Genomic DNA, 72,089 nt, shown 5'->3' on the forward strand with positions numbered 1-72,089 from the left:
CATGTTGGGTCTGCCCCTGTGTCCAAGAGACCTTTATCGGCTTTCTATCCACTTATATAGTTTTCATGGGTCGATCCTTAGAAATAGATTGTACCCAGGCCACAGTTTCTGTGGAACTGAAACCTCCTGTACCTCGATCTTGTTTTAGGATTTGATTTGGAAGATGGACATAATTTAAAATTAAGATTTGAGCTAATCTTTGATCCATATGTATTTGCATATTTTTTAAAGACCTTACCATTACACTAATTTCCCCTTGGTAATCTGCATCAACTACTCCGGGTAATACCTCAAAGTTTTGTTATAATTTGAGCTTCTACCAATTATCAAGCCCACATTTCCTTCAATTACAGAACCATAAACTTGAGTTTCTATTAGCTGAACATCATGCATGATAGAGATGATGTAATCTCTTTTTGCTGCCAGATCAAACCCTGCACTTCCTGGAGTAGCTCTTGGCAAATCCCATACTGTAAATGGAGGAGACAAGGGTTTTAATGGAACTGATCCCTTAGGGGATTTTTGTGTAACAGTAGGTGTGTCCCCTCTTTCATTTAATGGGCTGAGGGAACATCCCTCTTCTTGTTTTTTGTGTTCTTTTCTTCTGCTGTTAGGAGAATTCTATCCTTATGATATTTTGATCTACACTCATTTTTCCAATGATTGCCTTTCTTTCATCGTGGACAAAGTCCAGGCACTTTACCCTTTTTATTGTTACTAGGTTTATTTTGCTTTAATTGAAAATCTTTACTCATGTGTTCTGACTGGCCACATGAGAAGCAGACCCCATTTCTGGCCTGAGGTCGCATCTTATGTAATTTTTGTTCATAAGCACTGAATGGTTTTCCTTTCATTGCTGCAGCATATGCCATTCCTTGAGTGACTGCTGGTGAGGCATCTATGCATGCTTTAACATTATCTTGCAATGATCCCGTCAGTAATTGTAAAGTATTTAATACATAACTTTTCATACTTGTTACCTCCTCCCTCATTTTTCTCACAGTTTTCCTTCTCCTCAATACCTCTCACGAGTTGATATGTACATTTCCCATATATTGTCTTGTGAGCATTGCTATTCCATTGGTTTGCCCTTTGTCTTTTTTCTCACCATTTTGTTTTTCCTCTTCCATTCCCTAATTAAGGTAAATGTATACACAAAATACAGGGTACCAAAATCAGGGGGATAAACCATAGGGAGAAAACCCAAAACAAAATAGATATCATATACTACATTAAAAACAGCAACCGCAAAAAGAAAAAAAGCCTTTGTTTTCATATCTTGGAATTCATTTTGCTCTGCTTCAGCTTATATTGTAATATATATGCATAACAAAGCCACTGGAAAAGAATCGTTGCATGGACACTATATCATGAAAACAAGGTTAACTGTTTCTGATGGAAAAGGTGGAATTAGGATTGGTGAATTCACGATTCTGATAAAGGAATTTCAAAAGAATTTTACAATTATGACAGGTAAATTTTAATTCTTCAGCATTTTTAACAACTTAGCCTATTAAGAAAATTTAAAATTGCCTGGGAAAAGAGGATTTCATGCAAAGAAATCCATGGAGACTTGGTGGAGAGAGAGCAATGTGGGTGAAGATGGCTCATTAAACAAACAAACCAACAAACCAATAAACCTCAGAAAACTTGCTGGAAATCCTGTAGGTTCCCTTGAAAATGTCCTTACCCCAGGAAATATATTTTCAGTTTGTGAAACAAGGTTGAGTGGAATTTAAATTCAAAGTTCTTTAAAAAAAAAACAGACATCAAAATTTGTGAATTGACCTTTAATTACCAAACTGTAATTCTCTGAAAAATATATTTTGAGTCAAAATATTTAAAGAGAAAGTGTCCTGAACAATGAAAGAATGTATTGGGCTTACATTTTTCTGTTTGTAATTCTTTCCACAATGTCTTTGCACATGAAGCACTGAAACACAGAAAAAAAAATCTGATAGGATAATTCAAACCAATGATTTCACATTTCTAAGTGGCTCACAAAAATAATATTCTTATTAAGATGAGATAGTGAATACTTCTCTTATTGCATAAGCCAAAAAATTTTGGGATCAGAAAAGAATTGAGGAAATGAAAAATGTAAGAAAACTCTTTTTAGAACCCGAGCTAAGCATATTGGCTTCAAAAGTGGAGAGAGGCCAAAACTTTTTGATATAGATTCTCTTAATATTTTAGCTACCTAAAGTGATTTTACAGAGCCTATTTGCCTCACTACGATGAAGAACAGATTGAATGAAGACATGAAAATAAATTACACATCTGAATGAGTCAACTTAAAAGAGTTTTAAATGAGAAACAATGAAGATGGAGCAATGGGGGAGGCCATATAGTCCTTCAGCTTCACTAAACTTGAAGCCAAGAAGCTGTGATTCATTGGAAATCAGTAACGAGCTAAGAGGAGGAGATAGAAGTAGGACCTAGAAGCATTGTCCTTTGTAACAGACACTGTCATCCAAGGTATGGATGATTTAACTCTTTTCTCCTCGATACATCTTGTTGAACAAATGCAAGACCAAGAGAAAAATAATCAATTGAAATAATTTTGCAAAGAATAACTTCACTTTTCCTGATATTATAACTAAGGAGAGACTTAAGAGAAAAGATAAAAAGTGGAGTATACTTTGGTTTCCTCTAAGCATCTTGTTACCAAAATATATCTTTGAGTTTAGAAACGATTGAACCCAAACGTGTTGGAATACTTATTTTTGTTGGCAATTGAGACAAAAGAAGACTTTCAATTTTTAAAAAAAGAAAAAAGTATAGTCAAATATTTGTGATCACAGCTTCTTGGACTGGTTTTTGGAGACAAAGTTTTACATTAGAGTTTGTCCTCATTAACATAGAAGTTGGGTATTCATAACAACCAAATTCAAGAGGGAGGTTTAATGGACTCGCTAGGAAAGTAAAAAGAAAACCACTAGAAAACCCGAAAGTAGTGCTGTAGCTCAAGAGGTAGAGTGCTTGCCTTGAGCTGAAGAGCACAGGGACAGCACACAGGCCCAGAGTACCAGCCCCATGACCAACAAAAACAAAAACAAAAAAACGAAATCAAATTAGTAACAGAAACTGAGAAAACCTTGATCGTTCATCTTACATAATGGGTGGGAGAAGAAGGGTAACAAGAAATCTAAAGGGTTCTACATCTATGGCCAGGCAAATGTGTTAGTCATGTTCTTGGTGATAAGGATTACAGGTGAAAATGATCGACTTAGGGGAAAAAAACTCTCTGATAGTTCTAACGTTTATATTAAACAGATGCAAAGATTGATCTGTTTAGATATCATCAAAATATCCATGAACATGAATATGAAAAAGAATGATAAAATTGGGGGCATTATTAAAGGGAAGAAGAAAAGAAAAGTTATGACATAAGTGTAGCAATGTGAGCACCAGTGTGGACAAGATTGGAAGAAAGAGATAAGGAAATAAAAAAGCAATAGAAACAGATTTACAGAAGAAAAGAAAAGAAAGAATTTGCAGGAAGAAAAGGTCAAAACTGTTACAGAAACATTGAAGGAAATATGCTATTTGGATTTGAAAACTAAAAGGACATAGACAAGTTCAATAAGAACAGTGTTTTGGTGCACTGGTAGAGATGTAATTCATATTGATGAAATTTTGAGATATGAATGTGAAGCCATAAAATTCTAGATCCATTAATTCAACAGATCCTTTTTATTTTAAAATTTGGGAACAAATGCTTTTATTCTGACCTTAGAAGAACTAATGAGCTCCAAGAAAATGTCTCTAAGAAGCCTTTCAATTCAAATATCACTGTTTGTCTCAAAATGCCTTAAATTCTACATCTTCTAATGTTGGCATAGAGTTACACTGTGGAACTTTTATCTGAGAGTGAGTACTACCCTATTGGTTAACATGGACAAAGTACCTTCATAAATAGACTGGGTGTTTGCAAACTAGAAGTGGTAGCTGAACAATGTTCTTAGCAGTTTGTACAGATGAAATAGAAATAGAGTAATCAAAAGGAACATACAAAAAAACAAAGGCACAAAATAGAATGTGCCAAGGAAATGCTGATGTACAATTTCAAATAATGTGCTCAGGTGTGAAGGTGTGTTCAAAGTACAGCGTCAGACAATATACTTCGATACCTTGAGAAAAAACTGCATTAAACTATTCTGGGATTATCATACAAGTAGAAACCTGTTACACTGACTCTCTAATCAGTCACAACATCATCAATTTAGGGAGTATTTTCCAAGAGCATATTGAGAAAAAGAGGGCTCATCACAATTAGTGTTCAGGTTGAAGGAACGACAATTACATAACGTTTCTTATAAGTCTTCATTTATTTTGGAGCATTAAAGTGGGAATAAGCAAAGTAAATATTTTGCTTGTGTCTAAATTAAGTGGGACGAATTATATTGGTCTCTCTTTAACTTGGAAGTTATAGGTTATGATTTTTTTATACTCTACGTTGGGACAATGATCTGCTTTCAGTTATTTTCTTCTCTTCCCCTTCTTTTGGCCTTCCAATTAAAGAGACATACTTGAGCTTGCATTTCTAAATCCTTCAAAATTATCTGAATTTCTCCATACTTCTGTCAGCCTCCTATATCTTTCTCAAGGGAATATCTTCTTACTAGCAATTTTTTTATCCCATATGATATTGGATATCTTCCTGCCTAATTCAGTGCAAGATACACATTAGACTCATCCATATATCTCAACACTTGTACCACTATAAAATCCTATCTTACTTAGAAATCATGATTTTAGTATGTCTGGGGAGGTGACATCTGTCATTTTTGAATGACCATGATTGATACTTACATGCAAGCATGTTTTAAACCAATATGCCTCTCAGTAGATGAATGAATTGGCATGTCCATTGCGGTGCTGTGGGTTGTGGCAGGGACGAGGAAGAAAAATGGTTGGCTACCCTTGGTTATTAATCCTGGGTCCCAGGGCTGGCCAGATGGAGAGTTTCCCTGCATAGGGTAAGCATTTTTATAGGAATTCCTTTATTGTCTATTTTTTATCTACACACTCTTGCCCAGTGCTTTCCTTTTTATATTTAGGGCAAATTCCTGGTCCTCTCTTGTTAACATCAGTATCCTTTTTACAGTTCTTCTTTATATGTCCCATTTGACCACATCCAAAACATTTTAGATTAGATGGTTTGTAAAGCATACCAGGTAGTGGGCATAGTTTCAGCAAACAACTGCAAACGCCGGGATTCGGATGTATTGTCTTTACACGCCCTTAAATATGTATTTACATCCCCAGATTATTTTTAATAGGCAATAGGGCTCGTTTACAGTCCTCATTAGCATTCTCATAAGCCAACATGCCTAGTAGTTGTTGCTGTGCAGCTTCTCCCACAACATTATGTTCCAAGGTCAGTGTCAATCTTGATAAAAATTCAACATAGGGTTTATTAGGTTTTTGAATTACTTTAGTCCAGGAGCCATAACGCTCTCCTACCAGCCGAATCCTCCCCCATGCCTCAATACCTATGTCTCATAACTGCTCATGGATCTCTTCAGGAGAGTTCAATTGCATATGAGCATCTGCATATGGTTCTGTTCCACTCAACATAGGACAGGTTATGATCTGCAGGCTTGGGTTATTGCTCTGTGCATTTTGTCTAGTCCTTTCTGTATATAACTCAGTAAACTACATTTGCCATTGTAGGTATTCAGGTTCCTTAAGCAAAGCTCTACAAAGCATCTTCCAATCCTCGGGAGCAAGATTATCAGGCAAGCTTATTAAGTAATCCCTTAACATAATGAGACTGAGGACCATAAGCCACTGATTGTTAAGTTTACCAATATCATCGACAGCAACACCCTCATATCTGGTTGGTTGAGCTATACCATTCATAGGAGGTGGTCAAATTACAGGATAAGAAAAAATAGGCATTTCTTCATCAAATTCACTGAGCCTTCTGTTTTGTGAAGGAGTGATGCGGTAAAAATTGCTTCTGCAAGCTGAGGAGAGGAAGGCTGTTTTACTATCACCTTCTCAGATTAGCGTTTCACTCTGCTAATTTCTAACTCCATATGTAGTAATCTTGATAAAATCAATTCCATTTGCTCAGACATTCTATTTACGCTTTCAGTTTGTTCATTTTCAGCTTTCTTTACCTCTTGTTTTTTCTCCTAATTGTGATGCAGCCTTATCTATTGCATCCTTAACCTCCGAGTCCAATAGTAAACCTACAATAGAAGGCGCTGCCTCTTTCTTTAAGTCCGCTATTAATCTTTTCTCATTTAAAGCTTTAAAAAGGGTATGTAAAATAGCCCAAATGGACAAAAATCTAACAGGATTCCTTTCCCCTTCTCGAACATCTCTTTCTACAATACTTTACTCATTTCCAATTAGCAACATCTAATGCCCCATCAACGGGGAACCAAGGATTCTATTCCCTAACTACATTAATAGACATTTCTATGTCAAAAGAAGACATAGTTACATCATAAGCTGCAAGTAAATATTTTAGCATATGTAAGTACGGAGTAGACTTAATTTGTTCCATCACCATGTCATTAAAAGTACTTACCTGAATATCCCTTCCTGTATTCAACACTGCAGGGTCCCTGTTTGTGTGCCAGTTGTCAACGTCTCAGGCATTGGGGTTCCTTGGTAAGGGTCGCAAAATCACCAGGAAACAGGGGTTGCAGAGTGCAAACAGCAATTGCCACTGCATGCTGTGCTTTATTGTTAGTGGGTATTTAAAGACAAGCAAATATTATCTTTGCCAAGATTTATTCAGGAGACATTCACACAAAGAATTTCAACAGATACAATTTTGCTTAAACTATGAGATAAGTCTTTGTATATTTTTATCTAAACTATTTTAGAGCAAGCTCAAACCATTTCCCCGTACTCTGGAAAATGCGTAAGTAAGCAGAAGAGCTACTTCCTCAGCTTTGAGACATGATAGCTTTGAGATAGGGAGAGAGAACATGTTCCCTCTCTAGGCCGGCATGCCAAGAGCTTTCCACATACCCAAACACAGTCCTCAGATAATCCTGAGGCCGGAGCCAGCATCATTCTGCACCTCCAACACAGACCCTGAGTCTTCACACAGATTGTCTCACCAACTCTTCTATTACTTTAAGCAAAAACAAAGCAAAGCAAAGCAAACAAAATAGACATTATCGTTAATTAAGCTGCTATTAAAGAGTCTAGGCACAATTATACTGTTAAATGATGTTAGTAAATTTGTTTTGTAGATACTGATCTCACATGTGTCACAAAAATATCCATGGATTCATAACTAGAAACTCTGAAGTGTAAAGTATATTAATTAGGTGAGTTTCATTAGGTAGCCAATGAAGAGAACACCACAGGGTTTTCAGTCAGGTAAAGAAGTTTATTTACTGAACTGCTGCCCATGAAATACATGGGGGAAATGCATGTAAAAAAATGGGGTGATCCAACCTCTGGCAAGGATGAATCTATGTGAATGACCAGATGAGGTTTGGCCATTTGGGGGAAACTCTGGCCACACTGGATCTGGATGTGACTTCAAGTTCTGGGACTCACCTCTGGTCAGATGGAAAGTGGGACCAGAGGCTGACCAGGTTGTGACTTAACAGGATGGGGAGGTGGCTGCCTCCAGGTGTGCCAGATACTAGGCAACACATAAAGGGTTGAAACTTAGCCAAGAAGTGGCTGCATAGGGTCTGCATGACCTGGGGCAGACCTAACAACAAATACAGGTAGTACTTCTGATATATGACTCCTGACTCCAAACAATTCATTCTCAGTCATGTTCTTTCTTTCTTTCTTTCTTTCTTTCTTTCTTTCTTTCTTTCTTTCTTTCTTTCTTTCTTTCTTTCTTTCTTTCTTTCTTTCTTTCTTTCTTTCTTTCTTTCTTACTTTCTGTTTTTCTTTCTTTCTTTCTTTCTTTCTTTCTTTCTTTCTTTCTTTCTTTCTTTCTTTCTTTCTTTCTTTTTCTTTCTTTCTTTCTTTTCTCCCTCTCCTCTCTCTTTTTTGTTTTATTGGTTGGTCGTAGGGTTTGAACTCTGGGCTTGGGCACTGTCCCTCAGCTCTTGAGCTCAAGTCGAGCGCTCTACCGCTTGAGCCACAGCGCCACTTCTGGTTTTTGAGTGGTTTATTGGAGATAAGGGTTTCACGGACTTTCCTGCCCAGGCTGGCTTTGAACTGCAATCTTCAGATCTCAGCGTACTGAGTAGCTAGGATTACAGTTGTGATCCACCAGCGCCCAGCTCTTTTTCTATCTCTCCTCTCTTTCACTCACCCTCCCTCTCTCCCCTACCTCAGCATTGTCAAATCTCAAATAATGAACACTTGCTGAGTTGAACTCACAGGCTGGCAGAGCAGCTCAATTGGCATATGTGAAATTTATTTAATGTTTCCTTCTACTTCTACCACAGGTCACTGGAATCAAATAATGAACACTCAGCAGCATGGCATCTCAAGCCGGTTGGAGGAGGAAAGCAAGCATGCTCACTTCATTCTGTGAGGTTCACCCTGGGAAGGTGGGGCAGACTCCTCCCTCCTCTTGCTAAATCTCAGCCCAGATTCTGCATCCGTAGAGGTGACTGCCTCCAAGAGTCCCAGTTACTCAAGTGAAACAGTTACAAGGCAGAGACTTAGCTTCTTGTGGTGCTGAGATTAATGGCAGCATGATTCAACATGATCCACTAGTTTATTGAGATTGGGACTTCTTTAATTTTTGGTTAGGCTATGTTCAAATTGTGATCTATTTATTTCTGATTGCTAACCATGATTATAGATGTGAACCAGCACATCAGAACATTCAAAGTTCTTTATCCCACATGGAAGACATGAAGTTTAATTTACCAAATGACATACAACTAGACAGACATCAAAAGTAAGTCCTTAATTCTGGTCAAGATGTGTTGTTAATGTGAAACAAAATTACTTAGCAAAATATCTGACTACTGTGATTATACTTTCAAACTTACCCTACACTTTAATATCAAATAACTTATATTAGCCAATGATTCACTCAAATTACCTGTAATCATTTATGTCTGTCCTATCTTCTAGAATTAGGGCAAACAGGAGCTTACACAATTAACTAAAGTGGTAGAATTTGAGAGGATCACAGTTCTGAATAGGTCTAGGAAGGAAAGTATCAGCCATATCAACCTACTAGGTAGGGATATTGGAATGCAATCCTGATCCCTGCTTTTTGGGCTGGGTGCAAAAATTGCTACTCTATGCGTAAAGTAACTTAAACTAGAAAGGAGTGGTGGAGTGACTCCAATGGTGGAATACTTATCTAGCAAACAACATCAAAACTCAGATCAACTTCCTAAAGATAAAATAAGACAAGAAAAGAAAGAACAACTCATACTTAGCATGTGTTCATTGTAAAGATTTACACTAAATTATTGTAGTTATAAATGCCATCATTTATTTCTAGGAGCACACACATTTTGTGTCAAGACTAAATGAAAAATTAACACCATATATGTAAAATTTTGGTAAAACACAGGTCTAGCTTACAATGGTGAACACTTAAGTTTGCATGTGCAGTGGTGTTGCAGGGTTGTTAAGATTTATGGAAGTCCATCTTATTGATGGAATTGACATGATGAAATTACTTAAACATACATAACCATACAGTTCACTGGACAGATACTGCTGAGATATATGTATATATATATATTGCACACACATGTATGCATTTATATATTAAGTGACAGGTAAGTAAAAATAAAAAATATAATGAATAAATTTAGTGAACAGATAACTTTTCCAAAGTATTACTTTACCTGAACCAGTTCATTTCATAAAGTCTCCAATGCTATATCACACTTACATGGTTGCTGATACCCTTCAGCTTTTTTATGAAATTGTTTTTCTTCGTTTTACAGGTGAAAAGCCTGCCAATAAATATACTTTCATGACATTCCTTTCTTTAGAAAATGCAAAGCACGTTGTGTTATCTGGCTCTTTATGTATCATCAATATAACTTTTTTTATAATTTCAAGTACATATTGTCTAAGATCTCACTCATTCTCTTCCAATAGTACCTATGGGAAGGAGAAAATGAAGGATTATGCTGTTACTTTGGGAGTTTCTGTTATTAATAACTACAATAAATATGAAAATGAAACTCTGAAATTACTTAGAGAGGTAACTTGAAAGTTAAATTTCTACACACTTATTTTACTCCCTCAACTAAAACACAGAACTTAAAATAAGTAACATTTTTAGCTGGGTGCCATGCTTGGAATCCTAGCTACTCAGGAGCTGAGATCTGAGGATAGTAATTCAAAGCTAGCCCTGGCAGGAAATCCATGACACTCTTACTTCAAATTAACCACCAGAAAACCAGAAGTAGCACTGTGGCTCAAGTGGTAAACATGCTAGCCTTGATCTGAAGAGCCAGGGACAGCTCCCAGACCCAGAATTCAAGCCCCTTGACCAAGAAAATTAAAAAGGAAAAAAGGGGGAAAAAGTAATATTTTAACACTAATGTGCATATATACACAAAATTTGTCTAGAAATAAAACTATAACAGCCCCTGGACTGGCAAAAAAAGAGATTAAAGTGAAATTGCCTTCAATAATTCATTTAGACGATCTAAACTTAGGGCAGGCTACTAGAACTCACATCTCTAATTGAAGAGGTAGAATTTGAGAGGATCACAGATCAGAACCAGTGTGCAAGGAAAGTAATAAGAGTCTCATATCATCCTAAAGGTTCGCATGTTGGAATGTATTTGTGATCCCCGCTACTTGGCAGACAGAGGTGAGGAACTTAGGCTGTGTTCAGCCCTCAGCAAAATGGATAACCTATGAACAAAGTAAATAAATTGAAAACGGATTATTCTAATGGTAGAATACTTGTTCAGCAAACAAAATATTTAAATTCATACTCATTTCCTAAAAGAGGAAAGAAAAGGGAAGAAAGAAAGAAAAAAAGAAAGAAAGAAAGAAAGAAAGAAAGAAAGAAAGAAAGAAAGAAAGAAAGAAAGAAAGAAAGAAAGAAAGAAAGAAAAGAAAAGAAAAGAAAAGAAAAGAAAGATAGAGAGGAACAAAGAAAGGGAGGAAGAAAGAAAGGGAAAAGAAGAGGTATAAAGAAATACCTCAGCAGGCATTAGATGTTAACAATGACCCTAAATAATTTTAGCTATAAATGCCTTCATTTAATTCTGGGCAGAGACATTTTGTATCAAGCCTGAAAAAAACCATAGCATACCGCATACAAAACTTGGGTTAAATACAGGTCTGCCCTACACTGTTGTACCAATAGGAATGTATGTCTAGTGCTGTTGCAGGTATGTTAAGGTGTGTGGGAGTTTATCATCCTGATGATCTTGCAATGATGTAATTGACTAACTACACAATTACCTTGGCAGATCCCTGCTGAGACCTATATTATGTCACAGGGTAAAAGGAAAAATATATACGATGAAATATATTGAACAACCAGGCATTGTGTCCAAAATTATTTTTACCTGATTCAGTGTATCTTTACATTCTATATCACATGTACAAGTTTCTCATTCCCTTCTGTCTCATTATGTTGTCTTTCCTTGGTTTTGTTTTGTTTTCAGAACCGTGGTATAGGAGGGCATTTCTTATATTTTTGTCTTCTAGTCTTCAGAAAGTCTGCAGTTAAATATGCTTAAGTTCCTTTCATTAGAAAATTTAAACCACAATGGGTAGGGTCTTTATCATGATTTTGTTATGATCTCAAATACGTTTTTATTTCTTGCATTCTACCTGTATAATCTCACTTCAATCTTTTCCAAAGGGCACTTTAGCGGAAGTAGGAAATTCAAAGGGGATTCTGGTAGAGAATTTCTGCTACTAAAAATTCTGGTACATAGTAAAGGATGTAAGTCCAAAATTATTCATTAGAGAGATGATTTGAAAGTCATCTTTTTACATCTTAATACTCTTTCCTCAACCAAACCAAAGGAGTTAAAATAACATATTTATAAGTTAATGGACACAAATGTGGAAGAAAATTCTAGAAATAAAATGATCACTCATGAAACCTTACTGATACTTCAAAGAATGCTTTCCAGTTAGAGGAATCATCTTCACACATTTTCACACAATGTGAATCTGCCTGTTAACAGAACCCCAAACTAGACTAAGGCATCTAATAGCTAACTAATTTTTGTTGTCTTTTGTCAATACTGCTTTCTTATCATATTGATTAGTATGAATTCTGTGACCATTATAAAATCACATTTGTAATAAAAGTTCCTAGGTGGGAACTTCAAGGATGATGTGGTGTGGGGTTTCTGGTGGAGCCCTGTCTGGTTCAAGGGAGGAGTTGGTATTGGGACAGCCTCTGTGGTAAAGCAGGGCGGGGCTTTGAGAGTGAAAGCCAGTCTGTGTAAGGCTTTGAGACAGCAGGGAGGGGACAGGAAAGACTAGACTTGTTAGGAGCAGGGTCTCTTGTGGAGTAGGTGGGACTTTAGGATGGAGACTGGCAGGTGGATGGGTTTTCAGTGGAAGAGGGCAAGGTCACTGGGGAAGAGGCTATTTGGGGCAGAGCTTTGAAAAGGAAGAACAAGGCTACAGAGGAGGAGGTTACATAGAGAAGGGGTTGTGGTGTAGCACTGTGAGCCCTGGTGGGATATGTAGGGTGAGGTTTCCCATAAGGCAGGGAAGATAATGAAGGCAAGAGTCTGACAAAAGGTGGGGATTCTGGTGCAGGAATGCAGAGCTATGAGGGAGAGGCTTTTCAAGGTCTGTGAGAGGGCAGAGTGGTGCTAGAAAGAAGTGGGCTAGTAAGGGGCGGACCTTTGGGAAGTGTGTTAGGGTGGAGGTGGGGTTTCTGGCAGAGCAGGATGTAGTAACAATGTATGGAGGAATTTTTCAGGACCAGAGCTTTGTGAGAGCAGAGATAGGATCCAGTGGACTAGACTAGTTAGGACAGGTTTTCTGGTGTAGCCCAATGTAGGCAGAGTTCTTGTTGCAGCAAGGTGGATATTAGGAGGAGATATGGATATGTTTGGTTTCTGGTGGTGCAGAGCAGGGATTCCAGGAAGGGGTGGAGTGGAAGAACGATTTCCCTGTAGCAGAGGAGGACTTTCAGGAAGGATTCTGGTTGCAGTCAGGCCTTTGAAAGTTTATAGCAGGACTACCAGAGTGTAGGTTAGTTAACGTTGGGCTTTTTAAGGACCAGGCTGACTGGAAGTGGGTTTCTAGTGGATCCAGTCAAGTTTTATGGGAAGGGGAGATAGGAAAGGGACAAGATTTAGTAAAGAGTGCGGCTACAAAAAATAAACAATTATTCAATAGGAAAACCATTTCAGTCAGCATAGAATTATATTACTTTTATGTATGCGAGAGATATTGGAGAAAGTAAGCAAGTAATAATTCCTTCCTATTGAATTTTTTTAAAATTCTGTTGAGTGAAAATAAAACCACAGGTCACATCAGGCTCAGAGGCCCACAGTAGACTAAGAAATATGAAGCACTGGACTGGATTCCCCAGCACAACCTTTAAGGACTACAAAAAAAAATTTTAAATATCTCACTTGGTCATAATGGACACTCTATTATCTTATAATTGTGAATGAATAGAACTTTACTCTGACCGTTTTAGTAAGTGATAATGTAAGTGATAATGTTTTAACTTTATATAATATGGGAAGTATATTAAAATAATTAGGAAAATATAAAATTGTACACAGAATATTTGTTGGGCAGCATCAGTTTTAATCTAAAAGAATTTAAAACCAGAAAATTGCCATATGTGAGATTGCAGCATGGTTGCTTTTCAGTCATCAAAATGGTGACTTAAGGAATGTGTCTTCAGCATTGGCTACATCGATGTTAAAACATATTTAAAAATGTGAAGCACTATACAGACCCTGAAGAAACTCAGAGGGATCTGTGAAATGAGGTTGGAATAAAATTAATGAATAGTTACAGTAAGAATTGATCTTCACTAGGCACATAAATATTTTCCAGAAGAAAAGACTACATTGAAAAATAAACAAAACAGTGAAAAGGAAGCAGGCAGGCAGACCTTGAAATACACATTATCCAATGAAGAATATCTATTGAAGTATGATTGCAATAATCTTTAACCTAAATTACAGTACTGATCTATGTTCTTCCCTAATGCCAAATAACAAAGCCATGAAAATGCAGTAATAATTTTCAAGACATTAGACTTTACGAAGGAATTCAATGAATGTATTTCTAGAAAGTAAAGATAGATGTCTGAGATAAAGAGTAAAGCAAATATCCCCAATTCTTAGCCCTTCGAGGTCAGAGGGGTACAAGCCGAAGCACAAGGAGAATAGACAGAAGTACAGTAATGCATACCAGTAGTTCCCAAGATGCAATGATGAATATAAGAGTGGAGAAAATCAACATGACCATCATAGGACCTAACACTGGAGAATAGAGAAAAGAACCGTGAAAATCCATGGAGAATCACAAATAATGTCCTTGCATATTTGACAGAAGTGTGCATTGCATGGCATTGAGCTCTAAAATATGTGTAGGTATTATAGGAAACTATTTGTGCTCATATGGTGCCTCAAGTAGTGATAAACTTATGATTTACAGGACATTGAGTAATAATAAAGGTCCTGCTTCAGTAGTGTAGAGGTAAACCTTGATAAATTCTGTTTTTAAACACCTAACACACTATAAAACCAAGACAAGAAGATTCAAATTATATATAAGTGACTTGACTGCAACAATAGAGTTCAAAAAATCAAATCACATAATGGGATGTAAAAGGATTACATTATTAAGGTAATCTTTAAACAACACACAATTTTATGTGAATAGTCCTGATTTTTGATGCACAAAGACAACAAAAACAAAACAAATCAAAACGAAGAAATGACACTTGGCAATAGAGCTAGATGCCAGTATCTCATCTCATGAGGCTGAGATTGTAAGACCATGGTTCACAGATGGCTGGGGTAGCAATCCACGAGACATTTATGTTCAATTGTTCAATCAAACACATAGTGAAACCTTGGTTAAAATAGTACAGATTCAGTCAGTCATGAGTGAAAAAAAACAAGCAAGATTTTGAGGCTCTGAGTCAGTTTCATTACTGCACACAGGCACACGCACACACACACACACACACACACACACACACACACACACACACACACACAAACACACACAGCGAATATTAAGAGTGTAAAAAATGAACCTATCTGCCAGGACTATCCTAAGCATATATTAATTAATAAAAATTAGGGAAACCATAGAGCCTATGTTTCTTTGAGTATGGCTTCCTTCACATATTGATTTTTTTCCAAGTCTTTCCATTTTCTTAAGAAAGGGGCTATGTCATTCTTTCTCATAGAAGCATGAAATTCCATTGTGTATATATACCACATTTTCCTGATCCATTCATCTACTGAGGGGCATCAGGACTGGTTCCATATCTTAGATATGGTAATAATGCTGCCAAAAACGTATTTGTGCTGGTAGTTTTAGTGTTCTATTTTTTGGAGTCCGGTCGTGGGGCTTGAACTATGGACATGGACGCTGTCCTTCAGCTCTTCAGCTCAAGTTTAGCGCTCTACCACTTGAGCCACACTGCCACTTCCGGGTTTTTTCTTTTTGCTTATGTGGTACTGAAGAATTGAACCCAGGGACTCTTGCATGCAAACACTACAACTGAGCCACCTTCCCAGCCTGAGAGAAGATATTTTAACTTATTTTCTACACGTAAATTAATATTAAGCAAAGCTAATTAAAATAATTACTTGTTTACTCTTCAGAGGATGAGTATATTACTCTTGGATATCTTTAAGGAAAAGACTTTAGACTCATTACAACTGATGCCTTGCATTGAAATTACAGGCTAAACTTTCTTCTTCATTAAACAAAAGCTTCAGTTCTTTCATATTAGAATTGTAAAATCATAACACCTGAATTTTGATTTGTTTTCCTTTGCTATTTTCAATTCCATTTTTCATCCATTAGCTATCTAGAGATAATTTCGACAAATGCCCATGAATGGGATTGCTGGCTCTAGAGCTATGTACAGTTGACCATACAAAATGATGCTAATTGAAATGGACTCCAAGACATGGAAACAACAATTACTTTTTTTTTTTTCAGATATCAACCTTGATGTCAGTAAAGAAGTGTAAATTGATCTTATTTTATTTCATTTGTCTTTGATTTATCTCTGGACATCTCTGTCTTGATTCTGGTACCTTCCATCTTGTATATACATTATCTGATTTGGAGAAAGAAAGGGAAATAACATAATGATGAAAGAAGTGACCCATTGCAACAATGATATTCACAAGACAATATACCAGCAATGAACTTTACAACTTTGGGGTGGGGGGTATGGTTGGGGGTGGGAAAGGATAGGAGAACAACAATGGAGTGGGTAACAATATTCATCAAGGAAAGTACCTTACTCATGTAACTGTAAACACTCTGTGCAGTACCTTTAAATAAAATACAATTTAAAAAATTGAACCTACCCTAGAAAAAATATCCCTTTCAAAATAACCCATCTGTAATAGTACTTGTGAGGGATTCTAGAGTCAAACTGTTATACCTGGAAAGGGATACATTGGGAAGCCATCTCAAACAACAATCAAAAGGCTGAGAGCTGTGCTCTGGAAAGGCCAAACAGTTAAGGGAAGACAGGGGTATGATTTATTACCTCAAAAGTATTTAAGTTAGAGCTGTTGGACACTAAAAGTTTAAGACTTTGGAAACAAGATGTATGTCTGTGCTATGGTTGTAATGATTATTGCTCCCTTCTGCTCCTTAAAAATAAGGGATTCAATTATCACTATGTATACAAACAATACCTCAGTTAATAGTTGTAACCACAAACTAGATTGATGCCTCAGTTTGTGGACATACCTGTAGCCACTCATTACCCCACCCCTGTAGTAGAATGAATATAAAGCATTTTAAACAGGATTTGGGAATCCAGAAGCTGGCAATGAGGCTTTGGGTCCTCTGGTGTCTTCTTTCCTATCACTTCCTGTGATTTCTCAGTTCTTTGGCCAGGTATCCCAACATCTTTGCTGTTCCATGGTTGTGGTTAGTGACAGTACTGATATTTGGGACACCTCAAAACAAACTATGGAAAACACTTCCTCAGAGAAGATTCACAAATGTATAGGAGCACCTGGAAAGAAACCAAACATCACCAGTCATTCTGTGATCCTCTAACAAGAAAGTATAATTCAGGTGTATCTTTACTTCGGATATATATAAGAGATGGACAATTGTCCCTTTTGTTCATTTGGTATTTGGTATTGCGTAAATTTTCAGAAACACATATACATTGTGAAATAATGTTATTTATTTCATAGGTCACAAACCTTGTCACTGGAGTGATGACCCAAATGTCTTATCTCAGTTGCCCGATTCAGTCTTAGATGAGTGTGAATTGCATAATTGTGAACATTTTTCCATGAAACTTAACAACACAAAATGAAGTTTGAAGGTCAGGCCACTACATACCTCCAAAGATTTTACATATATTACAGTAATACACACATAAACTGCTCAGCACTCATAGCACATTGGTGTGTTATAATTGTCTTCAGATCAGAAATATTCTAGAGTTTAAAGTAGAATGATGGGCTGTACATTTTCAATGGAAGAGTGATGATCACCCCATGCAATTTTCTCAGTGGAAAATCTTCCTATACATTTTACTGACTTAGCTTCTACTCTGTGCTGTAAGTAATTTGATGTTTTGACATATGAATTTAATTTTGGCAATTGAGGAAGTCAATGCACATCACTCACAAAAGTTTCTTTATATGTACTGGTATTGCTTTATTGTGAACTTCCTAAAAGCCAGTCATAGGAGCACATGTCCCTAATCCCATCACTTCTGTCACTGAGATGAGGCTTGAAATATCCAGACCACTTGGCAATTCATAGTGAGAAAGTTTCTACAATGAAGGGTGAGAGAATAGAAAAAAGAGCAAATGAATCTTCCAACTGTTTTGTTACATGTTCTATACACTTAGCCATTAAGACACCACAACAGTATTTTTATAACTTCTTACCTACTTTTTTCCTGTTCTGAGATGTTTTATTTATGGATCTCTAAGAAATCATATAAGAATCATAAAATAAATCTATAAATCATATAAGAAATCTTAAAAAATTGTTTGTTTTGGATATATAATTTAAAAGGAATAATTTCAGGAAAGTATTAAGCACATAAAATGTAATGCACACCTAAAATTGTCTATTTATTTAAAACTTCAGCAGTTGTAATTTATTTATTCTAATAAGAAAGATTATAAACTAAGTTACAATAGTATTCCAAACGGAACACAGAACTAGAAAAATGAAGGGTAGCACTAAAGAATGCTACTGCTACTACTAATAGAGTAAGAATAAAATTTAGGCAAAACTCCTTCAGACTAAAAGCCACAGGACAGCCCCAACATTACTTTAATTGTTTCATATGAAGACAAGACCTTTTTTTGTAAATATAAGTTTTCACAGATATTAACATCAGTTGGGTACATATTTCTTAAGTCCTTCAGGAAGGATGTTCTGACAATGTTGATGGAAGCTGACTTCTTTGGGACCTACTACACAATGTGAAGACACCATTCCAAGCACTGCACCTGCATTAGGGTAATTTTAGTGCTCATGATAGTTCTTCCAGTTAGGAAATGAATTAAGTATTTTATTAAAAACAGAAGTAGGCAACAAGGCCAAACAAATTTCCCAAGTACACAATACGGATCAGCTGTAGAACCATAATTCAAATCCAGGTTTCCACCAGGCATATCTGAGGATATTCTGTAAGTTTCACATTCATTACCTTTCAAGATGTATGGAGCAGATGAACCCACATTATCTTCCTAATTATGGTTATAATGAGAATAACATTGCTACAGAATATACATATTTTTAAATTAAAAGGGTGTGGGTAATGACATTGTAGGTGATCTTTATACCAAATAAAGACTGAACCAAAAAGAAAAGTAAAGGGCTGGGAAGGTGGCTCAGTGATAGAGCGCTTGCCTTAAATGCATGAGGTCCTGGGTTCAATTCCTCAGCACCACATAAGCAAAAAGAAAAAAGTTGAAAGTGGTGCTGTGGCTCAAGTGGTAGAGCACTATCCTTGAGCTGAAGAGCTGAAGGACAGCACCCATGCCCAGAGTTCAGGCCCCACGACCGGACCCCCCCCCTAAAAAAAATAAAAGAACCTAGGCCACAAATTTTAGTCATAGTACTAGCACTCATATACCATATATATATATATATATATATATATATATATATATATATATATATATATGTGTGTGTGTGTGTGTGTGTGTGTGTGTGTGTGTGTGTGTATGTGTGTGTGTGTGTATATATACACATATATATGCTTCCTAAAATATACAGTTAGTTAATTTGTTGAAACCTGGTCATAGATTAAATATGAGGTGTGAAAAAGTATGTAAGTCTGAAATGACTCCAAGGTATTTTGAGAAGACAGCTGGAAGAGGTATCACTTAATCAGATAGTAATGAGGGATTGGTTTGTAGATAGAGATCAAAGTTCACTTTGGGATATTTTGAGTTTGTTAAAATCAGTAGTTAGGAGTTGTCAATGGACAGGATGCTATTAAGGACTTGAATTAAAGTAAACAGAGATGGAGAAAAAATACAGAAATAATTACTGTACTCAGTGGTAAAAAACATGAGAAGGAATATTACAGAGCTAAGCCCCGTGATACATAAATATGTAACACATGAAAAATGAATTAAAACCGTAATAAGTATGTAATGCAGACTTATATGGGTAGGTATTTTTAATGTTTAAGGGTTATGAAGTGATTGTGTGATGACCTAAAATTTAAGAAATTCGTAAGTTCAACTATCCTTTGGGCCAACCATAGCTGATAGTTTAAGGTAAACGGGGCCACAATAGTGTGTCTTGATTTACCAAAGTGAAAATAGGCCAATATATGGAAAGCCTCTTTTTGGACATGTGGTTGGAGTGGCAATTACTGCAGTTTGTTCAACTGTCAGTAGAAAGCTACAGGTTTAGCACAATGATAGAAATCTTTCAGGGATCTGGTAGATTTTCCCCCTGTCTTCAATTTCCCTTTTTTCTGAGAGCTAAAATATCACTACTGGAAGCCTGTCCAAATTGTGCCTTTGGCAAGTTAACGGATAGTCAGTCTAACACATGCCCAAATAAAAGAGAATTGGAACAGGTTTACATTGAGCACTCACAGTAGACGGGTCTCTGGACTTTCTCAGGAAAAGCCTTCTGCCATTGTGGGATGGATAGGGCTGGATAATATGCAAAATAGACACCATAGATTGAAAGTATTCTGCTAAGTTAACACTTGAGATATCGGATGTTTTAACTGCATTGTATTGATTTTATGAATCAGTTAATAAGATTCTTCATGCCATATGATTTTACTAGACTGTAAAACGCATGCGTATAGCATTTCTTTTGTATAACATATAGTATGTTTTGAAATTTGGTATAAAATATTTGTCTTTTCATTTATTTATTTTTAATATGTATTACTCTAGTTTTCAAGAGTAGGGAAATGCCCTGGAACTTTGTAATTTGATGTCATATGTAATTTATTTTTTTAAATTCTTAATTAGTGTCTATTGCAGTCCCCGGCTATATGTAATTTAAACTGTACTTTTCTTCAAGTGTATCATCCTACGCTGAAGTTTTTTTCTTACAAGCTTTCTAATAAATATGTAGTGTATTCAATTTTGAAAAGTACTGCTGTACCTCCCACTTATTTGTGGCATTTCTGAAATCCAAGTTCCTCTATGTGTCAGGGTGGATACTTTTGCTTGTAACAGTTTTGTTATTGAATACATAGCATCTGACTACTTAGGGAACAAAGGATGTGAAGTTACAGTATCCCAATAAAGAACTTCCAGGACAATTCAAGGGCAACTCATGTACTCTCTGTGTAGGTGAATAGGAGCATAGAAAAGAAAGTCTTATACATGAAAGTGACTGGGAGTGTGTGCACATGGGTATTCACTTATTTATCTGTTGTTATAGTTTTACATATTCAATATTTTTCATTTTATATATATATATATATGATCACAATTTCCAAAATCCAGAGAACCACATCCATGGGCCACGCTTTCCTATGTTGCTCTTTGGGTAATAAGAATGAAACCTGCTATTTTCCTGTGGTAGAGAAATAACTCAGAAATTCAAACATTTTTCTTTCAATATGTTGCCTGTTCCTACATCTAAAATGAGGAAGTCTGTTAATATGTAATACATGTTATAATCTATTTAATATATTTATACAATGTATAATATATTCTATATTATATATAATAACTGAATGTTATATATTCATTAGGAAAAATACAACAAACGTATCTATGTCCATACTTTCCCAGCCATGATTAGGTTCAGTAAAGATAGGTGCATTACATCTCAACAGGAAAAGTCTACTGAAGTTTTGATGACCTTGAGCTAGATAAGGAGAATTTCTGTAAAATGAGCCTCTCTTCAATTATGAGAAAAGATAAGTTTGGAAGTTTTTTTTGTTTTATTTTTTTGTTTTTATTTAGGCCGGACAAGGAGCCTGAACTCTGGGCCTGAGCACTGATGACCTCTTCAATTCAAGGCTAGTTCCCTACCACTCAAGCCATAACAGCACTTCTGGCTTTTTTTTGCTTATGTGGCACTGAAGAATTGAACCCTAGGCATTGTCCCTGAGCTCAAGGCTCGTGCTCTACCACTTGAACCACAGCACCACTTCTGGCTTTTTCTGCCTGGGATTGCTTTGAATCATAATACTCAGATCTCAGCCTCCCAGGTAGCTAGGATTACAGGTGTGAGCAACCAGTGCCCAGCAAGTCCCTCTCTTTTAGATATTATTCTAAAAGCCTCCTATCCAAGGTCACTCCTAAGATAATAAATGGACCTATGCCAATAGTTCCTTCATACTCTCATCTCCTCTTATGGCTATGGTGTGTCTTTTCCATTGTATCCTGAACCTACTTCACAGTTCTCTTCCTAATCCATGATTCTAGATGTATTACTAATAATTACCTAAATTTTGTGGCTATAAACCCTAAATTACTCAACTATTTATTTAATTTATTTTTTTTTCAATATGATCGTGGTTCTGTACAAATCTGAGCTTATACTCACCTCTTGCATCTACCTCTTGGCATGAGCAGAGCCTGGGCCTAATCTACTTTAAATGCAAGAGGTTAGCCAAAGAACAGCCTACAGTATTCCTGCATAGGAGTCAGTACAGGTAGTTGAATGTCTGAAAGAAGCAATGCATTCCTGACATGAGAAGGGGTGAGAGAGACAACAGCCTACAGAGCAAACTGGCAGTCACAACATTTAACAACTTCTCCTTTGGGGAAACTGACCTCCTGCAAAGTGGCAGCGAGATAACTTTAATTTTCTTATATGAAGGAAGTTGTCATGTCTCACTACATAAATCCCTTGTAATCAAAGTGAGGGTCATTCTTTTGTTTCCACCTTAGGCCCAGTCTCAGTTTATGTCAGACTTTGCTCAGACTCTATTCCTACCGGAAGGTCCCTGATGAGGAGGAAATTGTGATCTCTTGGCTTCTGACTGGCCCATTGGGACCTGAGGCCACTTTTAGTTTTCAACATGTTCCTTGTGACAATGGGAAAGCTCATTCTTTGAATTGTGCCCTAGTATCTAATCTCTTCAGAGAAATCAAGGAATGACAGATTCTTCCTGAGTGAGTGAGTTTCTCCATTTCCAAAGAGGTCAATTAATATCTGATTCTGAGACCCAGGTGAAAGTCCTTTACCAGATCCTCCAAGCTGGAGTGGATGTTAGCTCAGACTCCAAGCCATCCTCATATTTCTCCAGCTCTTTCTCATGAACCAAACTGTGACAGGAGTTTAGTTCAGAAACAAGGAGAAATGAGAGAATCAGAAGAACCATTGGCAGGGTGAGGAATTTAGAGATTTTGTCTGAAAAAAAGGGCTCAGAAAATCTAGAATCAGGGGGCTGGGAAGGTTGCTCAGTGGTAGAGCGCTTGCCTTGCATGCCTGAGGCCCTGGGTTCCATTCCTCAGCACCACATAAGCAAAAAGAAAAACCGGGAAGTGGCTCTGTGGCTCAAGTGGTAGAGCGCTAGCTTTGAGCTGAAGAGATGAGGGACAGTGCCCAGGCCAGAGTTCAGGCCCCAGGACCGGACACGCCCCTCCCCAAAAAAAGAAAATCTAGGATAACTCACATCATTAGGGAATCACATCATAGATTAGGGAATAAATGTAATAAATTACTATCTAAATTACTAACTCCACTACTCTACATTACAAGTGTTCTGTCAAAAGTTAGCTGTCCTAGCTCTATTTTGATCAGGAAAACAGAGCATATTCTTTCCTTACAAAGTTCTACTGAGGATCTTTATCCATACCCCAGGTTGTTCTTACTCTCTACTTCTCTGTTACTTTCTCTACTTCTCTGTTACTTTCCTTTGCTGCATTCAATCAATGACTCTTGAATGTGTTAGCATCTTCTAATCCATTTGTTATAAAGTAAAACAAATTATGGGGAAACATATATCTATGGTACATTTTCTTCAGGGGCATATTTATTTGATATTATTAAGTATTATTTTAATAGTTTCATTGTTAATACTTGAGAAAAATATTTTACTATTAGCAGTAATTAGTTGCACATTTTTTTGGTATTTTTCCATGTCTGTGTATTTTTTAAGCTTCTAACATCGTCTTTTCACCCAACTGTTGCCTTCTTAAAATTGCTTCAAATTATAAACTATATATGATGGTCCTCTATGTGTTCACTGATATATTTAAATTTTGATCTAATATCTACATATTATAGGAAATCTTCAACCTATTGCAATTGGTCTGAAAATCAATATGGATGTTCGTCATTAAAGCAAAAACACAATGCCACAAAACTTAGTGAAAGTAGGATGATTAGGTATATATTCAAAATATTTAGCAATGATACAGTACAAACATTCACTTCTCATATACCAGAACATGTTTATAGCTATGAATAGCACATTTTCTTCATTCCCTCTTTCTGGTGCATCTAGGTTGATTACACAGCTTGGTTGCTATAGAATATTGCTGCCATGAACATGTATGTTCATGTTGATTTATATTCCTTCAATATGTATCCAATTGCAGTAAAGGTCATCAAAATATCTGTCTTTTTGGTATTGTGTAAACTTCCATTAAGATATCCCTATGGGTTACACTAGTTTACAATGCCACAAAACCAAATATAGTTCCTGATTTATTTACCTCTCCAGCAGTTTATTTATTTGAGTGGTGGTAGCTATTCTGGTGTGTAAGATAGGATCTCAGTGACTTTCCTCTTTATTTTCCTTCTTATTTGCTATGTGGATATGAATCTCAAAAATTTCATTTATTTATTAAACACTTACATTTGTACTTCATTCCTGATTAGTGTCTTTCTTTTTCTTTGGTAATTGATCAATTTTTAAGATTTATAACATTTGATTTTTTCCCATTACAAATACTCATTTCAGTTAGTAAAAAGATTTTTTTTCATTACAGTGGTGCACAATTAACTAAAACCAACAGATTGTACATTTATATCACTGGATGTTTTTGTTTGTATTTACAGCCAGGAAATTGTTTCAATAAAGATGCTGAACTCCTTTCATTGATATAATGAAAGTATAGTATCTCATATTGGCCTAAACTAATCTCAGAATTAACAGTCAGAGCCTGGGCCACCACAGTCTGGGCTAAGTAAAACCACTAACACAGCATAAACTGCATTTAAAGAGATCAAATGGCTTCATAAAAGATGGAAGAAAGGCATCACCTTCATGAAGCAAATGTTGAAGTTCACAAGCAGACCTTAGGAATCTGAATATCAAGAAGATCAAAGGATAAAAGTATTTAGAAGGACAACTTTAGAACTCAAAATTGGGGAGGTGGGACAAACAATAGATACCAAAACTCAATGCTGAAGGGAAGGAGAATTTTACCCCAAACCTCAGCTGTGTCTGACTCTCTCACACTACACACACAGACACACACACAGACACACACACACACACACAGACACACACACACACACACACACACACACACACACACACACACACACACACACACCGAGTGAGAGATCTTTGCCAAAGCACAGGCATTCTGGACTTAGACACCGAATACTCCGAAACTATCCATTGTGAAGGCCTTTACTGAAAGTACCCATTGTAAGTAGACATTTACTGAAATTTAGAACTCAGGTTCCTGGAAAAACCGTGAAATGTCACAATAAAGTTCTGCCCATAACTCCCCTAACAATAGCCTTCAGCGGATGACAGGAAATACCTAAAGCTTCAGATTATTTTTACTTTTTTATTTTTTTTTACTTTTTATTGTGAAAATACTGTACAATGGAGCTACAGATACATGGGCAAGATAAGGAGTACATTTCTTATCAAGCATTGTAGCCTCCTCCTTTGTTTCCCCCTCCCATCCCTTCCCATTGTCCCCCTGCTCCCCCTTCGAATCCTCCTCCCCCATTCCCCTCACCAAAGTTGTAGAGTTAGTTTTTCTCCATAAGAATTTGTACATCTCATTGTTGCAATGGGTCCACCTGTATCCCTATTTAAATGATTTGTTTTTTTTCCCCTTCTCCTCCACAAATCATTGCTCATTGCTTAGCCTGCACTCGCTAGCCAATAAGATTGTTATAAGATCACCCAGTTAACAGAAGGGTCGGGGATCTCAACTCTGACCCACTGCAATGGTGACAGTTGTGAGTCCAGGCTCGACCTTGCAATAAATGACCCTAATGTGGTCACGTGACAACTGGCTCCACGGTGGTCTTGGGGATCTTTAGCTAAGCACAAGGCTAGTGTACACAGAGAACCCCAGGGGCAGCTGTATCTGGAACAATGAAGCTTTTTTCCTCTTCTTTTCAGATAATCAATCATGATGTTGCAGTTGGCTCCACAGCTGCTCCACACCTGAGCAGGAGGAAGGAAAGGATGCCTTAGACTGCAGGATGGCCTTGTGTAACCCTGGATTTATGTGTAAGAATGCAGTTTGTGGTCCTTAGACAGGGGCGGCCAAGCTGAAATGGTGGTAAACTTGGCCTGGAGGATGGCACCCTGTGAGCCCTGCATGCATGGTGAAGCAGCTGGAAAGTCCTGTGAACATCTCCGGGATTGCCTCTCAGTGGATTGGACAAATTGACTCCTGTAGTTGCACATGGCAGGAGGCAGGAGGAGAGCAGGAATCCAGAAGATGGGAGAGGCACAGAAGCAAATGCACCTCTCCATTGAGACTCCTTGGCCATTCTAAGGAGGTTCACAACCCACACGTGGCGGCCACTGCACAGGTCCCCAGAGGCCCTATTGTCTGAGGAGCAGTTCCTGGTCCTGATCCAGAGCTGGAACTTCCCAAGTGGCCCTGAGCTTGGCTGGGCTGGAGCGGAGCCTACCAGCCATGTTTCCTCTGCTCTGCTGAGTATAGCCTCCTAGCAGCTGCCCAGGCTACAGCACCCACAACAGGCCACCTCCTTGGGGCAGGCTGAAGCTGTGCTGACAATTCCTGCCTGGTGCCTGCTTCAAGGCAAGAGCCAGGCTTAGCCCACAGCAGAGCTGGCCCTCACTTCCAAGGGCATCGAGAGAGGCATGACAACCACATGCCCAGCCTTGCTGCCCTCACTGCCCCTAGAGGTTACCTATAAGTCCCTGCCTTTGTTCTTGAAATTCTTCAGCCATTGGTTGTCTCATTTCTCATTATCTGTTTGAGTGTGACTCGAGACTTCTTCCTCTCCTCACCAAGCTAACATGCCCTAGCAAAGCCACCCCAACTACCGATCTACCATGTATTATGTGATTTTTTTGTTTCTCTTCTATTTTCTTCCTCCATGGTATAACCCGTTTCCAATGTATTTGAGGTCGGTGAGCTCCAACTTGCATATACAAATTTCTAATGTGGGGAGGAGAAGGGAAATAAAATGCTGAAAGAAGTACACAGTATGACCCATTGTTACAATGAGATGAACAAGACACTATGTTGAAAATGAACTTTACTAGTTGGGGATGAAAGGGGAGAGTTGGGGAGGTGGGGAGAAAAGGGATGGCAGGGAAAAACAAAAGAGGAGCTAACAATGTTCGTTAGATAATGTACTCACTAACTTACTTATGAAACTCTAATCCCTCTGTCTACCATTTTCACAATTAAAAAAAAAACATGAATTATCCTGGAGTACATTAAGTTCAAATTTCCTAAATGCTCTGTAAATTAAGACCAATTTTAAGTGGGAAGTAGGTTCTCAGAAATATTTTTTTGTCAGTGTTTGTTTTGTGCATTATTGCCCAAGTGTACATAAATTAACAGAAAGAGAAACAATAGGAATAGGAGAAAGAGAAGTTCTGTGTTTAAGTATAATGGTTCAATAAACTATAGAAGACTCTGCAAATAAGACAACTTTGAAACAATAAAGCCAAGGCCAGTATTTAGACCTATGGGAGTGACATAGAGAAAGCATTACTCCTAAATGGAACATGAAGGATGAGGCCACTCTCTTTCTTCTACTAGCTCTAAATCATGGTAGCTAATCATGCAAATTTGTAAAAACTAGAATGGAAGAATAATTCTGGTTCCAAGCAAGTCATATATAAGACCATGGACTTAAATGGGGAAAAAAAAGGCCATGTTGAGAGAGCAGAAATTATTCTAGCAATGAACTGGTGGCTAAGATCATATTTCTTTTTCTTTCTTTTTCTTTTCTTTTTCTTTTGATGGTAGTGGGGCTTGAACTCCATGCCTGGGCACTGTCCCTCTACTCTTCAGCTCAAAGCTTGTGCTGTACCTCTTGAGCCACAGCACCACTTCCAGTTTTCTGGTGGTTAATTAGAGATAAGTGCCTCAGAAACTTTCCTACTCATGCTGGATTTGAACTGCAATCTTCAGATCTCAGTCTCCTGATTAGCTAGGATTACAGGTGTGAGACACTGGCAATCTGCTTAGGATCACATGTAATTCACTTGCAATATATTATCTCCTTTTATTGTATACATTTTAGTGCTTTGGAAGTGAATTGTACCTTCATAGGTTTTCAAAGCTAGTATGAAGGCTGAAGCTACACCATTTTACAAGATTGTTCTGACTGACCTGTATTACTTGAATTTACATAGGAGTTTATTGAGCAGGTGGACCCATATTCCACAGAGATATCTAGATGTTTGATAGTCACTCATATTTTGTACCTTCAAAAAACACAAGACCCCAGATATTATATGTAGAAAAATGTGTTCAGAGACTACTTGAAACAACTAAAATTAACTCAGGAATTAGTTAAGATTTAGATAACAGTGTAGCATAACAAAGCTGAATGATACATTGAGCTGTACAACAGAGGAAAGTGAGAGGAGAAAGAATGATGGGCCACATAGGAGCTATATGTGATTGCTATTGTGTTTCAAAAACCAGAAAGACTTCAGAGAAGAGAAGGAGAAAAATAAAGTGTCCTGAGAGAAGTTTCTTTTTAATCCATCTAATAGCTTGTACTAAAATCAGTGGAAATGGGAAAAATTAAAATAGAAATTAAAGCGTTGTATATGCATGTTTTAATAGGAATATGATAATTTTCAAAGAAATAAGAGAGAGAATAGTTAAACTCTAAAGGGAAAAGGAATGAAGAGAGAAAGAAGCAAAGTAAAACTTTATCAATAACAAACACAAGAGTTTGGAAGTGGAAATATTCTAAATTACAATAAAAATTGCTAGCGTGGATAGAATATGGATCACATGTTATCATATATAATTTTGAAAAAGCATACTAGGAATGAAAGTCATGGTTTAAAACACTATTTGGATTATAACTAGACAGTATAGCTCAGTAGTAAACCATTGGCTTTGCATATGTGAAGCAATGGTGTGAACTCCCAAGCATTACAAAGTACACACAAAGCACACACACACACACACAAACCACATAAACACACACACACACACACACACCACATACACACATTTGCAATATTGATATTATCATATTAAACGGAGGAAATTATCACAAACTGTAAAAGTATGTTAATATATGAAATAATAATATTGCTCGTAGTATTTAAAAGTTTAGTAGAAAGTAAATAGTCACAATATACTTGGATTTTAATAGATTAAGTAAATTGAAAATTAATAGAAGACATGAGAACTTTTGCAAATAAGTTTTGTGTTTTTTTTTCTTTTTTTTTTTTTTTTTTTTGGTGATGTGGTGCTGGGGAATCGAACCCAGGGCCTCATGCATGCAAGGCAAGCGCTCTACCACTGAGCCACCTTCCCAGCCCATAAGTTTTAAATAATAAACATTTTGAAACATGTGTCCTTTTATTTTAACAAATGTTTGATATTACTGGTGTTTTAACTCAAGATTTAGAATATGATAGCGAGGTGTTGTATATAACGCTAGGGATGGCTATATCCATAATAATTTCACTCTGAATAGTTTTATACTAAGGTCTCATAGTTTCCCAGTCTCTCCCGAATTACAAACTCTATTTACACTTCCCACCATAGCTAGAAAATGGATTTCACAAATCACCATGCCGAGCTCAAAGTTTTTTTTTTTAATTCAAATAAAAGTACTTCCAAAAAGTGACCAAGTAATGAAGCCTTTCTTAGTAAAGTATGTGCTTCTTGAAAATACTGTAAGTATTTGTTACCTGGACAAATATTTTTATACTATAAGAAAATAAATGTATTTAGATTCACTAACCATATAAAATTAAGAAATTAATTTTTAAATAGCCACATGTTAAATATCATAAAAGCAAAATATATGTGTCTGAATAATTTACATGTGTAAAAATCATGCAAAATTAAATTAACTGATTTAAACTTTGAAAAAAGAATTACTCTAAAGAAACAAAAGGAAACATTTAAGCTCAAAATTTGAAATTTAGAAAATAAAATGAAGTAGGGGCTGGGAAGGTAGCTCAGTTGTAGATCACTTGCCTTGCAAGCATGAGGCCCTAGGTTCGATTCCTCAGCACCACAAAAGCAAAAAGAAAAAAGCCGGAAGTGGTGCTGTGGCTCAAGTGGCTCAAGCGCTATCCTTGAGCTGAAGAGCTGAGGGACAGGGCTCAGGCCCAGACTTCAGGCCCCACAACTTGACCCCCCCCCCAAAAAAAGAAAAGAAAATGAAGTATACTCTTTAGTTGACTTAATTAAGTGTAAACGCTCTGTAAATCAATTTTATAATAAAAAATGCTTGAACAAAAAAAGCAAAAGTACCCATTGATCAATGGCAACAGCAAAAGCATCAATAGTTCTTGTTTTGAGTGTACAAAAATATCGTTGGAATATATAACAATGTTCCTTCCTGAAGAAATGTACTCATTACCTCATTTATGTAACTGTAACCCCTGTGTACATTACCATTACAATAAAATTAATTTGAAATTAAAAATAAACCAAATAATATACCAATTAAGAATTCTTAGAAGCTATTGGTTAAAAACATTGTAAAAAACTCCCCTAAATATCCAAGGAATATACTTTGATGATACTATTTAAATGCTTCAACTTCAGCAGAAAAGCAAAAAGTTTAAAAACTGTTACAAAGTAATGTAATAAATCAGAATATATTACTATTAATAATAATCATATGACAAATTTATAGTGGTAGTCAAATATGTAAGAAATGAGGCAATTTGCCATTCATTTGCACTTAATAAGCGAGAAAGAATTTTCTAGGTCTTTTTAAATTATCATAAGTTTAATGAAGAAATTATTCTGTCATATCATATGATAATCAGACAAAGCTGATATTAGAACAAAGAACATATTTATTAAGTTTTTGGATGTTAATGTATATACTTATTTTGGTTATGGAAAATGTTGGGATTTCAACTTGGGGTATATTGTTCTTGCAGGCCGGCATCATAGCTGTGGTTAATTTTAGGATAGTGGTTCCCTTTCCACAAAAACATGCATCTGATCTGTCCTTTTAGCCTTCCCATCATCAATGGCATCAGAGATGCACACCAAAATTTCTAGCTTGCTATCTTGCTTGGCCTGGATCCTCAGTCCTTCCAATCTTAGTTTCTAGATAGTGCAGGATGGTGGAAATGATCCAATTCACCCAGCTATAGATTGAGAAATAAGTCCACTAAATTTTGGCCTGGGTTCTGTCCTCAAGGCTCCTAAGTAGGTAAGAGTACACATGTGATACCCTGGTGCCAAGCAGTAAGAATATTTTTAAAGCAAGTGGACATATATATGACTTAGGCTTGTGAATACCTCACGAAAAGAATAAAAGAGTAGTGAAGCACAGAGGATAGGTAGAATTTTAACTAGCTACTCAGAGGCTGAATAAGCTTAGCTAGCTACTCAGGAGTCTGAGATCTGAAGACCACTGTTCCATCATGAAAATACAAGCGATTATCTCAAAAAAAAAAAAAACACAGCAGAATTGTAGCAGTGGCTGAAGTAGTAGACCACTATCCTTGGGCACAGAAGCTGAGGAATAGTTCCCAGGGACTGTCAAGCCTCAAGAATGATGAATGCATGCATGAGCATATGCACATGTTCGTGTGCGTACTCGTACATGCATGCACACATATACAAACACAAATTAATATTTCAATGTGAACTTATTTATTTTTTTACCTTGCTGTACTTTATTTCCCTGTATTAGTTCACAAATTAACAAAATCAGCTAAGGACCTATTTACATAAAATTCATCATGTTTCTCTAAAATCTACTCTCTTTTTGGAAGCCTGCTTTTATTTGTCCCAAAAGTAAATTATTCAGGAAGTCAATTCATCACTCTCAAGTCTATAGTATTAGATGATTGTTTAGGTTCCTCCTAGCAATATGATTTTTTGAAATCCTGCATCAAGCAATATATTTCTTTCACTAGAAGAGAAACCTCTGTCAAACAATTAATAATAGCTTATTCTCCTCCTGGCATTCATCTGTAGTTTTATTTTCTTCATATATTTCATGATCTCTCTGTGTATGCCAAAGTCTGCGCTTAGCATGTGTATACCATTCATAGATACTGAAATTGCTTTTGAATAAATAATGTTCACACTGACTATCTTGAAAAAGAAGAATTGGTTTCTTAGCACTTTAGGTAAGAACTTGAGGGAAAGAAACAAAAGGAAAAGTGAGGAACAACTCAACACATAGATTCAAATGAAACAAAACAACCCAAGAAAACAAAAATTAATTCAGTACTCAAAAACCTGCAGGAAATGAAAGATTTAAAAAAAATCAGCTATGACAAGCTTATGAAATTCGTGACTACATGGGAGTGCACTGTTTAGAGGATAGTGGCTAAAGGCCAGACTGAACATAAAGTTCTGTACACAATGCCATGCACCTGTTATTCTAAATTCCAGGAAGAATAACATCAAGTGCCCTGAGACCAAGTTCATACACTAGTAAGAAGCCAGTTTCTAGATGAAAAATAATCAGGATAACTTAGGGAGGGCTGGGGGCATGAAAAAGTGGTAAGAACATCCATTTAAGGGGCACAAAACACTCAATCAAACTATAGTATTAGGGGTAAAAAAGTTATGATTTAAATAATTAGAACAATTGTAGTACTTGAGTATTTGAGTGGAGAAAAATCCATTAGAGAGATAGAATGAACCCACTTTCCAATGCTACTTTAGTGGTAATGTTTAGTGGTACTTGAGACAAAACAGAGTTACCTTGCAAATGAGCATGGATGTACATTTGGATGATGGAAATACTCTACTTATAGAGGTGTAAATTAGATTTTTTGGATAGATTGTAGTTCTTGAACTAAGAGCCTGGGTGATGTCCTTGAGCTTTTTCTCTCAAGGTTACCACTCTAATACTTTGAGCCACAGTTCCAATTCTGATTTTCTGTTGGTTGTTTGGAGATAAAAGGCTCATGGACTTTCCTGCCCACGATGGCTTCAAACCATGATCTTCAGATCTTATCCTCCTGTGTAACCAGGATTCCAGGCATGAGCTGTCGACGTTTTTAATAATTCAGTAAATTGTATAGTTACAGAAGTTATAAATTATCATTGTAACCTGTGTAATATAGGTGTATGTATAGATCAATGCATACAGTTAGAAATATATTGACATATTTTGCATCTACAGTAGATTTATGAAATCATCCTTCATTATAAAATAAAATGGAAACAAATTTTATAAGGAGAAAAACAAAGGGAATTGTTACACGTTACTACTTGTTGAATGGAAGATGAATTGTGAGAATCAGTTTGGGAAAACCATCTCTACTTTAATAAAATGGATAATTGCTATTAATTTCAATCAACTTTGGTGGGGGGGAGTATTGGATGAGGGGGCGGGCAGAGGCTGGGAACGGATGTGAAGGGTAAACAAAGAGGAGGCTGCAATTCTTGATAAGAAATGTACTCATTATCTTGCCCATGTAATTGTAACTCCTCTGTACACTATGTTCACCAATAAAATAAAATAAAATAAAAAAGAAATAAAAAAGAAAAATGTGTAGGGAAAAGTTATATAAAGATCCATTACACGTAAATCATGATTTATTGAATGGAAATTCCCTTGTAAAACTAGTTAAGATAATAAAAATATAATTAAAAACAATGGAGACATCTAATCTTAAACTGTGTTCTCTTAAACCATGAGTCAATATAATAGTTTCCTCCTCAGAAATTTTCTTTGCAGGTATTTTCCTCATAGTGACAGAAAAATGATCAATGCAATATCAATACATCACATTGCACATCAGAAAGAGACACAATAAAAATCACAGTAAAATGTTAGAATTCACCACATGATAAAATAACAGGCAGAATGTGCCAAATGCTAATTGATTATTTTTCAAAGTACTTTACCGATGGTATCTAATTTAATCCTCAGAATAATTCCAAAAAGTGGAACTACTTACATGTTTAATTCTCAGATGATCATATTGAAGTCTTCAGAGTTGTAATTACTAGTACAACATTGCACACATGGTAAGTGTTAGCCTGAGGTCCATCCCCGACTGTATCAATTAACCTCATTCTATTTTATGACTAATATTCTAGGAAAAATTCCCAGAATTATTGTGTACACTCATAATATTTCAGTTTATCTTTGTTAGAAAATAGGGAACTGTAATATGAAAACTCAAAGTTCAGAATCAATGCATACCTCCCTGGTGAAAGGACCTGCTAAAGTATAACATTCTTGATTTCTAGGTCAAAATAGCAGAAATGATATTCTATCCCTTCACTCAACACTGCACTGCCTGGGGACCCTAACTCTGTTTAACACTGTCTTACTGAAAGAATGAACTCCCCAATTCCTGATGGAAACAGACTGCAGGTCTTATGGACCAATCATTTCCACATTGTAGCTCAACTAAGTTGTTTACCATTAGAAGTATTTTGATTGCTTTTTATACCCTACATTTTGAGACAAAGGTACTACTTTAAAATGCTGTTAAAGCAACACTGATATAAAAATCACCTTTGACCCCAGATAAATAATTTACCTTTCATGTACCCAAAAATGCAGTCTGACCTATTATTAATATTAACAATGAGAGGATAAAAAATCATAGACAACAAGGCCTAAGCATGAATTAAAGCCTCTCCAACTTGTGAATACAATTGGTTTAAAAAGACATTAAGGGCTGGGAAGGTGGCTCAGTGGTAGAGCGCTTGCCTTGCATGCATGAAGCCCTGGGTTCGATTCCTCAGCACCACATAAGCAAAAAGAAAAAAAAACCGCAAGTGGTGCTGTGGCTCAAGTGGAAGACCGCTAGCCTTGAACTGAAGAGCTGAGGGAGAGCGCCCAGGCCCAGAGTTCAGGCCCCACTACCAGACTCCCCCACCCCCGAAAAAAATATATCAATACTACTATATTTGTTCAAAATTTCTCACGATACTAAAGATTCAATTGTAAACTGTTAACACTTGAAAATAACTCATTTTCTTGGAAGTAGGAAACAAAACACAAGATTAATCCTAATAATTTTCAAAGACATTTATTTATACTACAAATTCACTCTTATAACTACAAAGATTCTAAAAATAACTGAAGCATAGTGTCACGAAGGCCATAATTTAACTTCATCATATACATTCAAAGGACTTTGCTAATAGAAAATAAATTTATACTAATAATTAGCTCACCCAACTCACTTCCATTCTTTTATTCTATATCTTTTATTTTCATAGAAACTGGCTTTTCATAAAATGATGCATAAAAAGCCTATATACCCACTTATATTTTCAGATTTTAACAATGTTTATTTCAGAAATGTCTTTAGCTGTATAGTCAATGAACTGAAATAACACTAAAATATTCAAAGGTTTTTCCGAAATTGCAAGACTCGCTCTGGGATATTATTTACATTGGAAAGGATATTCAAAAAGCCTTATTTGTTAAAGTTGTGATAGTTACTCCCACAAAAATACTATTAATGAAGAAACCTTCGTATGTATAATACAACTTCAAATGCATCCACAATCTGGAGGTGACACATGCTTTTTGTTTGTTTTTGCAATGTATATCTAATAAACATATCCACAATACTGATTTTCAGTCAATATGATGGGATATTCAAACCTAAAAAATAAGGGGTTTATTATCTTAGTGTGAATAGATACAATCTTACAAAGAAAGTTATTTTCAGCAGAAATCCGGAAAGAGTTTATCCACCTTGAGTTCCACAGGAATAACCAGACAGTAATACCTATTTGGTCAAGTTGGTCAAAATTATGAGTATATCTTAAAATTATATCTCATTTAAGAGGTGAAATACATATTTTGTACTGACAGTCATCTTACAGCAATAACTTACTACCTAATTATATGTGTATCTTCTTTCCTAGCATATACTAAGAGTTGAAAGTGATCTCTTTTATCTAACTTAATGGTGTAAATGCTTTGATTATGATGATGTTATTATTTGACAAATAAAATGTACAGAAGGGTGGTTCCACTGAAATGACAGGACAGAAGAGTGATAAATAACAATATTGCAACATAGCTCTATTCAGCCTCACTCTGTCCACATTGGCAAGCAACATTGCAACCGCACACACACACACACACACACACACACACACACACATGTGCGCACATGTACACACACATATACATGAATGCCAAATTCAGGGTTTATTGTACATAAAAGTTCAATTAAAATATTAGTGATTAGGAAAAATGATAATTTGACTTATTACAAAATAATACATATTCTAATCACCACGGTTGTTACATTTTACCTGTCTCTCCACATGTGACCACTTAATTTATTTTTAGTTCATTCATTTATTCATCATTCATTAGTTTGGTGCCAATACTGGAGCTTGAACTCAAGGCTTGGCTCTGTCCCAGAATTTGTTATGTTTTTGTTTTAGTTTTCTCAATGCTAGCATTTTACTGCTTATACTACAGCTCCATTTCTAGCTTTTGCTGGTTACTTTCAAACCAGAATCTAATGGACTTTTTTGTCTGGTTTCAAAGCACAGTCATCAGATTTCGTCTTTCTGATTAGGTAGGATTAAAGACCTGAGTCACCCGTGTGGCTCTTAATTTTTCCTGTACATATGTAATGCACATACTTAGATAGTAATTTAAAACTGAGAACATAGAAGCAAGATGTACAGTGATGATATTGTCCTGTCAGAAATTCAAATTAGTAATGTAAATTTCTTCTTAAGACCATACACAAAAAATACTTAAGAAGAAATCTGATGTTGTGTGTGTATATGTGCGTGCATGTGTGTGTGTGTGTGTGCTGTTGCAATATGTTCCACATATAAGCACTGTGCAGCGGTGTCCAGCCATTCACAGTTATTGCATGAATATCTGCCTTGAGATACCAACTCATGGGCAATGTCTAGGTGTCCACTCTAGGCTTCGCGATGAAGAGGGGTATACTCATCCTCATCCCTAGTATTCATATAAGTGGCCTTTTTGGAAAGTACTCTCCACACTGTAGTAAGCTGCAAGACAAGCACTCTACCACTAAGCCACCTTCCCAGCCCAAGGATTAAGATTCTTGCCTGTAATTTAGTCAAAGCTATGTCTCATTACGTAGGCGACTAAAAATGTATTTACTAATTTCAAGTAAATACATAAATTCTATTTCCATCTCTTTTAAAAAATAAAAAAATTGTTTGCTCTGTAAATTGATTAGATGCATGGATTTTGTGGCTAGCTATGTCATTTCACATATGTATCTCTTTTCCTCTTTCTCTTTCATGGTTCTCATAGACAATATGGTTGCTCCATAATTATCCTAATTTATTTTGCTTTTATATTTTTAGTTTCATCATTTCACTTTCTGCTCTGTCATTTCCCAGAACAGCACCACATAAACAGAAAAATCCAGAAGTGGTTCTGTGGCTCAAGTTGTACAGCTCTTGCCTTGATTTGAAGAGCTAAAGGAGAGTGCCCAGGCCGAGTTCAGGCCCCACAACTAATTTAAAAAAAGAATCTAAATACTTGATAATTCTACTAACAGATCTGACTGAAATCAGTTGAATCACACTTTTCCTGTACAATGAAGGAATAGGTCCAGGCTAGGAAAACAGCTACAGAAGGCAGGCAGATTGTATCTGTGACAAAACTTTGTGGAAAATGGAATCGAGGATTACTTACTGGTGATTCACTTGCACTTGAAGCATGATTCTCAACTATTGCTTGCTGATTCTGAACTATTGCTTTGATCATTATATTTTCCAAGAAGAAAAAGTGAAATTTAATTGGTAGTAAAGGACTACTAATACATTTTGACTTCTCATTAAGCATCTTCAATCATCAAAATCACTTGAAGGCAATAGACAGGCCTATTTTTAGATGAAAACAAGTGTCTTTAAAAAAGCAAAAATTTAGGTAGTCATACCAAGGACTTCTATTTTACTACTGCATTATACATTTTTTCTAATGTTGGATACCAACATTAGAAAGCTACTAGAAAGCTCTTAAAGCCCATATGTTGAATAGTGAGTTCTCTTACACTATAACATGATATTTCCCAAATCATTTACAAAGAAGGCATTGTATCCTATTTTCTCATTCCTAGAATAAGCTGCACATGAAGACACCAAGGGTGCTCATGTTCAGACAAGGAACAAGATGAAAAAGTGAGGAATGGTATCAATTTCAAGAAAAAAATGAAGTAGGATCCAAGCAAATTTCTTCTTTGGGATGCCGAAATTAATCTGCTTACTATGGTGTGAAGACTACTTTCCAAAAAGGCCACCCAGATGAATACTAGGGATGAGGATGAGTATACCCCTCTTCATATGGAAGCCTAGAGTGGACATTTAGACATTGTCCATGAGTTGGTAGCTCAAGGCAGATATTCATGCAATAACTCTGAATGGCTGACACCCCAGCACAGTGCTTATATGTGGAATAATACCAGAGTGGCAGATGCCAATCCCCAAATTAAAGGCCTCTTGTCCTCCTTGCATGTTGCTGCTGGGAATAGAAATCGAAAAGATACTCTGTTGAACCATTATATCAAACCAGGTTTGAAGAACAGCTTGGAAGAAACTGCATTTAATATTGCCAAAAGGATAAGTATGTATCACTACCTCTTTGAAGTTGTGGAAGGTTGTACAAATTTTTCGCATGAGTCGTAATGGTTTGGTTAAGTTTCTTAAATTTCAAAAATGCCAGTCCATCCTTTGTGGCCCTACGAATTTTTTCACAATAAAAAGCAACAGCAATATCTTACTTTAAAAATTCATGGATTCCATGGTATTCTTCCAAGTGAATTGCCTGACTCTGATGTCAAAATGCATTCAAGAGTTTTTTGTATACATCTATAATGATTTCTGCAGAGTTTGTGATTTTTTTAATCAGAAATAATTTTAACTTATCTGTTGAAATGGTGCTTTTGTGAAAAAAGTATATCTATGTTTGTACAATATCCATAATCTATTTCATTCGCTCCTAGATATAATACTTTGAATTCTACATTTTTATATAATGTATAGTTTCATTAATAAATGTGTCCTTTCAGATTGCATTCCATATAGAAGAAGTTTAAGATTCCTTTTTTTCCTAGGTCCTTATATTATTTTATTTCTTTGGGATAACATGACAATGTTATGTAATTTCAGTTTTGTAAAGGTTATGCTATGTAAAGGCCTTTCTAAGGTGAAGATTTAATACACTGATGTCAAACTAACCTTTAATTCTATGAATTACATGTATTGTTACACTTGTATTTTTATAATCAACTTTTTAATAACTGTTTTTATATTTCTTGCATCAGAAGAATGAAAAACATAGAATACTTCACAAATTTTCATATACTCCTTGTGCAAGTGCCATGTTAATCTCTGTATTATTGTAATTTGGGTAGACCTGCTGCTGAAGCATGAAGTACCCTATAAATTTAAGTACTTAATGATGCAATCTTTACACAGGCATATATCCATGGTTGCCTATTTGTAACAAGGAACACTTATTGTTCCTTAAAATGTGATTGATCTTATTTCTCTAAAATTCTGTGTATAGTGGAAAAGCTTATATCATTTGGCCGATTGCTCATATTTACAATTTTTTTGTCAATGACTATTTTGTCGTTTTCATTTTAAATTTGATCATACTTTGAAGCCTTTAAAGCTAAGTCCAAAGGTGATGGCTTTTCAAGTACTTATTTATCAACTGAGTTAGCTTTGTAGAGCTAATGGATTCAAAGTAAGCCTTGCTTGAGAGCTACTTCTAAACTTCTGCAGCATAAAATTTCCCAAATAAGGTCTTGCTGGGACAAATGTCTACCTGAACCTTTACCCTTCTTCCTTGTAGGAACAGACCAACCAGAATATCTTACCCTGACAGCATAGATTGTCTTACTGGAACAAAACTAATCTTAGTTACAAGGGATCATAGAGAGATGAACAGTTCAGACAGAATTGTTCAGAATAGAAGGTATTTTATCAAAATATAATTGTTTATTATACTTATCATTTCAAAAGTAGCTAAAGCCAAGAAGGTGAAATAATTTTCATATTCATGATTACCTACTGTCCTGGCCTGTCTATCATCCAACCAGGCAGGAACTTACACTACTGACTCTCTATCACCAAATATTTCCATAGCTCCTGGAAAAGTCCATATGTTTCTCCTCGATATTAGGCCTTAAATTGGTAATGTTTTAATCACATTGTTTCCTCTTGCCTCTAGGCTGTAAATCTACAAATGGTAAAGCTTTAAGTCTAACTCTACCAAACACTGAGGTAGAGATAATGGAAGAATACTTTGAAACAGAGTTGCCTTTGATTCCCTAACCACAACACAACAATGCAAAACAATTTTTATATTATATATACTTATAAATTTTATATTTATAAATATAAAGTATGTGCTGATTTTAAATTTCACACAGTAAATATTACTAGAATTGATAATTTGACAAATATATTGAAACTTATTCCGATAAATAGAATGGAATATAAATAATTAGATTTAGGATATATATTAGAATATAAAAAGTATCAATGCAATATCTTCGGTATAAACTTGTGATACGTTCTATGTGTTCGTTATCTTCTGAATTCACATGGTAAAATAACAGTATTGTTTTCTGCTAATCTATAATGGATTTTACTCTGATGCTCTGTTTATTGTTTTAACTCGCTGGTCCCAAAGTGTTTTTCTCCATATTTCTGAAGCATTCTTACTGATTATACCCAAATTTTGCTGATATGATGTCTAAAAGCTATTATGCTTCTGAAGTATCCACGGATCCGAGGATACCAGTTCCTAGTTATCTGTATCATCAGATAACAAGGGCAAGACTTCTCACATAGGCCCATGCAACATGCCAACAGAAAATAATTGAAGACATCTCAATTTCTCATTTCCTATAATATTTCAGGACCCCAGTTGCTTACAAGATTTAGCAGAATTCAATTGTGAACTGCAAGGCAAGTTAAAATGAAAGATGAGATCACAAAATCTGAGAGAAAGTACTATAATTCAAACTTTCAATTTACAGATGATCAGCCCATATGAGTCAACAAAATTACAAATGAACAAGATTATTTTTAATACCCCTCTCCTAATGATTAATGAAAGATTTTAGTGAAGCCAAAAAATAGTTTTTGTAATGATAAATCCATAAGTGGCCTACCAAGGCTAGGAATACCTGATTTAGAGGTCAAATATAATTTAGAAAAACATTAATTGAGAAGATCCTTAGTGCTTCAAAACACTGGTACTTCAGTAAAATGAGGTTCTGTAGTATAAAAAAATGTTGTCATTCTCAAACCAAAGATAACCTATATTTAATCTCCTGAAAGTATATTCACTTTCAAATAAACTACTTAAAATCACATTTGCCAAAATAGCACTTGACAAGTAGATGATAGTGATATTACAAGGATTTCAAGTGTAGGGAGCTAGTTACAATAGAGTTGATTTACGTACTCAGCACCAATAGCAAACAAGTTCAACCATTCATCCAAGTGTAGAAATAGTACTCCCCACCATTTGTGTTGTTCAGTAGGTGCCTTCCAGAAATGTGTTAAATATATCAGCCTCCCATATTTCAAACCCAAATATTAGCTAATAAAGTAAATTTTATCACATAAGAAGGTACATTTTAAAAAGTCACTAATAGTTGCCTTATCATGTGTTGTTTTATATTTTCCCTATCTGTCTAACATAGTAAGAAATATGACTTTAAGTTTTGAATATCGGTACTGATGAGAGATGTGACAAAATAAAATCTGTCTTTTATTTGTGTCATATTCCTCTAAGTAGTAAATTTTAGTTTTCTTCTTTTTCCAAAACTTATAGGTAGTAGAAAAAATTATCCTATGTAAAATAAAATAATCATACACCATTTTACAAAGCAATTTATAAAAACTGGTAGTTATAAATAAATTCTAAGCCATTTTTAAATTTTCTTGTTGACTAAAGATTAATCTTCCAAATGAACTAGAATAAAATCATGTCTAAGTGCTTCACATATCCAGTCTTGCAAATTGTTATTGCAGATGAATGAATTATGGAAATATAAGCTGAAATCAGTTCAAGTATATGTGGGAGAGAAAATCCATGGAATGTATATAAATGTTTCAAAGTATTAACAGGCAGTTTAACAGAATGACTATCAGGAAATTGAAACCAGAGAGGAACAATAGTAAAGAAATAGAATGAATGAAAAATGGAACAAGGGGCAAGTACAGCTAGAATACTCAATGTACATATGTAATGAAGGAAGTGCTAAATCTGAACTCAATCTTGGAAAAAGAGTTGGTTGACATTGATAGAAGGAGTGACTCTGATCCAGGAGAATTAGACAATTAGATGGACATATTTAATTGTAAAACACTTGCACAACCTTTTGAAATTCAGTTAAAAAAACAACAAACAAAAACACACAATAATGACAACCAAACAGCAATCTCTAGAGAGTATGAACATGACCTCTCAAAATTTTAAGCAGTTAATGAAGGGCAGTCTTTGGAAAAGCAAACAATCTGTTCAAAGAGGGCATTTTGGGGTAGGGGAGAATTTTGACCAGATTTAGAAAGATTGTCTAAGGTTATAAATCACCTATATCTTCTGCAAATATTTTCTTCTGCTAGTGCTCTTTGTCTGAACTGGATACTCCAGTCCTGAGTCACACTTGATAGCTTGTGAAGACAGAATGGAAGAAACAAGATCAAGAACCTATTTCTCCACTGGAGAGAAAACAGTCCTCTCTGTTTTCTCTCAATCTCCTCACTACTCCATTTTCATACTTTTAATAAAGTCAAGTGATTTTGAATTATATCTTTTCTTCTTTGTTCTCACAAAGTAATTGTTCAAAATAATTCATTAAATATTATTTGCCATTATTTTCTATCATGCTGTTTACTTTTTCAAGCGAGTCCATTAAACTTCCCCTTTTCATTTGGTTGCCACGAAAATCCAACAACTGTGTTAATGAGGACCAACGCTAATGCAAAACTTTGTCTACAAAAATCCAGTCCAAGAAAATATAATCACAAATATTTAGCTATAATTTTTTTCTTTTTTTTTTAACCTTGAAATCTTCTTGTGTCTAAAGTGCCCACAAAAATAAGTATTCCACCACTTTTTGGTTCAATCACTTCTAACCTCAAAGATATTTTGCTAACAAGATGCTTAGAGGAAACCTAAGAATACTCCACTTTTATCTTCTCTCTTAAAACTTTTATCTTCTTTCTTAAGAATCTCTTTAGATACAATATCAGGAACAGTGAAGTTATTCTTTGCAAAATTATTTCAATAGGTTATTTTCCTCTTGGTCTTGTATTTGCTCAACAAGATGTATGGAGAAGAATAGAGTTAAATCACCAATTCCTTGGATGATATTGTCTGTTACAAAGGACAATACTTCTATGTCCTACTTCTATGTCCTCTTCTTAGCTCTTGCCTGATTTCCAATTAATCACAGGTTCTTGGCTTCAATTCTAGTGAAGCTGAAGCACTATAAGGCTTCCCCCACTGCTACATCTTCATGGTTTCTCTTTGACAACTCTTTTATTTGGAGGTGGAATTTATTTTCATGTCTTGATTCAATTTGTTCTGCATTATACTGAGCCAAATAAGCTCTGTAAAATCACTTTAGGTAGCAAAAAGATTAACACAATCTATATCACTATATAAAATAGTTTTGGCCCCCTCCAGTGCTGAAACCAAAACGCTTAGCTAGGGCTTCTAATGACGTGTTTTCTTACCTTTTCTATTTGCTCGATTCTTTTCTGATCCCCAAACTTTTGGGCTTATGTAATAAGAGAAGTTTTCACTATCTCATGTTAATAAGGATATTATATTTTTGAGCTACTTAGAAATGTGAAATCATTGAAGTATCCAATCAGATTTTTTTCTGTGTTTCAGTGCTTCACGTGCAAAGACATTGTGGAAAGTATTAAAACAGAGAAGTGTAAACTCAATACGTTCTTTCATTGTGCAGGACACTTTCTCCCTAAATATTTTGACCCAAATAATCTTTTTAAGAGAATTACTGTTTAGTAATCAAAGGTCAATTCTCAAATTTTGATGTCTTATTTAAAAAAAAAAACTTTGAATTTAAATTCCAATACAACCTTTTTTCACACAGTAAGAGTATATTTCCTGGGTAAGGACAATTCTCATGGGAACCTATACAGGATTTACAACAAGGTTTGAGAGGTTTGTTTGTTTACTGTGAAAATGAGCCACCTTACCCACATTGCTCCCTCTTAGCTAAGTCTCCATGGATTTCTTTGCATGAAAGCCTATTTTCCCAGGAAATTTTAAATTTTCTTAATAGGCTAAGTTAAAAGTTAGAACAATTAAAATTTACCTGCCATAATTTTAAAACTCTTTTGGAATTCCTTTATCAGAATCTCAAATTTACCAATCCTAATTCCACGTTTATCATCAAAAGCAGTTAACATGTTGTTTTCATGATATAGTATCCATGAAACTATTATTTTCCAGTGGTTTTGTTACGCATATATATGAAGGTATAAGCTGATGCTGAGCAAAATGAACTCCAAGATATGGAAAGAGATATTTATTTGCAGTTGTTGTTTTTAATGTACTATGTGATTTCTATTTTCCTTGGGTTTTTCCCCTATGGTATAACTCCTACTGTGTTTGAATTTGGTACCCTGTGTATTGTGTATACATTTACCTTAATTAGGGAAGGGAAGAGAAACAACAAAATGGCGAGATAAAGGACAAAAAGCAAACCAATGCAATAGCAATACTCAGGAGACAATATGTTGGAAATGTACATTACAACGTGTGAGGGGTTTGGGTATGAAGGAAAAACGTGAGAAAAAATGAGAGAGGGCATAACAAGTTTGAAAAGTTATGTATTCACTGCCTTACCATTGCTAACCCACTGCACATCACTTTCACATTAAAATTAAATTTAAAAAATAGCCTGCATGAAATAAATTTTCACTGTATTGGTATAGTAAATATTATTCTTTATGTAGTAACTTTTTAAAAATTCAGTACTATTGCCATATAATTTGAATTAATTACCCCTTCTTTATCAGAGGGCCATCAACTTGAATGTTATCCAACTAGATAATTTATTCACAATATACTTGCCAATATTTTCAGAAAAGAATAAATTAGTACTTTCTCATACTAAAACCGAAAACCATTTAATTCTATGGAAACCCATAACTTTTAAAAGTAAATAAGTTGTTAAGAGGACAGAATATGTGTGTTCTTCAAAATTCCTATGACTAATAACTACTCACTTTCAAATTCTCAACATTCCATACCTGAGAGATTCAAAATAGTACCTGTTTGCATTTTATGTAATTCTGCAATAGATGCATTTTCCAATGGGGTGTTACAGATTGAGAAGTGAACAGAAAAATAGCCACATTCTGGTATAGGATAAAAGTATAAAGCACCGGTTATAATTAATTCTTCAAGAGTAAGCAATTGTTTATCAGATTAAGCTATTATTTCTATGACCATCAATCCCAAAATTTATGACCTAAAGTCATCCTAGACCAACAGTTTCCAACTTGTAGGGTGCACCTCAAAATTCCCTTAATTCACATCACAAATAGCTTATCTCTATTGGGAAAAATATTACACCTTGCTAATGTGATGCCCTCCGTGTTCTGGAAAGAACACCACAAAGTACTGGGTTGCATCATTTTTCCTCCACTGGTATTCTTGCAAATATTATTTATATTTATACTTTTTTTACTATCATAGATATTCAGGATGCTAAGATTGGAAGATTACAGTTGAAAGCCCACCCAGGCAGGAAGGTTCCCTAGATTTTTATCTCCAATAAACTTCTCAGCAAAAGCCAGACACAAGTGGTACTGAGGTTGAAGTGGTAGGGCACAAGCCTTGAGCTTAACAGGCTCAGAGACAGTGTCCAGGTCCAGAGTTCAAGCCCTATGACAAAGCAATAAAACAAAAACAAAAATAAAAACAAACCCAAATCCTAGCATTTTTCTCACTGTATACAGAGGCACGTAATTAAGGAAATTGCTTCCTGTGTTACATACAGGTAGAAGAAAGAAGAGGTCACACAATTATTCTATTCATACCATGTTATATTAAAGCCTCAAAAATTGCTTTTTCTAAATTTATAAATTAATATCATCAATTTCTTGGCAACTCTGTCTAAATTATTCACATTATCATTTTCTACATTAACAGTTAGAATTATCTATTAACTGAGTTCTAATTATAACTCGCTTGAAACAATATGCTAGGTAAATAGAATGCAAGAAACATCTGAAAATTTGTCAATTAAACCCTCTACCTAAAAAGAATTTTGTAGTATCCTATAGAATATGAAATTACAAATGAAACCAAAGTATTTTTTGAAGTCTAAACTCCAATTTAGCAAGATCTATAAAGACCTACATTAGGTGATCTTTGCTATTCCTCCAGGCTTAAGCTTTGGAATCCTTCATCCTCTCCTTGGAATCTAACAGAATGATGATTACGTACTTTTTCAAATTTTGGATGGGAATCATGAACCACTTTGCATCTAGGAATGTTCTGTAATGAAGAGCGCATTTAAAACACAACTGAGGAGGGGCTGGGAAGGTGGCTTAGTGGTAGAGCACTTGCCTCAAATGCATGAGGCCCTGGGTTCAATTCCTCAGCACAACATAAGCAAAAAGGAAAAAAAGCTGAAAGTGGCGCTGTGGCTCAAGTGGTAGAGCACTAGCCTTGACCTGAAGAGATGAGGGACAGTGCCCAGGCCCAGAGTTCAGGCCCCAAAACCTGAACCAAAAAAAAAAAAAATTAAAAAAGAGTTAAAAAAATAAAAAATAAAATAAAACACAACTGAGGATTATATACCAGTTGTATTTCAATAGAAAACTTGGCTTCTCAAAACATAATGAAAAAATTAGCCCAAATTTCCAACTGTGTATTCCTTTCTTGTTTGGTTTGTTTTATTAAGACAAAATTATACTACCTGGTCCAGCGAAGTTATCAGTAGTAATTCCAGTCTCTAATCTCCTGTCAGTTTGAGTGCTAGAATTCAAGGCTTGTATCACATTGCCCCACCATAGTTTCTTGGTTTATTTCTTTATCTGTTTGTTTGTTTATTTATTTATTTTTGGGTCCGGTAATGGGTCCTGAACTTTGGGCCTGGATGCTGTCCCTCAGCTCTTCAGCTCAAGGCTAGTGCTCTAACACTTGAGCCACAGAGCCACTTCTGGCTTTTTTCTTTTTGCTTATGTGATGCTGAGGAATCAAACCCAGGGCTTCATGCATGCAAGGCAAGCACTCTACCACTGAGCCACCTTCCCAGCCCCTTCTTGGTTTATTTAATCTAGATACAGACTATCAATTCTGAACTTATCCAGTGATATTATCCACTAGACTTCTCAGACTGTTCATGCACTATTTTCAAAGATGTTCTAACATTTGACACAGGGTATGAACATTTTCAAATGCACCTGCCTGGTCTCTGATTCATTCCTCCATGGATCCTATCCCTTTAATATTGATTACTTGACTCTCTTACTATCTCTGGTCCCTACTTATGTAATATTCTCAAACTTTTTTGAAGAAAGTTCACTTTAGGATTTTCTAATTTTAAAAATTACCACATGATTCTAGTCTCACTCAGGACATACTTTCTATTGTTTTCTAACTTTTCTACATATTCTGAGAGTTGCTTCATTTGTGTATATGTGTGTGCACATATAAGTGTGTTTATGTTTATATGTATGTATGCAAAAGCCTCAAGCTCTTATTCATCATTCTTGCTCATGACTGTTATTCCATCACCTGAGCCATTCTTCCAATCTAGCTTTTGGCTGGTTAATTATAGATAGTGTCTCAAACACTGTTCTGCCCAGGCTGGATGCAATCTGAACTTCCCAGACTCCTTTACATACTTAGGTTTAATTTATCCAGTAGAAACAACTTTTAAGCTACAAACATTTTTGTGAGTGTAAAGTCTAAGCTGTAGCCCAGATTTTTAACTCAAGAATTCATATAATGATAGATGAACATACACATTACATATGTTGAATGTACACTGTTAGAAATGTGATCCTAAGCTGGGTGGTGGTGAGATCTGAGGATTGGGGTTCAAAGGCAGCCCAGGTAGGAAAGTCCAGGAGACTCTTTTCTCCAATTTACTGCAAGAAAACTGGAAGCCGCACTGTGGCTAAAGTGGTAGAGCATTAGCCTTGAGCAGAATAGCAGAGGGACAGTGCCCAGGCCCAGAATTCAAGTGCCAAGACCACCACCAACAAAAAATATATAAGTAAAGGAAAGAAAAAATGTGATCTTATCCATCAGTTGATGGCTAGTATAATCCCTGCTCTCTCAAGATGGAATTTTTTCCTTATTAAATCCATGCTCTTATATCTGACTTGCATTGGAAACAGAATTATTCTTCCATTCTAATTTCTACAAAGTTGTGTCATTAGCAAGCGTGATTAGGAAGGGAGTGGCCTCATACTTCGGGTTCCACGTAGGAGTAATGCTTTCTCTATATCACTCTCATAAATCTACATACTGGACTTGGCTTTATTATTTCAATGTGGTCTTATTTGTAGAGTCTTCTATAGTGTATTGAACCCTTATACTTAAACACAGAATTTCCCTTTCTCTTATTATTGCTATAGTTAACACGAGTTAACAAATTCATGTACACTTGGGAAATAATGTGCAGCATATATACTCACAAAAAAATGATCTAGGACCCTTCTTCCTCTTTAAAATTCGCCTTAATTTACAGAGAATTTACAAATTTTGAATTCAATATACTCATGAATAATGTATTTATAAGAAATATAAATTTCATATTTTCTCTTTACTAAGTTGTCTCTGAAATACGTGTTACATCAGGTCCAATGTGTTCTTGTGTAATTTCGGTGAAGCCGGAAATCATTCATTATACCTCAAGCAGCACCATAGATTGTTCCTGGAAGTAACTGTTACTGGATATGGAAACTGATCCCAGTAGAGGAATGGAACATAGAGTATTGACAAAGTTCAAGTTAACTTGTGCTTTCCTTTATACTGTAAAAGAAGAGAATCCGAAGGCTTGAAGGAAACTCTGTCCCTGACTTTTTCTAGTGTGTTTTGACTTATATATAATTTTTCTGTAAACTTCTAGTTGAGAGTATTACAAAAAGATATAATGTGCCATTTGCTGGCCAGCATAGAACAAAAAGAAATAACGTTGTTTTAAATATGTTCTTCTTCAGGGACTGGGAAGTTGGCTCTGTGGTAGTGCACTTGCCTTGCATGCCTGAGGCCCTGGGTTAGGTTCCTCAGCACCACATAAGCAAAAATAAGCCAGAAGTGGTGCTGTGGCTCAAGTAGTAGAGCGCTAGCCTTGAGTTGAAGAGCTGAGGTAAAGTGCCCAGGCCCAGAGTTCAGGCCCAAGACTGGACCCCCCAAAAAAATTCTACTGCAATGAAACAAAGACATGGATGTTTTATAGTGTTTTTTGGATGGATATTTCACCCCGAGATGATTCTTTTGTTGCAGAAGTCAGTTATCAATTACTTTAGTTTGGTCCTGAGTTCTCCAGAGCAATAAGGATTCCAAAAAAGCATCCAGTGCCTATGATCAGCAAAAGGAGCCATTTCTCAGACCAATACTCCTTTAAGGAGGGTCCAATGAAATATCTGTTTTTTTGTTTGCTTTTGTGTTTAGCTTGTGTTGGTTCTGGGGCTTGAACCCAGAGGCTGAACCCTGTCCCTGAACAGTTTTCTTTCCTGCTCACCTACCCCCAGAGCTAGTACTCTACTGCTTGTACCAAAACTCCAATTCTGGCTTTTTGCTGTGTAATTACAAATAAGAGTTTGACAGATGCTCCTGCCAGGTTTGGCTTTAAACTAAGATAGTAAGAAAGCTAAGTGACATCAACTGTATAGACTTCTCTTTTCAAACGAGAAATATTAGATGAAGTTTATTGTAAAGCTAATATTTTACAATTTTTTTCTTTCTTTATTATTGTGAGCATAAGGTACAGAGGAGTTACAATTACATGGGCAAGATAACGAGTACATTTCTTATCAATCATTGTTGCCTCCTCTTTGTTTCCCTTTCCCATCCCTTCCCATATTCCCCCCTCCCCATACCGGATCCTCCCCCACACCAACGTTGTAAAGTTCGTTTTTCGACATAACGACTTGTACATCTCATTGTTGAAATGGGTCCACCTGTATCCCTAGTTAAATGATTTGTTTTTAGAGCATATGCCCAGAAAAGAATCCATAACATTACTCAGCAAAAGTTGGTGCACTGAATCATTTTGGAATTTTTTTGTTTGGGAGGATTATTGAACTTGCCATTCCTTTTGGGGAAACTTAAAGTCATATTTCACCTTTTTTGTTGGTTGTGGGGCTTGAACTCTGATCCTGGGTGCTAAGCTAGAGCACCACCTCTGGGTTTCTGGTGGTTAATTGAAGGTTAGGGTCTCGTGGACTTTCCTGACCAGGCTGGCTTTGAACCACAATCCTCTGGTCTCAACCTCCTGAGTAGCTAGGATTACAGGAGTAAACCACCAGCACCTGGCTCATATTTGCATTTATGTGCACTGAATGACACTGTGTAGACAAAGAATGGAAATTTTAACCAAATGATATTGCAGCATTTCAGAAAAATTGAAGTAGCAATAAATATGTCCTCCTTTCCATTTTGTTACATTAATGACTGATGAGCTATGGGACCCTTACATGAGCATCCTCTGCCATCTGTATAGGTGTATTTAGTATCAGGAAATGTTCATAGAGAAATATAGAAAGAATAAGATTTTTAGAAAGCAAAGGAGATAAGGTATGAAAGAATAGCTTAGAAGGAGATACATTTATCACACAGAGATTAAGAGCTAGCCTAAGAGATGTAGAATGTTAAAGGCAATGAGGAACAGCCTAGCTGACAACTAGTTCTACAATAACCAAAAATGGTTCTCAAGAACATTTTCTGGTATACCTTAATTACTATCATTTATTCCTTCTATCTGGAATTATTCCTTATTTTCTTTCCCAACTATTAATTAACCTCTGCATTTTTGGTGCCATAACTGTCCAAAAAGATTTCAAAATCACACATAGCCTACCATTCCCTTTGTGATTAGCAGTTACGACACAAATCCTGGAGTGGTTGAATTTCCAGAATTAAACGTTACCTGACATCTAAGCACATCTCTGGCATTAATTGCTGTGACTTAATGAACAAGACTTTTTTCAACACAGTATCCGCATATAAGTAAAGTACATGAATTAGGAACTGTTGTCAGGGGTCAGTATGGAAGGAGAAATTATATATTCCAAGTGTGGGTTATTTATTTTGCATTTACTAACTGAATGTTTTTGTTTTCTTTTGATTTGATTTGTTTTTGTTCTTTTTGCCAGTAGAGGGGCATAAACTCAGGGGTAGGGAATTTTCCTGACCTTTTTTTTTTCTTGCTCAATGCTAGCTCTCTATCATTTGAGGCACAGCACCACTTCCAGGGTTTTGTGTGTGTGTGTGTGTTACATAGGAATTGAACCCAGGGTTTCATGGATGCTAGGCAAACACCGTACCATGAAGCCACATTCCCGGAGCCCTAAATAACTTTCTTAAGATGGCATTTCATTTTCATTCTGTAACTATATATCATATTTTTGGCCAGGTGCTAGAAAATGATGTAGAAAGCAATACAATACAATAAGTCTAGTAAGGCTGGATGGACAATGAATAACTGTTACCGTCTATCCAGGTAACAGAAGGGCTTATCTCATGGAGCTGTTTCAACAAGCTGAGGAGACAGCTCCTGACCCACAGCCAAACTTGGGTTCCAGCCACATGGCGATGCTGGGCCCCCTCCTCCAGCACCCATTTGACCAGTTCTTGTGAAAGAGAGAGAGAAAAAAGTCAGAATTACAATTAAGTCTGGTGCCAGTGGCTCAGAATTCTAATCCTAACTACACAGGACGCTGAGTTATGAGGATCATGGTTCATAACCAGCCCAGGCAGGAACGTCTGTGAGACTTTCATCTCCAAAGAACCACCAGAAAATCAAAAGTAGTGTTGTGGGCTCAAGTGGTTGAACACTAGCCTTTTGCTGAGGCTTTTGGGAACATCGCCCATGCCTAGAGTTCTAGCCCCACGACTGACAAGAAGTGGACTTCATACCACAAGAAGCGGACTGAATAGCACCCATTGTCCTAGGGAGCATTTTAGCAAAGTCAGGCAGAGCTTCCTCTGAAGTTGAAGTCATAAGTAGGTTACCTGGCTTCTCTCTGCCTTGGTATCTCCAGTTGCAAAACTCAACACAGTGAAGGATCCTCTTCCTCATGGGGATAGGGTAATGATGAGAGAGAGCCATGTTTTGTTTCATAATCCCACATCTGTTGCACAATTAATAACAGGCCCCACCTGAGCCCTTTCTGGCTATCTTCCTGTCATTTCCTCAGAGAATTGCCGAGAACCTTATCTGAAGACTACTCCCTCTGTTCCTAGCCATGCTCCAGAGATCCCTCTGTATAAATCCCTTGTTTCCTCACAACTGTCCTGTGAGGAGAATGAGGTCTGATTGTTACGAACCTACCCAGACCTTCACCTGTGGTCAAGAATCGTCTGCTGTGATTTTTCTGCCTGCTCAAACTGACTTAAGAAACCATTAAACCACAGGAAAATCAAGCACAAATAGACCAGAGTCTCCAACAAGAGACAGGTTAAGAACACAAGGGAGATACAGGATCTTCCCATCCCCCACAAAAAAAAATCAAAGAACTCTTTTTTTGTACCTTTTACAAATTTTTTACTAAAAGTTTTTTATTAATTTTTAATTTTTTACTTTAATTTTTTTCTATTAATTTTTTTCTTCCTCTCATAATTTTATCTCTTTTCAGAAACATTGAAGTAATACCTTGCATTCTCTCAGGCCACAAGGGAAAAAAATTAAAACATAAAAGGAAAAGCCACCAGAGAAAATCCTGTAACACAATGTAACAACACACTGCTGAATCACGAGTGGGTCATTGAAGAGATTAGAAAAGAAATTCAAATGTTGATGGACACACAAATTACCAGCTCCTTTGGGACACACCAAAGGCAGTACTCACAGGCAAGTTTATAGCTGTGAGTTTATACATCAACGAATTGGAGAGATCTGAAACCATCCATTTAATGAGACATCTGAGTCTCCTTGAAAAAGAGCAGCAAGATGATCCCCAATCCAGTAGATGGTAAGAAATAATTAAAATTAAATCAGAATTAAATGAATTAGAATCCAAAAAAAATCATAGAAAGAATCAACAAAACAAAGATTTGTTACTTCCAAAAAATTAACAAAATTGACAGAGTCTTAGCAAATCTTATAAGAAAAAGAAGAGAACACACCCAAATAAACTCAGAGATGAGAATGGAAACATCACCACAGAAACAACCAAGATTCAGAACATTATAAGGGAATACTTCTCAAAACTTTATGCTAATAAGTTTGAGAACTTGGCAGAAATGGACCTTTTCCTAGCAAATATTGACATGCCAAAACTAAACCAAGATGAGTTACACCATCTTAACAGGCCCATATCAAGCATTGAAATAGAAACATCAATAACAAACCTTCCATCTAAGAAAAGCCCAGGATCAGGTGGCTTTACAGCATAATTCTATAAGCCCTTGAAAACACAGCTCACACCAATACTCCTCCAAATCTTCAATGAAATTGAAAGAGAAAGTTCACTGCTGAACTCATTCTATGAAGCCATAATAACCCTCATGCCCAAACCAGGCAGGGACACATCACAGAAAGATAACTATAGACCCATTTATTTGATGAACATTGATGCAAAACTTTTCAACAAAATGTTGGCCAATCAAATTCAACAATTCATCCAAAAAATTCTACACACTGATCAAACAGGATTCATTTCAGGGATGCAAAGCTGGATCAATATACCCAAATCAGTTAATATAATTCAACACATCAACAGGAGCAAAGATAACAACCACCTGGTTATCTCAATAGATGCAGGAAAAGCATTTGACAAGATCCAACGCCCCTTTATGATGATGGTTCTGGAAAAATTAGGAATCCATGGAACTTTCCTCAATGCAATAAAGACTATATATGACAAACCTACAGCCAGCATTATACTTAATGGTGAAAAACTAAAGCCATTTCCTCTTAACTCAGGAACGAGACAAGAAGGTCCAGTCTCGCCACTTCTCTTCAATCTAGTATTAGAATGCCTAGCTACAGGAATAAGACAAGATGCAAACCTAAAGGGGATCCAAATAGGGAAAGAAGAAGTGAAACTCTCCCTCTTTGCAGATGTCATGATATTGTATTTAAAGAATCCAAGAGACTCCACTCCCAAATTACTCAAGCTGATTCAAATCTTTGGCAAAGTATCAGGGTATAAAATTAACCCCTCAAAATCAATGGCTTTTCTGTATACCAACAATGAGAAAAGTGTGGCTGAAATTAGGAAAGCATCTACATTTGTAATATCCCCACAAAAAATAAAATACCTGGGAATTAACCAAAGAAGTGAAGGAACTCTATGATGAAAATTTTAAAAACCTGAAAAAGGAAATTAAAAGAGATCTTAAAAAGTGGCAAAAAATCCCATGCTCATGGATTGGAAAGATAAACATTGTGAAAATTGCAATCCTTCCCAAGGCTCTCTACAAATTCAGTGCGATACCTATCAATATTCCAACCTCATTCTTCAAGGAAATAGAAGAGGCAATTCAATAATTCATAGAGGATAATAAAAGACCGCGAATAGCAAAGCGATCCTCAACAGAAAAAACTGTGCTGGAGGAATATCATACCAAATTTCAAACTCTACTACAAAGCAATTGTAATCAAAACAGCTTGGTAATGGCATAAGAACAGACCTCAGGACCAATGGAATAGAATTGAAAACCCAGAAATGAACCTACAGACATATAGCCAACTACCCTTCAATAAGGGAGCTAAAATAATAGACTGGAAGAAAGACAGCCTCTTCAGTAAAGGGTGCTGGCAAAATTGGTTAACTACTTATAGAAAACTAAAGCTAGATCCGTATATATCACCCTGCACCAGAATCAACTCCAAATGGATCAAAAACCTCGTAGTCAAAGCAGACACTCTGAAAACACTGCAGGATGGAATAGGAGAAATCCTAGGTCTCCTTGGCCCAGGTTGAATTTTTTTTAATAGAGACCCAAAAACACAAGAAATCAAAGAAAGGTTGGACAAATGGGATTGCACGAAGTTGCAGAGCTTCTGCATGGCAAAGGACATAGCTAGCAAGATCAATAGAAAGCCCATGGATTAGGAGAAACTCTTCACTAGCCATACTAGAGACAAGGGTCTCATATCTAAAATATACTTGGAACTCAAAAAATTGAATCCCCCAACAACAAATCCTCAAAGAAACAACTGCCCAATAAATAAGGCTAAAGCCTTACAGAGAAACTTCTCTGAAGAGGAAAGAAGGATGGCCAATAGACAAATGAAGAAATGCTCAACCTCTCTAGCCATAAAAGAAATGCAAATCAAAACAACATCGAGATACCACCACACCCCAGTTAGAATGGCTATACTGAAGAACTCTGATAACAGATTCTGGAGGGGATGTGGACAGAAGGGAACCTTACTTCATTGTTGGTGAGAGTGTAAATTTGTTCAACCTCTTTTGAAAGCTCTATGGAGGTTCCTCAAAGCACTCAACATAGAGCTCCCCTATGATCCAGCAATCCCACTTTTGGGCACTTACCCAAAGGTTTACAAAGAAGACCACACTAAAGCATCCAGCACAACTATGTTTATTGCAGCCTTTTTTTACCATAGCTAAGATATGGAAGCAACCCAGATGCCCTTCAGTAGATGAATGGATCAAAAAATTGGGTTATATATACACAATGGAATTCTATGCCTCCATCAGAATGAATGACATTGCTCTATTTGTTAGGAAATGGAAAGACTTGGAAAAAATTATATTAAGTGAAGTAAGCCAGAACCACAGAAACATAGGTCCCATGTTTTCCCTTATTTGCAATAACTAGTATATATCTGAGTCAAGCATAAAAGTTCAGATAAATACATGTTAGTGAAAAGAACCCTAAGATATCTATTCAATTTTTTTCTTTCATACGATTGTTTCTAGTACATTCATAAGATTTATTTATTTGTTGCTTTTTATATCCCTCCCCCACCGTATAATCCATGCTTTCACTGTATTTGATGTTGTTATAATTTATGGAGGGGAAGGGAAAAAACAAATCGTTGAAATAGGGATTAAAATTGGACCCATTGCAACAATGAGACGTAGAAGTGGTATGTAGAAAATGAACTTGACAACTCTGGTAGGGGGAGGGGGAGGATGGGATGGGAAGGGAAAACAAAGGAGGAGGCTACAATGCTTGATAAAATATGTTCTCATATCTTGCCCATGTAATTTTAACCCCTCTGGATAGTATTTTCACAATTAAAAAAAACTCGGCTGCTGTGGACTAAATGTTTGAGATAATCCATCTAAATCGATGACTGTGCATGTTGCTACATGTCTACCACCCCAACTACAGATGACCGGGCCCGGTGGAGCATACCTGTCACAGATAGGAGGACATCAATCCAGCCCAGCCAGAGCATATAGAGGCTCTGTTTCAGAAATGCCCAAATCAGAAAGGTGGCTTCTCAGAGCCAGGGAGAGGAAACAAGTAGTGGGTCTTGGTGCCCTCAGAGGGGTGTCTGACCCAGGGTAGGGGTGGTTTGGGGGCAGCCACTCACATGTGCTCCTGGGAGAAGTTGCTTGAGGCTGCTCCAGGTGGGGCAAGCGGGAATGGCAGTGGCATTGCAGACACATGTCCTCAGAGAACCAAGGCCATTGACCAAGTTGGGGCTTTACACAGCCTGGCAGGGTGCCATTGCCTGGTTTGAAATTCTGAACCTTGGGAAGGCGGGGAGGGGGCTGGGGACTAGGCAGGCATCTCAATTTCCTTCTATATTCCAGTCGCCTTGAGTGTCTTCTCACCACTCAACCATCTATACCTTCCTCAACTGCTGGTAGTGTTATAAACTAACAGAGGGAATCCTGGTGCTACCAGGCAGCATGGAATGTGGGCGTGGCCGCCATTCTTGTATCTCATTGGTCAGAAAGAACAATGAAAGAATGGGGGTGTGGCCAGAATCCTGTGATGCAAACAGCATGTGCGGAGTCAAGAAGATAGCAGCTCCCCCAGCTCTTTTCCCAGGGAACAATGTCCAATTCAGTTGGAGACAAGAGCGTGACCTGCTTTAGCTGCATGGCTGCACAGATCATTGTGTATGGCTGTTTGTTCCCAGTCCCAGACCATGAACTGAGGATATGGGCAAAGTCTGTGAGCTGCTTTTGCTCAAGGCTGGCCTTCCACACTGGAGCCACAGGGATTCTGGCTTTGTTGGCACTGAAGTTGGACTTTCCTGCTTAGGGTGACTTCGACCATGAGCCACCCATCACAGCCTTGTAAGTATCAAGGAAGACTGTTGAGGGCCACTGGTGCCTGCCTAATCATTAGTCTTACTGGTGTTCTTGGACAGACTGATAAGTTCCCTATCCTCGGGTTTAAGTGGTGGGAGCTATAGCCCACAGTTGGAATCCTGGTCCAGCCACCTCAAAATGGAAGGAGATCCTAAGAAACTTATTCCTGTCCATATGATTACCAATAGAATATGATGTATGTCATGATTGAAAGAGCAGTCCTTGAATGATTGTAGGATAAATTTATATATAATTATTTTATAGGACACTGATCGATGTTAGTTAATGCTTTATGAAGCATTTAAACAATCACATTCATAAAATGGAGGCATAAAGAAATACCTAAGAATTACTATACTATTACATAATATAAAGGTGCCATTTTTCTGCATGGACTGGGATTGGAACCTATGGTCTTGGTAACTCTGTTGCACTGTGTGGGAAGGGGAAGCTGGCCTCCTTGAAGTCAAGAAATACAAGTCGGTTCTTTAGGCCTGAAATAGATCCCCACCACTAGAAAACATCTTATTCATGTACAATTTACATATATGATTCATATTTACATACATACGTTGACTCCATATTGCATTCAGTGCAGTTATTTTATTTGTTTTATTCATGTATTGACCATTTATTTTGACTATTATGGCATATAAAACATTGATTACATAAGATATAGGTCTGCATATGTATTCCACTTCATACCTGACACTCAGGACTTTCACAGAAAAGGAAAACATGCATCGCCATCAACTTCTTACTCCACAATTCATTTTTAGGGAGTGCTGGCAACTGAACTCACAGCCTACAAGCCTAGTAGGCCCAATTCATGAATGGGTGAGTGTCAGCATGCCATACTGGGACAAATTAAGCTGAAAGGCTATAACCAGGACCTGAGATCAAGCCCCAGGTGTTAGCAAAATAAGAACAGATTGAACTGCAGATGGAAGTATTTATATGTATTTATATATATATATATATTAATATGTATTTATATAGAGTGTTAAAGATGTCTATATATTACTCAGTTATATAGACTAGATTCCTACCAATTCCTGGGTATTAATAATGCGTCCATGTCAATAATGTTATTGTTTTCATCCTTATACTATTAATGAAATCAATCAGTGTCCTGAAATTATTGCATTCCTGTAAGTAATAATATTCTTTTTATTCTTCATAAATACTAAATAAAAATCTATTAGCCTCCTGAAATGATGCTGCCTAAATTTATAGTAGCATCATTCATGATCAACTCATTGAACATTGACATTGATAACATTCCATTTTTCTTCCTATGGTTGGGAACAATTTTCTTAGTATCTCCTGCCATTGGTTGGTGTTAGGAGGGGGATTCGAAATCAGGGCCTATGTTGCCACGTGGGCCTATGGGTTCCCAGATAGTCTGGCAGCCTTCAGCAATGCAAGGTGAAGTACCCTTTGCAACAGTGTCATTCAGACCCATGAGGGTCACCGTGCAAAGGAAGAAAACATAAAAAGGCCACATTTTTTCTGTGCATTGCTTTCCCTGCAAGACCTGAGGGTCTAGGATCCCAGAAGGAGCTGTAGGTCTAGTAGCTGCACCCCAGCCTAGGGTGATATAAGTTGAGGCAGAGTTGCCACAAACTGACTTCAAGCCCATACTGAGAAAAGTAAAATAAAAAATTAACTCACTGGCTTGCAATTCGTGATGTTTAATCTTCCAAGCTTTAAATTTGAACTCAGGATCTCGGTAAATCTGCAGCAATGTTGATGAAGGAGAAGATCACTGTACTTGAATATAAGAAAGTCAGACCTGGGACGATGGTGGAGAAGCTGGAGTCTAAACAAGCTCTCGCATAGAAAGCAGTTTTAGAGTTCCAGTGAACAGTCCTAAGCCAGATAATCACACCAAGTGTGCCATCACAGGACAGAGAGTCAGGCCAGAGAGGGAAAATCCAGGCAAAGAGACAGATCTGAGCTCTTGTGAGCAGCCGCCGCAGCGGCGGCAGCAGTGGCAGCTGAGACTGCAGGCGCCATACCTGAGCCACACAGAGTCCGGGACGAAGGAGCCAGACGCAGCGGGTGAGCGGATTCTACTCAAAACCAGCAAGAACCGACAAGGAGGACACATCTTCATCCTGCAGTTCACAGACCAGAGACGACCCATGAACCAAGACTCAGCGTGAGTAGAAGCCTGATGTCCTCACTCCTTCTCAGGGAGCAGAGGAGGGAATGCCACCCCTCCCCCCCCCATTGGAGATCTCCATCTTGGATACTGACAAAGAGCTCCAACTCAAGCCTTGGAATAAAATGAATCATTTAGCAGGTCACAAGAACTTAACGGCGTTGTGACCTGCCAGACTCAGCTCCACCCAGGGAAAAGTCACCCAGGTTGGGCGCCAGCCCTAGTAGTGGCATTCTTCACTGGGTAATCAGAGCCAGAGGCTGGCCCTCCCTAGAGAGGCCTCGACAATCAATTGAAATTCAGTAAACAGAAACCCTGAGAATGTCTCCAGGCTGGGCTTTGTGAGTCTTTCACAAACTAGCCACCAGGAAAAGCTACTGCTTGTTGAAAGGCTTCAACTATACCCAGAAACTAGCCTCATCATTGCATCTCCCTCTTTTGTGATACTCAAAGCATATCTGACTCCCATTGAACTAGCCTGGGAGGAGGATCACAAAATCCTGGGTAAAGCAGAGCATTTTTCTGCCTGTTAGAATAAACTGACTTAAGAAACCAACCAAGCCAAAGGACCAAAAGCAGACAAGAGACTCCAACAAGAGGCTGGTTACGGACACAAGGGAGATACAGGATTTTTCCCACCCCTCCGCAAAAAATCAAAGAATTTTTTTTTCTTCTTCTTCTTCTTTTTTTTTTTTTTTTGGTACCTTATATAAAAAAAAATTTCATTTCTAAAACTTTTTTTAATCATTAATTTTTGCCTTGATTGAAAAAAAAATATTTTCCAGTAAATTTTTTTTCCCTCTTACAATTTTTATTTTAGGGATACGTGTGTGCATTTTTCCTTCTTTTTTGATTTCTTTCTCTTTTTTTTCTTTTTTACTTATCTTTTTTTTTGTTGTTTAGCTCTACTGAACTTCTCATCTTTTTTTCTTCCTTTCTTATCCTTTTCATCTTTTCCTCTCTTTCGTTCTTCTTTATGGAATGTACCTATTGTTCTGCACATCCTCAGATAAACCTGTAGTTGACTATTAGACCCTACCCTCCATTGTGTACACACTTAATCCACAAATTTATTATTCAATTCAATACCTCTGAGACATAAATTCCTTAATAGCAGTAATACTTCTTTATAACTATATAATATATTAAGCATTTTATTTTTAAGTTTTCACATCTCCTTTATATCCCTCCCCTTCTCTCATTATATTCACATTCTTCCTTAAATACATTCTTGTCGAATTCCTGCATAATTTTATTAATTTTATTTTTCTATTTTTTATGGTCTCTTTTCTTTTCCATTTCCCTTTCTTCATTTTTTTCTCTCTCTCTACTTTCATCCTACCCAACCTATTTCCTGCTTTGAGATTAGGACTTAGTTAACACTCCCTGTGATTTCCCACATCAATCTATTCCTATTTTTTACCCACATCGCTCCCTAACCCTAATAATTTCTGGTTTTCCAAATTCTTCTTCACGGTTCGTAGCCCATTAACATATAGTTGTTTGATATTGAATAAATGTATCTGTTGAACTAGATTGTATCTGTTGAACTAGATTGTATCTGTAGACTATTGACTGTGCAAATTCAGACTTTGGTTGATGCTTGCCTTAAGATAGTGTTCTAGCACAAAACTGGTGCTATTTTCATCTCAAATGGGCAGAGTAAGCCGGAAAAACACAAGAAAAATGGCAAGTCCGTGTATCTCAATTCCCAATCTTGATAATCAGGGAACAGAACAGATAATTAATAATCCAGAGGAGAGTTCCCAAATAGCTCTACAAACACTGTTGGCAAACATGATAAATGAAAAGATTGAAAACTTAAAAAAGACTCTGTATGAGCATGATAAGGAGAGAGAGGAGGCAATCCAAAAGTTTATACAGAAATATCATAAGTGTGAGGAAGCTACCCAAAAACTAACACAGGATTTGCGTGAGCAGCTTGAGAATACTCAAAGAGAAAGGGAGGAATGGCGTGAGCAGGCTGAGAACACTCAAAGAGAACTACAGGAATCCCACGAATGGGAGGAAGCTAATCAAAGAGTAATACAGGAATTGAGAGAGCAGAAAAAGAATACAAAAAGATCACTAAAGGCATTCATGGAATCTATTAACAACACACTGCTGAATCACGAGTGGGTCATGGAAGAGATTAGAAAGGAAATTCAAATGCTCATACTATTCAACAAAAATGAACACACAAATTACCAGCTCCACTGAGACATAGCAAAGGTAGTACTCAGAGGCAAGTTAATACCTCTGAGCTCCTACATCAACAAATTGGAGAGATCTGAAACCAACAATTTAATGACACATCTAAACCTCCTTGGAAAAGAGCAGTAAGATAAACCCCAAACCAGTAGATGGAAAGAAATAATTAAAATTAAATCAGAATTAAATGAATTAGAATCCAAAAAAACTATACAAAGAATCAACAAAACAAAGAGTTGGTTCATCGAGAAAATTAACAAAATTGACAGACACCTAGCAAATCTTATCAGAAAAAGAAGAGAACACATCCAAATAAATAAACTCAGAGATGAGAATGGAAACATCACCACGGAAACAACCAAGATTCAGAACATTATAAGGGAATACTTCTCAAAACTTTATGCTCAAAAGTTTGAGAACTTGACAGAAATGGACTTTTCCTAGCAAATATTGACATGCCAAAACTAAACCAAGATGAGTTAAACCATCTTAACAGGCCCATATCAACCATTGAAATAGAAAGAGCAATAAGAGGCCTCCCAGCTAAGAAAAGTCCAGGACGAGATGGTTTTACAGCGGAATTTTACAAGGCCTTCAAAGCAGAACGCACACCAATACTCCTCCAACTCTTCAATGAAATTGAAAGAGAAAGTTCACTACCGAACACATTCTATGAAGCCATCATAACCCTCATCCCAAAACCAAGCAGGGACTCATCCAAGAAAGAGAACTATAGACCCATTTCTTTGATGAACACTGATGCAAAACTTCTACACAAAATTTTGGCCAATCGACTTCAACAATTCATCCAAAAAATCATACACCACAATCAAACAGGATTCATTTCAGGAATGCAAAGCTGATCCAATATATGCAAATCAATTAATATTATTCATCACATCAAGGGGAGCAAGAATAAGAACCACATGGTTATCTCAATAGATGTAGAAAAAGCATTCGACAAGATCCAACACCCCTTTATGATGAAGGTTTTGGAAAAATTAGCAATCCATGGAACATTTCTCAATACAATAAAGGCTGTATATGACAAACATACAGCCAGCATTATACTTAATGGTGAAAACCGAAAACCATTTCCTCTTAACTCAGGAACAAGACAAGGATGTCCACTCTCTCCACTTCTCTTCAATCTAGTATTAGAATACCTTGCTACAGCAATAAGACAATATGCAAACATAAAGGGGATCCAAATAGGGAAAGAAGAAATATAACTCTCCCTCTTTGCAGATGATATGATCTTGTATTTAAAGAATCCAATAGACTCCACTCCCAAATTACTCAAGCTGATTCAAAACTTTGGCAAAGTAGCAGGGTATAAAATAAACCCTCAAAATCTATGGCTTTTCTGTATACTAACAATGAGAAAAGTGTGGCTGAAATTAGGAAAGTAACTCCATTTGTAATAGCCCCTCAAAAAATAAAATACCAAAGAAGTTAAGGACCTCTATGAAAACTTTAAAATCTTGAAGAAGGAAATCAAAACAGAACTTAGAAAATGGCAAAACCTCCCGTGCTCCTGGATTGGAAAGATTAACATCGTGAAAATGGCAATACTTCCCAAGGCTATCTACAAATTCAACGTGAGACCTATCAAAATTCCACCGTCATTCTTCAAGGAAATAGAAGAGGCAATCCAAAAATTCATATGGAACAATAAAAGACCCCGAATAGCAAAACGATCCTCAACAGAAAAAACTGCTGGAGGAATATCAATACCAAATTTCAAACTCTACTATAAAGCCATAGTAATCACAACAGCTTGGTACTGGCATAAGAACAGACCTCAGCACCAGTGGAATAGAATTGAAAATCCAGAAATGAACCTACAGACCTATAGCCAACTAATCTTCAATAAGGGATCTAAAATAATACAATGGAAGAAAGACAGCCTCTTCAGTAAATGGTTCTGGCAAAATTGGTTAACTACTTATAGAAAACTAAAACTATATCCTTATATATCACCCCGCACCAGAATTAACTCCAAAAGGATCAAAGATCTCGGAGTCAAAGCAGACAATCTGAAAACTTTACAGGATGGAATAGGAGAAACCCTAGGCCTCATTGGCTGAGGACAAAATTTTCTTAATAGAGACCCAGAAACACAACAAATCAAAGAAAGGTTGGACAAATGGGATTGCATGAAGTTGCAGAGCTTCTGCATGGCAAAGGACATAGCTAGCAATATCAATAGAAAGCCCACAGAATGGGAAAAGATCTTCACTAGCCATACAACGAACTAGGGTCTCATATCTAAAATATACTTGGAGCTCAAAAAATTAAATCCCCCAACAACAAATCCTCAAAGAAACAACTGCCCAATAAATAAGTGGGCTAAAGACTTGAAGAGAAACTTCTGTGAAGAAGAAAGAAGGATATCCAACAGACACATGAAGAATTGCTCAACCTCGCTAGCCCTAAAAGAAATGCAAACCAAAACAACCTTGAGGTACCACCTCACCCTACCTAGAATGTCTATAATCAAGAACTCTAACAACAACAGATGCTGGAGGTGATGTGGACAGGAGGGAACCTTACTTCATTGTTGGTGGGAGTGTAAACTTGTTCAACCTCTTTGGTAAGCAGTATGGAGTTTCCTGAAAAGACTTCACGTAGAGCTGCCCTATGACCCAGCAATCCCACTTTTGGGCATTTACCCAAATGTTTTCAAACAAGACCACACTAAAGCTAGCAGCACAACTATGTTTATTGCAGCATTATTTACCATAGCTAAGATCTGGAACCAACCCTGATGCCCCTCAGTATATGAATGCATAAAGAAAATGTGGTATATATACACAATGGAATTCTATGCCTCCATCAGAAAGAATGACATTTCCCCATTTGTTAGGAAATGGAAAGGCTTGGAAAAAATTAAATTAAATGAAGTAAGCCAAGCCCAAAAAACAAAGGTCCATGGTTTCCCTTATTTGCAATATCTAGTATATGTATCAGTCAAGCAGAAAAGGTCAGATAATGTGATGTTTGGAAAATGAACCCTTAGATAAGTATTTAAATGTTTTTTTCATTATCTTGCCCATGTATTTGTAACCCCTCTGTACAATATGTTCACAAAAAATAAATATTAAAATTAATTTTAAAAATGTCATAAGTGAAATTTAATGAGGTCAACAAGAGATTATGGGGACAAAACGGCCTTAGAATTACAATTGCAGCATATCACAAAAGTTATGATGACAGGATAGGTTTGTGATGTCACGGGGTGTTATGTGATATTGTGATATGTGGTTATTGTGATATTACAATGGCAACGTGATGTAAAAAGGGATTGTAATGTCACAATGGTTATGAGTTTATGATTTCTTTATGATATCAACCTACAGGCCGCATTTTAAATAGTATGAAATCACAGAAAAGGCATTCATAATGTGTCTATGATGTCACAGGGAAAATGTGAAGATCTAAATCTATCATATCATTTTAGTTTTGTGATTTCCCAAAGTGATGTCATAATTGTGATGAACTCACAAACTGTTTTTGATGTTAAAATGTCTTGTCTGATTCTCAATTGTCAATATTTCACAGTGGGGATTTGAGTACACAAAGGGAATGTGATGTCACAAAGCTATGTATTTTATCATAGGATATAAGAGGTCATAATAGATTTGCGATGACACAATGTGATCCTGGTGTCAAACCAGCAATGTGATGTCACAATGGGTTTGTGATGTCACACTGGTGATGAGATCATAATGGATTAGTTATGCCACTACTTTTAATATCACAATTATTTGTCCAATTTCAATTGCTACTAGACCACCATGAGGATACAGTAAAAACCAGCAGTGCCCTTATAATCCAAGGGAACATATAGTCATCATGGCCTCTTGGTCTCCACCACCAGAGGGGGTGGCTTCATGCCACTGGAGGGGGCAGGACATGCTGCTAAAGGAGATAGGATGTCAAGCCCAACATGGTGAGCTACCAAGAAGTCATTGGGCATGAACATTTGGGAAGTGATGATTGAAAACTGTTATGCAGAAAACATCGCAGTGGGGGAAGGGCCCAGCCTATATATAGGCTGCAGGTTCAGAGCAACAGAAGGGGAGAGAAAAAGGGGAAAGGCCTGCAAGGAAAGAAGTAATGAGCCAGTAGGAAGGTAAAGACCTGGGAGTAGAGGAAATTGAGGGAGAGCAGGAGGTGAAGGATGGCAGCTGGCCACCTGGATATGGGAGGGCAGGACTGTCAAGAGTAGAGCAGCCTGAAGAGAAGAAGGGAATGGTGGAAGGAGAAAATGAAAAGACCTGAAATTTAGGACAAGTCTGGAGAGAAGGAGGATGAAGAGCACAGAAAAAGCCTTGTCCTTTGAATTGTGGAGTTTTGGAGATCATTATTTTGGGGGATGGTTGTTTGCAGACCAGTTAACAAATGGCTGGGCTTCTGTTTGGAGTTCTGAGGTTTCATGGTTGAGTCTGAATTTAGCTCTGGGCATCCATCCCAGGTCAAGGTCGTCGCTTGTTACAAAACTTATGAGGACAAGGCAGGTTTGTGATGTTACATTGCATTAATGATATCACAATGTCAATATGAGGTCGCAAAGGGATTGTATTGTCACAATGGTGATGTGGTCACAATGTGTTTCTGAAATCAAACTATATGCCACATTTGAGATAGAATGAAATCACAGAATAGGCAAGCACATTGTCTCTATGACCTCACAATGAAAATGTGATGTCATAATGCTATGATGTCATTGTCATTTTGGGATGTCACAATGGGCTGATTTTATCCTAACAACTATGTGATCTCACTCTGGAGATGATGTCACAAAGCATTTGTAATGGTAAAACGGCCTGTTTGATATCAGTTGTCCTTTGCTCACAATGAGGATATAATTACCCAAAGGGACTGTGATGTCACAAACACTATGTGCTTTTTCAAAGGTGCTAAGAGGTCACAACAGGTTTGGTATATCACAAGGTGATCATGATATCACTGTGGAACTATGATGTCACAATGGGTTTGTGATGTCACAGTGGCGATAAGGAAACACTTCGATAGCGATGTCACTATGAATTTGTAATATCACCATTACATGGTGATATTACTAGATCACAATGAAGATAGTTGTTCACATAAGGAGCTAGAAGTCAGAAACGCCATGAATTTTGTAAAATATTATGAGTACATAATAGATTGGTGGAAATGCGTTGGGACAGAGATATCCCATTGGCAATATAAAGTTACCATTACATGAGATAGTATTGTTTTGAAGTCACAAATAGTTGGTAATGCCATATAGGTGATGAGGTCATATAGATTTGTGATTTCAAAATGGGATGGTGATGTCACAATCTCATGCTAGGTCTCTAATTGACAATGAATATATAAGTTCACAAGGGATAATGATGTATCCGAAGGCATATGTTGGCACAAGTGTAATGAGTCTTAACAGGTTTATGATGTCACAATATGACTCAATGTTCATGACATCTGGCAATGTGTTTTCACAGTAGTTGTGATGTCACACTTGATTTCTGATATCACATGTCATACCTGATATATTATGAATTAAACAATTATTAGCTCAGGGAGGCCAGAGATCACACTGGCAGCATGTCAAAACATTTATGAGGATAGGAGAGTTTTGTGATGTCACGGTGGGTTAGTGATATCATAATGGCAATGTGGTGTCATCAAGGTATTGTGATGTCATAATGGTTAGGTTGTCACAATCTATTTCTGATATCAACCCACCTGCCACATTAGCAATAGAATTAAGTCACAGAATAGGCATTCCAATGTATCTGTGACATCACAATGAGTATGTGATGTCATAATGCTATGAAGTCATTGTTGTTTTATGATGTCACAATGGTCTGATGGTGTCATAATGACAATGTAATGTTACACTGGTGATGATGTCACAAAAGTTTTGCGATGTTAAAATGGCATGTCTGATCTCAGCTCAAAATGAGGATATGGGTACCCAAAGGACCTGTGATGACACAAAGGCCATGCTTTCAAAGCTTCTGAGGTCATAATAGGTTTGGGATGTCACAATATGATCATGGTGGCACAATGGCAATGTGATATCACAATGAGTTTGTGATGTCACCGCAGTGATGAGGTCACAATGCATTAGTGATATCTCATCAAGTTTTAATATAACAATGACATATACAACTTCAATTTCTTCTAATTCATTATTAGGATACTGTAATAACCAGTGTTGCCAGAATTATCTGTGGGAGCCTATAATCATTGTAAATTCTTGGCCTGGCCCACAGGAGAATGTGGGAAATGCCGCCAAAGGTGGAGGTGTCAGGCCTCACATGGTGAGCTGTCAAGAAGTGATTGAGCATTGGGCAGATTGGGAAGAGACGATTAAAAATTGTTAGGCAGGAGACCCGTTAGAGTGAGGAGGGGTACAAGCTATATATAGGTTGCATTTTCAGAGCATTGGAAGTGGGGATAAAAATAGGAGCTACCTGGATGGAAGAAAGTGATGAGACAACAGGAAGGAAAAAACCTGAGAAGAGAGGAAGATGAAGGAGAGCAGAAGTTCGGCAAGTGGTCACTGGGTCAGAGTAGAGCAGGCCTGTGGAGACTGGAGAGACCTAAAGAGAATAAGAAAATGGTGGAAGGGAAAAAGGGAACGACCAGGAAGGAAGGACAGGTCTGTAGTGAAGGAGGGAGGAATGAAAAAGTAAAAAGCCTTGCCCATTGAGGTTTGGAGATTCGGAGATCATAATTTTTTGGCCCGTGGTATGCAGACCAATTAAGAAAGGGTGGGACTGCCCATTGGAGGTCTCAGGTTTGGTGGTCAAGGCTGCTTTTGGACCTGGCTCTCCAGGCCAGCATAAGGTAATCACAGTCATCTTGCTATTGTAAATTGTTTTATTATATTAAATGTGACTACATGGTTTGTCTCCTTGTCTTAGATGTCATAAGTAGACGAGTTCACAGAAAGAGCTTTAAGTCTCAAATGCCACGAATTTTCTATGATGTGATGTGGCCATATAGGTTTGTAAAAACACAATGGGACAGTGATATCACAACGACAATACAATATCAAAATAATGCTTTGATACTAGAATTATTTCTTGATGCCATTCTCGTGATGAGGTCACAATAAGTTTGTGATGTCACAATGGGTTCATGATGTCAGATGGCCGATCTCAATGGTCATTATTTGGAAATGAATATATGAGTTCAAAAAGGGACTGTAATGTCTCCAAAGGCATGTGCTGTCACAAATGTGATGCCGTTCTCACAGGTTTGTGATGTCACAATGTGACAAAATAGCCATGATATCTGGCAGTATGAAGTCACAGGGGATTTCTGATATCACATGTCCTATCAGAAATATGAGATTGAAAACAGATTATGAGCTCACAAAGGGTCTAACATATGACAATGTCACAAAAATTATAAGGACAGGACTGGTTTCTAATGGCACAGCAAGTTAATGATGTCACAATGGCAATGTGATGTCACAAAGTATTGTGATATCACAATGGTTATATGGTCAAATGGGTTTCTGAAATAGAATGAATTCACAGAATAAGCCATCACACTGTTATGTCTATGACATAACGATGTCACTGTGATTTATCATGCTATGATGCCATTGTCATTTGGTGATGTCACAATGAGCTGATGGTGTCATAATGACAATCTGCTGATTTATGATGTTACAACGGTTATGAGGTCACATTATGTTTCTGATATCAAAACACATGTCAAATTTTAAATAGAATGACAAAGCCTGGCACGGGTGGCTCATGCCTGTAATCCCAGCTACTCAGGAGGCTGAGATCTGAGGATTGCAGTTCAAAGTCACCTAATGCTGGAAAGTCCCTGAGCCTCTTATCTTCAATAAAAACCATTAGAAAATGAGAAGTGGTGCTGTGCCTCGAGTGATAGTGTGCTCGCCTAGAGCTGTAGAGTAGGGACAGCACCCAAGCCCAGAGTTCAAGTCCCATGACCAACTACAACAACAAAAAAGAATAAAAACAGGCATTCACAATCTGTTTATAACATCACAATGACAATGTGATCTCATAATACTACCTTGTCATAGTTTTCTTTTTTCTTTTTTTTTTTTTTTTGGGTCCAGTCGTGGGGCCTGAACTCTGGGCCGGGGCGCTGTCCCTCAGCTCTTCAGCTCAAGGCTAGCACTCTACCACTTGAGCCACAGCGCCACTTCTGGCTTTTTTCTTTTTGCTTATGTGGTGCTGAGGAATCGAACCCAGGGCCTTGAGCATGCAAGGCAAGCGCTCTACCACTGAGCCACCTTCCCAGCCCCCTTGTCATAGTTTTCTGATGTCAAAATAGTTGATGCTGTTATAATGAGAATGTTATGTCACACTGGTGCTGTCACAAAGTGTTCATGATGTTAAAATGGCATGTCTGATATCAATTGTCAGTTCATAATGAGGGTATAATTACACAAAGGGACTGTGATGTCAAAAAGGCCATGTGTTTTTCAAAGGTGCTAAGAGGTCCTAATAAGTTTGGGATTTTACAATGTGATAGTGATGTCAAATATCTATGAAAGCTCACAATGGGTTTGTGATGTCACACTGGTGATGAAATCAATGTTCTGTGAAGTCACATCTCACAATCACATGCCCAATTTCAGTTGCTACTATTTCACAATGAGGATAAGAGTTCACAGAAGAAGACAAATATAAAAGGCCCTGAATTTTCTAAAATGCTATGAAGACATACTAGCTTATTGAAAACACAATGAAACAGTGATATCACTATGGCAATGTGATGTTGCAATATGATTACTTAAAAATGTTTTGATACCACAATTGGTGATGCCACACTAGTAATGAGTTTATAAGAGGTGATGTCCCAATGGGTTGGTGACATCAAAATGACAAATATGTGATCTCAATTGTCAACTCATAATGAGTATATGTGATTACAAAGGGACTGTGATGTCTCCAAAGGCATGCGTTGTCTCTAAAGTGATGAAGTCCTAATGTGAGTGTTATCAGAATGTGACAAATGCTCATATCATCTATCAGTGTGATGTCACCATGATCTAAATGTCACACTGGATTCGGGTATCACATTTCATACCTGGATTGAGTATGAGAGAATTGGAATTTCACAGTGGATTAGTGAAATTACTATGGAAATGTACGGTCACAAAGAGATTGTGCTACCACAATGGCTAATAGATCACAATGTGTTTCTACTCTAATAGGTTTGTTCTGTCACAATTGGTTGGAAATGTCACAATGACATGTCGATTCTCAAATATCATTAATTCACAATGAGGATATGAGTTCACAAAGGGACTGTGTAGTCACCAAAGTCATGTGTTGGCACAAATGTGATGAAATCCTAACAGATTTGTGAGTTCACAATGTGACACCATGGTCTGGATGTCTATCAATGGGATGTCACAATATTCATAATTTCAGAGCCAATTTCTGATATCATTTATCATACCTGAATTATTATGAGTTTGAAAACAGAATATAAGCTTACTAAAGGCCTAAAATATCCTAAGGGCAGCATATCACACGTTATGACTAAAAACTCATGGTCTTTGGATCTTAGGATTCTTACTTTGAAATTGTATCCTCATTGTGAACTAGTAGAAATTGAAATTGGACATGTCTTTGTAATAATACAAACTCATAGTGACATCAAAAACTCATTGTGATATCATCACCACTGTGACATCACGAACTCATTGTTACATCACATTATTGTTGTGCCTTCACAATCACATTGTGACATCACAGAGCAATTGTGAAGTCTTAGCACATTAAAAAAAACACATGACCTCTGTAGCCTCACAGACCCTTTGTGTACCCATATTTTCATATTGAAAATTTTGATCACACATAGCATTGTATCATCACAAATACTTTGTGCAATAATTACAGCTGTGAAATCACATTGTCATCATGACACCATCATCTCATTGTGATAACACCAAACCCCAATGACACTATACCATTTGTTTCTTTTCTTTTCTTCTGTATGTTTTTTATTTTAAATATATTGTACAGAGGGATTAGAGTTACATGAGTAAGGTAATGAGTACATATCTTATCAAACATTGCTGCCTTGTCATCACATTGTCACTTTGATGTCATAGACCCATTGTGAATGCCATTCTTTGATTTCAATCTATTTCAAATGTGCCATGTGGGTTGATATCAGGAAACCATTGGGAACTCATTACCTTTGTGACATCAAATTCTCTTTGTCATACCACATTACCTTTGTTATATCACTAACCCACTGTGACATCAAATACTTCTCCTGTCCTCACAACATTTGTGACATGTCATTGTGATATTTTAGACCCTTTGTGAGTTGAAAATCTGTGTTTAACTTCATATTTCAGA

At 36.7% G+C, this 72,089-nt stretch overlaps 1 long non-coding RNA gene and 1 pseudogene across 1 annotated transcript; both read right to left on the bottom strand.

Annotated features, from left to right (window-relative positions):
- Positions 1-16,122: 16,122 nt before the first annotated feature.
- Positions 16,123-56,861, bottom strand: LOC138825251 (uncharacterized). The gene is made up of 3 exons (XR_011371379.1): positions 56,618-56,861; positions 16,834-17,104; positions 16,123-16,186 (listed from the first exon to the last, which is right to left on the bottom strand). It is a non-coding gene; the product is annotated as an uncharacterized lncRNA (long non-coding RNA).
- On the bottom strand, positions 39,189-39,288 carry LOC138825253 (U6 spliceosomal RNA; annotated as a pseudogene).
- Positions 56,862-72,089: the final 15,228 nt, after the last annotated feature.

This window comes from Dipodomys merriami, unplaced genomic scaffold (genome assembly GCF_024711535.1).
Source record: "Dipodomys merriami isolate MVZ:Mamm:240054 unplaced genomic scaffold, mDipMer1.0.p SCAF_1361, whole genome shotgun sequence".
Lineage (NCBI taxonomy): Eukaryota > Metazoa > Chordata > Mammalia > Rodentia > Heteromyidae > Dipodomys > Dipodomys merriami.